This window comes from Macaca thibetana, chromosome 17 (assembly GCF_024542745.1).
Source record: "Macaca thibetana thibetana isolate TM-01 chromosome 17, ASM2454274v1, whole genome shotgun sequence".
In the NCBI taxonomy this organism is placed as follows: Eukaryota; Metazoa; Chordata; class Mammalia; order Primates; family Cercopithecidae; genus Macaca; species Macaca thibetana.
Genome location: NC_065594.1, coordinates 83786711 through 83858799, shown reverse-complemented (window position 1 = coordinate 83858799; position 72089 = coordinate 83786711).

Genomic DNA, 72089 nt, shown 5'->3' with positions numbered 1-72089 from the left:
GCTTTAAGGAACCTACTGCCTAAGTGTGTAAGATTATCTAAATAACTGTATGCCTTACATCTCATTTTCTACAGTCAAACCCTAAAAGGGAACTGCATTTTCTTTTTGCTGTTGCTTATAGGTGTTAGAGTCCTCTCTTACCTTGCCCCCCGCCCCCTCATCGCCACCACACACACACACACACACACACACACACACACACACACACACACACGGACAAGGAGCAAGGAGTCTGGCTACCAAGAAATAACAGTTCACCTTAGAAGGCGGCATCTTTCATCAGATAAGCACTGACATTCACATGGTTTCCCTAATCTAAGTTCCCTAGGGCCCTTTATTTACTAGAAGGATCAACTTCTAATTTGGGAACCAGAAACAAAAGGTTCGTAAGGATAGGCTTGAGACCATGCTAAGCAGGATTGGGACTTATATGGAAGTGGCACAGCCCAGTCTGCCCCGGACCACTTGAAGGATCCAAAAGTGCTAGCAACAACACCCTCCGAAGCCAAACCCCTCACCCAAGCGATGCATATCCTGGGATACACGGTGGCCCTCAGGCCACGTGGGAGTCACATTGACCTTCACTTCTTAGAAACATGCTGATTCCTTCACTGGAACAGCCCATGCGAGTGTTGTCTGCAAGGGTTTCTGCTGGGGCTTGAGTCCTTGATTTGTGTAGGTCTGAGGTTATTGGTTGGTCAACTTAATAATGCACAAATTCAATACCATGCTAACATTGGTCTTCATGGTGATAACAGCATGAGCCTAAATTAACCCCAGAGTATTAGAGCATACATTTACAGGTAAATGTGCCATAATGATGAAGGTATACATTGTTCAGTGTGTTTAAGTGTCAGATAGAATCTTCTTTTCCATCTTGATTGAGTTTTCCATTGGTATCACTCTGGCTAGGCAGAGATGATAAGAAAATGTAAGTTTGATCAAGAAAAGTAAGTAGTAACAGCGGGGAATCAACTGAATGCCACTGGAGATCCAGAAATCACTAGAGAATTTTGAGCGTGTCATTTTTTCATGAAGAAATAATAATTTTTATTTTATTTTTTTTACCTTAGTTCTAAGGCACATTACACAAAATGAGAGGAAAAAGTTGTCAGTTCTGTTCTGACAGGCCTCTGCTACTGAACAGTGGGATTCTTCCTCACATCAAATCCACAGATGCAGAAGACTAGCATATCCTGGGGTACCAAACCTTCAGAATGACTTAAGAAAGTCAGAATTGGAAACAGAGCTGCTAGAATGGCAATGACGAGTTGCTCAGCTCGCGAAACAAATTTTCTCGGTCCAACAGCAACGGATCTGCAAATTAATTGTATTTCTTTGCTGGAACCTGTTATGTTGCATCTGCTCATGGGCATTCATCTAGAGGCTTCTCCACCACCAGCCCAGACACATCTCCTTCATTCCTAGGTTGCTTTAGAAATGTATTTGGATACTTTCTTTTTAATAAAAAAAATAAACTTAGTCAACAAAAGATATGCACTTGCAATGAAAGTTTTATTAAATGGAAATATAAGTGAGAGAATTTCAGTGAAAAAATGTTTAATTTTGTCTTAGATTTCTGACATTTGGAGATACTTTCATTTTACTCAGTGGGAAATGTATACCCAGTCAAGACAGGTTATTATTTCTAGTTAACTTGTATTTGGAAATTGGGTAACTAATGCCAGATAGTCTTGGATAATTAGATTAAATAACTGCATAATAAACCTAATCATCAGATGGGAATAGTAAGCATTTCTAAAATTCATTCATCCACTCATTGTTTGTTTCTTTGTTCAATGAAAGTTTATCAAGCACCAACTAAGCACTATGCTCAACTTGGCATCCTTTTATTAGAGAGCACTGTCAACTGATTATCATACAGTGTTTAGAGTCACACATGTATCCCACAATATTGATTGATCACCTATCATGTGGATGCAATTCTTATAATACATCAGTTTGATGTCTTGTAGCAGTCAACAACACAGAACAAACAACATAATCCCTGCATTTGTAGAGCTCACATTCTAGTATTCTTTAGAGAAAAGTAACCAATAAACATAATAAGTAAATACCTTATGGATTTTTGAGAAGGTGATAATTGCTAAGAAAAAAAAAATAAAGCAGTGTGTGGGTGGGGGGTGGGGAGCTGCAAATATAAATAGGACAATCAGGGTAGGCCTCTTATTAGTTAGAAAAAAATTGCCATTTTCTGTGTTGTCTGACCAGAAGCACTGATACGGTCTTTCCACCCTCCACCCCAATCATTACAAAACAAAGAAAATCATGGAACTCTCAAGATAGTATTTTAACTGACTGTGCCTTTGTAAGTCAGTGACTACACTCTCAAACACACACACACATACACACACCTCACATCCCACACCCACCACATGCACACACATACACACACCACACCACACAAGTAGGAAGCAGAAGGACCTGGGATGGTTGGAGTAGCCGACTATACCAGAAAATGTGGTCCACATAGACAAATGTCTAGAAAGAGAGATTGAGACCCCTTTTCCTGACAAGTGCAGCCTTGTTAAACTCAATTTTTTTAAAGTTTAATCTCATTGGTAATTGAGACTATGTGGCCAGGTAATAACTCTTCCTGACAAGTACAGCCTTGTTAAACCCAAGTTTTTAAAGTTTAATCTCGCTGGTAATCCAAAAAAGCATTGCAATGTAAGCTTGTTAAAATTCCTCTAATTGGGATTTCCTTTTTAAATGATATTATTCAATGCTGGTGGGGCTACACTGAGAAGGCAAAGCTTCCATTTAGTGGAGAAACATGAATTATGTAATATTTCTGGGAAAGAATTTAGGAATATAGACCAGGGGCTTGAAGCATTTATTTAAATGGCATGATCCATTTTAAGAGTCCACACTAAAGTCAGACACATTATTGTGTAGAGATTCTTACAGTAGCTTAACTTGGAAGAGGTAAGCCTGGAAACAACTTTGTAAGCATAGTAACAGTAGCATACTTAAATAAATTATAATGTATTCAAACATAGACTATCAAATAACTATAAAAGTAATATTTAGGCCAGGTACAGTGGCTCATGCCTGTAATTGCAGCACTTTGGAAGGCCGGAGTAGGAGGATCCTTTGAGTCCAGGCGTTTGAGACCAGCCTCGGTAACATAGCGAGACCCTATCTCTACAAAAAATACAAAACTGAAGTGTGAGGATCACTTCCGCCTGGGAGGTTAAAGCTGCAGTGAGCCAAGATCATGCCAATGCACTCAATGTGGGGGACACAGTGAGACCTTGTCTCAAGAAAAACAAAGTAATATTTAGAAATATACAAAAACATGTGAAATAAGTATAATATATAGTTATATAATATATTAAAAATGCAATATTATTTGCACTACGAACTCAAATATATGAAGTTTAATACAAATAAAGAACCCTAAAGATAATCAATAAAATGTCATTTTTTGAATAAAGTGCTTATGGCTGAATAATTTTCGTTTTATATATTTTTTTTCTACGTTGTAAATTTTCACTAGTGAAAGGCATTACTTTTAAAGCTAAAATATTTTTAAAAGTTTGTTGTTCAACAACTGACACTCTAAGATTGAATAACAAAGGGCTGGGCACCGTGGCTAACGCCTGTAATCCCAGCACTTTGGGAGGCTGAGGTGGGTGGATCAACTGAGGTCAGGAGTTCGAGACCAGCCTGACCAACATGGCGAAACCTTGTCTCTACTAAAAATACAAAAAATTAACTAGGCATGGTGGCAGGCACCTGTAATTCCACCTACTCAGAAGACTGAAGCAGGAGAATCGCTTGAGCCCGAGAGGCAGAGGTTGCAGTAGGCAGAGATTGCGCCATTGCACTCCAGCCTGGGCAACAAGAGCGAGACACTGTCTCAAAAAAAAAAAAAAAGGTTGAATAACGAAACTTATTCCTCACTTAATGAGCAACTATTCAAATTAAATTTTATTAAATCATCATTAATTAAAATGTAGTATTCTCAGAAAAGCAGATTACATCTCAATTTCTTTACACAGGACCCCAAAGATATATTCTGGGAAGCTGACAGATACACTGGATTTTTTGGTTAATTGCCCATTTTTACTTAGTTAAAAATCAAACCAGTACTGACATTTAAAAAAGAACACAGATGATCAGATAACCCGGGTGCTCTCTCCTTGGGACAGCAGGGAGAGGATGATCAGATAACTGGGGTGCTCTCTCCTTGGGACAGCAGGGAGAGGATGATCAGATAACTGGGGTGCTCTCTCCTTGGGACAGCAGGGAGAGGATGATCAGATAACTGGGGTGCTCTCTCCTTGGGACAGCAGGGAGAGGATGATCAGATAACTGGGGTGCTCTCTCCTTGGGACAGCAGGGAGAGGATGATCAGATAACTGGGGTGCTCTCTCCTTGGGACAGCAGGGAGAGGATGATCAGATAACTGGGACAGCAGGGAGAGGGGATAACTGGGGTGCTCTCTCCTTGGGACAGCAGGGAGAGGATGATCAGATAACTGGGGTGCTCTCTCCTTGGGACAGCAGGGAGAGGATGATCAGATAACTGGGGTGCTCTCTCCTTGGGACAGCAGGGAGAGGATGATCAGATAACTGGGGTGCTCTCTCCTTGGGACAGCAGGGAGAGGATGATCAGATAACTGGGGTGCTCTCTCCTTGGGACAGCAGGGAGAGGAGACAGGAGGAGGAGCGAATGTCTTCATCTCCATGAGGAAGCTTTCCGCTGAGAGTAGTGCCCCTTCTTGCTGCGGTGGACCCACTTTTTGCTCCTCCAACCTGTGAACGCACAGCCCGGTAGCCCTCTGGAACCGTGCTGCCCATCCCCATCTCCTTCTTTACACTCTGGGCATCCTATTCCAGATCTGTGTCATCCTTCAACAGGTTTTCCTTCTCATTTTCCTTCAAGCTATTTGTTGCAATCTTTTTTGCATGGAAGGGTCCTTCCACCTTTCCCTTGGCTGTTATGTTTCTTCATCTAATATGTTTAATGGAATCCCAAGAAGGAAAGGATACAGCACACAAGTGCTGAGTTAACCACTGATATGGTTTGGCTCTGTGTCCCACCCAAATCTCATGTTGAATTGTAATCACTGATATTTCGGGAGGGACCTGGTGGGAGGTGATTGGATCGTGAGGGTTTCTGATGTTGTCCTTGTACTATGTATTTTCCAACAAGGGGATCAAGCTTGTAGCTCTATTGAAGAAACTGACTCTATTATATACCAACAAAATATTTTAAAAACACAAAAAGAATCTATCATAATTTTTGAAGAATAAGTTCCTCATTCTGATACAAGTGCTTTTCTTTTGAACGTTAATCACTAACTGAAAAGATAAAGTATAAATATTAATTATCACTCATTAGGATTTCAGGTCCGTCAGATCAGGGTTTCATCTGACATGCCCATCACTGTTTCTAACTGCCCCAAACAGTGAATGGCACAAGGCAGATACTTGATACATAATAATCGAATATGCCTGATAAAAATTTCTAAGTGGAGATTAAGGAAGCCTCCGAAGTCACAAGAAGAAATCAGGTTAGAAAGTCAATGATCTTCCCTACAGTTCTTGCTATGTTGAGACTAAGCCATATAACGTTCATTTCTTCCTAAACATCCTGAGAGAATAAGTGTGAGGTGAGGCTGGCAAAGACAGATGACCCCAAAGCGCTTCAGAGTCACACTTGCTTTGGAGAGAGAGCTTCAACTCAGAGCTCAGAGCTGCAGGCTCAGAGGTCATCAGAATCTCCCCTCCTAGCCACTCCCTAGAACGAACCCCCTGCCCATCGCAGCTTCAGTCCCTGCCCAGCACTCAAAAGTAGCACTGCCCGTAACACCGGCAGACAATGGAATTGCAGGAAGAGATAATATTTGTTCCAGGGATGTTGGCATAAACACCCTGAAAAGCAAAATGAAAAAGTAACTTTCTTAAGAGCCAGGTCATAGATGAAGCCATCTCTTCACACTAAATGCACCACCATGTTTTTCTTATAACTTGAGTGTGCCTTTCTTCCTTATAGACCCCACTTTTCTAACGCATCTGGCTTCCTGGGAATGGTTAATATTTTATATCCACTTGTATTTCTGTGTAAATGGAAATCAGAAAATGTGTAGAAATGCAGGTATAAAGCAGGGAGACAATACAATGGGAAAATGACCAGAGCCTTTGTGTTCTTGGTTGGTGCTTTGCCTCCCTTTCCACTTAAATATATAGTGCGTGGGCATAAAACGTATGCAAATCAGCAGAGGACTGACACGTTCCTATTGACGTACAGGAAGGCTCCCCTTCTCCACCCTCTGACCCTCAGAATACCACTGAGGATGTCTGTCCCAGGCTTTCTGGGAGCAAATTGAGGCTAAATGTGAGTCTCTGTGGAGATGAGATGGTCATAATTTTTCTCACGTTGTGTATGATTGCACATCATTTGTTCTACTTTAAATTACATATAATGGAAAACCTTTTATCTGTGCAGTCCTCTGTAGGGTGCTCAGAGGAAAAATGCAGACAAGACAGATGATAAATGCATAGATAATCAAATAGGGAGAATCTGCTTCTCATCCTTTCACTCATAGAAAGGTGTGACAGTTAGAGCTGTGTGAAACTACCAATTTTCACATTCTTTACATTCACTTGAAAACTTAGCTTTTATAGTAATTTGAAAACTTAATCCAAGGCATAATATTTCCATCAGCAAACAAATTAAACAAGGAATATAGCTCTGAGCTTTCATGAACTCTCACTAACATTGCTTACAGTACACACAAAATAAGCTTCCGAATATTAATCTCAATCAATTATTTAAAACAGAATTATATTTCAAATGCAATCGAATCAAGCGACTAAAGGGCTTTAAGTGTCAGTTTTAAAATGAATAATCTATCTCTGGTTTATCAATATTTTAATCAGTCTTGCATATACATCTTGTTAAATGTATTACTTTCTGAGTTCTCTCTTTCTGTATTTATATCTCTGTAAAATTCTCTCTTATTTTACTTCCTCTATGACGGTGAATAGGGAATGGGTCTTTTTCCTTGATACACACTTTCTCTAATCGAATGAAATGTAGATTTATGCACCCATTTTCTCTAATGTTTAATAATAAATCTCTACATGGGGTTATAGGGAGAAAGCCAAGGCATGATGTCCTACACAGTTCCCTGATTCCTCTTCATACTGACTTGGTCTCTCACAGACGCTTCACTGGGAATAACATGTCCCTTTTGGTGAATCACAGAATTGTATAGTGTTGGTGCAGAAAGAGAACATGGAGAAGTGCACTAGGCAATGAGTTGCTTGAGGTAGCAATCTAGAAGCAATCTTTGGCTGTTTCATTGCCCTATCTGCCAATATAACGTATCCTAATAGTTAAAAAATACAACCCCAACATTTCTCTTGAACTATCAACTTTTGGTCTCCTCTGCTTACCCTATTTGCAAAGATAATATTTCAATGACTCCATTGAAGTTTTTAATGGGTTTTCTGGTTTCTCCTTTGTCCCCTTAGAATTCAGCATTTATTTACAATAATAGTCATTATTTTAAAATCTAAGTCAAACCATGGAATCAACCCCGCATATCCCTGTTGTAAAAGTAAAATGGAATATTATGAGACCATTTGTAAAAATCTTATCATACAAGTATATTTGTACCTTATTCTCTGAAGAAACCAATTTCACTGAAGCTTCAGGCAAAACACTTCATGTGACCTTTTGAACTCTTAAGTGCTATCCAAAAAATTTTCATCATCTACATTAAAAACAAGAAAGTATTTAGCTTTCTATTCCTATGAAACTGTTAAAGAGCAGGGGTTCAATTCTACGGACAACATAATGTGGATTTTGCAGATGCTATGTGTGTTCAAATATTTGCAATAGTATTACGGTCACAATAAAAGAAAAGCAAACCAACGTTATTGACATAATCAAACCTGCTTTTTAAGAAAGAAAGATAAGTTCTTTCATAAGAACACACTGTAATCACTGGACTTCTGAAGTATGGAAATCTTGTGAGTTGAGGACTTTTGAATGGTGTGTTTCATTAAATACTTCAGGCAATACAGCTTTTATACTGGAAGTTTATGCTGGTAATTCAATCTTCTCACTTTGTGTTTGTGAAAAGTCTCGATCATACACTATTTTAATAATACATTAAATGAATACATCTAAAATTGTATACCTCTTACAGCATCAAGTACCTGTAATGCAGAGGTAATTCCTCAAATTCTGTCGATTGGATGATGGCGTTTCTTTTTGTGAATACAGCAAGCTTTCTAAAATTAATATTTTCATGTCTTTTTTATCTTAATTTTATTTATTTTATATTATCATTCTGATTCTTCTATCACCCACATTGGTAGGAATACAAAACATTCATTACATGTTGTAATTAAACCTCACAGGTATCTTTTTTTTCATTGCAAGCTGCTTTTTGCCCTAAAGAGTTCTGTGTACCATTTGTCCTATATTGTAAAAGCATCTTAATGGAATATCATTGTTTTTGTCTGGGCTCAAAAAGGATTTCTCTGTTCCTGAACCAGTTTTCATGTTTATTTCTTGGTTTAGGATTACAGAGGAATGCACAGTGGAATCATTGAACAGGGATAAAACAGGTCTCGAGTTTTGATTTTTTTGTAGTTGGCTGTTTTTGCTTTTTTTTTTTTTTTTTTTAATTCTCTCATAATCATGACCATGGGCAGAAAGTAAGCATCCTTGCAGCTTCCTTATGCTGATTATAGAGCTTTTTCAGGTACTAAAACTCCTCCAGATTGTAGGCTTTATAAAAGGATCTTTGTTTCAGATCCCTACTTTGGACAGTGTGAGACCGTATTTCCCAGATTAGGATACACACTGGTCAATGGCGGCCTCAATTCTATTTACCAATCTGACTATGAGGTCCATATTTGTTTTTGAATATAGGTCTAATTTTGCTATTGATTTTATAGTTTTTAAAATTTAATCAACTATATGTTTTAGAGAAGTTTTACATTTATAGAAAAATTAAGTGGAAAATGAAGTGATTGTAAGTTCCTAACCTCAAACGCACACAGCCTTCCCCACTGTTGACCTCCTGCACCACGATGGTGCATTTGTTACAATCAATGAATCCACATCGGTACATCACCACCCAAAATCCATAGTTTACATTAGAGTTCAATCTTGGTGCTGTACTTTCTATGGGTTTTGCCAAATATATAATGACACACATCACCACTGTAGTATCTACAGAATAGTTTCACTATCCTAAAGATCATCTTAAACATATTTTTTGTCCATTATTTCTGTAGTTTTTTAGTTAGGCGAAAGAAAAAGCAGTCAATGCTAACTTAGATGAGAATCAATAGAGATGTCTTTCTCCAGGATTTATAATATATTTCATTATTATTAATAAAAACATATTTTCCAAGTTTTTAGTAGAAATATGACATAAAAGATTAAAAAAAAAATCCAGTAAGCTTCAAGGTTTGAAAGTTTCAATGATGATATGATTAACGGAAATGTTTTTCATGATTATGAACATTCTTCAGTATCACACAACTTTTCCTGAAGAACTGGTTGTATACATTAAATCTGTTTGGCATGGCCACACTATGGTGTATATCATTGCAATCTAAACTTTTATACTCTGCACCTTAGCACTGATGCAGTAATACAGAATGAGACCCTCAGCATTATTGCATGTTTCATAGTTTTATAATTGCCATGTGAATTATATAATGTTAAATAATATTTAAGATATTTCCATAAAATTCCTTATTGCTTTCTTATTTTGAAGATTAAGCACTAGTAAAAAATGTCAACAGTAAAAATGTAAATAATATACATATATGTAATTCAACATTTAGATATTAAAACAATACATCATTTAAATGCACATCTATAAAATGTTAAAAAACAGATCTTATCTGTATATGGGCACAATAATGCTATATATTGGTAGCTTTTAATCCACTTTTTAAAATAAAAGTAGAACTATTGCAAATAATTGTTTTTAAAGTTATATTGTCTTTGGATGTAATTGATTTGGCATTAACTTGTTTAAAAAAAAAAAAAGGTGAATCTGCCTTCTAAGCTAATGAAATGATATTTCCACCATTATGTCACTAAATGCTCTAGGCCTTATCCTGAACTTTTCAACTCACATGTGCATCTTGACTAAGACTCTAGAGAGAGAGAGTCTATATAGATAGATAGACAGATAGCTGTATGTATATACACACATATATATACACACACACACATACTATCTTGATAGTATTTAGATAGCATATAGACAGAGAGCTGTGTATGTGTATATACAGCTATTTGTCTCTATATACACACATATAGATAGCTGTATATATATAGGTCTATACACACATAGGTATACTATATATATACACACACATATATAGCTTCTGAGATATCTGCTCTGCCTATATGATCTGTAGCAGAAAAAAATTCTCAGAAAGCCAATTGCTTAGCAATATTGAAAATGTCTGTACATTTAAGTAATATCTTATTAGGATTTTCATTGAAAAAACAGTTGTCATACAAAATGTTCTCTTTAAAATAAATACAAAAACAGACTTTATTTTTCTTCAATTTTTGAGAAATTAACAGGCTAATTGTAATTTGGGAAATACCCAAAGAAAGCAGGTTGATAGATTGTTAACAAAAGATCTAAAATTATTAACAAATATGCCCTAATAGATGATGTGAATAATTTGTTAGTTAAATATGTGTGTTCTCCAGTGTTTGTCATTTGACATGTTTTATATTGCTCTTGACATTAAAAATTTTACCGTTAACATGATCAACATTAAGCAAATATTTCTGAGTGGAAACAACTTTCTAAGAATAACTACTGTCTGTGGAATTTCACTGCCACAATAGTTACTATATGTTTGTGTATGTAAGACCTCTTTTATAAACCTGCAAACTATTAGGTTTCTAATGGGTACTGAAAAAATTAACTGTTGAAACATTCTGAGGTTGAACACCACAAAGTGCAAAATTTCTCTTAGTTTATTGGGTGGTTTGGTGCCAAATCCCAGGACCTGTTTCAGCCACATTAAGTTCATCTGTGAGAGTACAGAGTATGGAGTATGAAGTAGTGAAGATTTAACAAGGATTGTGAGTACCAAAGGAACTCGACAAAGTGGGCAGGGCAAAGGTTAATGCAACTGAATTGTGATCATTGATGCATCAATTAAAGCTGAGTAGACGAGAAAAGTTAGAATGAGGAGAATCGAAAATGGAAGATCCTAGTAGTGTGAGGTCCGTGAAGAGTTATAATTGCGAGAGAGCTCTCAGGGAGCAGAGTACTTACAATTAAGATTATGAAGGGTTTGCCACTATTAGTAATAGCAAGATCTAGGGTACAACATTTAAGTGTGTGTGCGTGTGTGCGTATGTGTGTGTTTAAAGATTTATGAAGTCTTGTGTTCTACTATTCTCATGTAGAAACATTGTTTGCTTTAGTAAAATTAAGATTTTTACTTTATTACCCAATGATCACACACTCCTTCCAATCATCACTTCGTTCTCCTTGTTGTTTCCAAATTGTAGAATTCTGCTAGTTTTTCATCTCAGTCATGAGAAATTTATTTGTGCCACTGGGTATAAGCTATCTCTCATTTCTCATCATTTACGTTACCTAATATTAATATAAAATTTTGTAAGTTTCAAAGAGATTTTTCATGTCTTAATATAAGCACTACCTAGAGTTATGAACTTATTACCATTATAGATATCAAATACATATCAAGTTTATATTAACAGCTGTATTCAGCATTTGATGAAAAAATATGAATAAGTGAATTTAAAAAATAATAAATACATGAGTGAATAAAAGAAGCAATGGAAGTATTTTTTTTCCTTTTAAAATTCTCTAGATAGTACTAGGACCAAGAGCATTGGGTTGACTGGACGGTTGATGTGATGTTTAGCATTTTAGTATTATTGCTTTCTACATCATCAAAGTATGTAGTAAACAGACTTAGGTCACAGAAGACATGAGTTTGATATCTCTATATTATTTAATAATGGATATATTTCAAAAATGCCCTAGAACACATATGCACATTCTGTCTGTTCTTAAAAAAGTGTGCCACTGCTCAATGTAACGGTGATATGGACACTGAATTAAAAAGGTTTGTATTCTGATACCACTAGTTACCAACTGTGAAATCATGGGCAATCCTTTTGAAACTCTCCTTTATCATGAATTCTTGTTAATTGTAATAATACTGTAATTATTGCACAGCTAAAATAATCTTTTATCTTTTATTTTATGGTACTCTAAAGAAGTATTAAATGTTCTCATTATCACAGTTTATTAATTTTGAGCGAATTACTGCTTCCATTTGCTAGTGCCTCTATTAAATATTCTCATTTCACCTTTTAAATATCCAAATATTACAAATGAACCAAAATCAGATTCAATAAATATATTGGTAATGAACATTCAAAAAGTCTAACAAACAAAAATACAGATACATTAATAACCCATTTTTTGGCTAATATTTTGGTTGTTAATGTTTGAAGGTTTTAAAATTATATTTTTTCTTATTGTGAAAAATGAAACTTCCTTTATATTTCACGACTTTGCTGGGATACATTATGTATTCCTTTCTTTTTTATCTGTTAATGGTTTATATCATTCCAATGACAAAAAATAGCAGCATTATTTATTATTCAATTATATTCTCCATTATATTACATTAAGTTGTTATTTTATAGCTGAGAAGGTTTATTTCTAAAGACTCTGTAGAAATAATCTCACCATATCTGTGTTACAAACAGAGCACACTGATTATTTTCAAGAGAAATAATTAATAGAATTCACCCTCAGTCCTGGTGGTCTAGAGCAAAACAGTTGAAAATACAGACTGTACATCATGGAAAGTACAGTGTCTACTGCCCTAAATGAAATTCAGTATTAGACAATTGGGAAGTCATAAAGAATTAATGTTACAATAGACCCATGATAGCCAGATACTTCACTTAAAAGGGCTATTCATTTCTCATTTGTTTAATAATCTAAAATAATCAATGACTATGCATCAAATATTTTGCTGATTTTTTAGCTAATGAATCAGTTTAATTCAGGGGTTCTAAGCTAATTACTTAAATACACATAAAGAATACAATATAATATGATTAAACTTGTAACACATGGATGAAGAAATCACTGGAAAATGGGGGTATAGAAATAAGCCTGGAAGAATTCAGAAATATTTCACATTCAATCGAAAACTTAACATTTTCTAATTAAGTCTTGCAGGAAAAAAAGTTTAAAAGGCCATTCTGAGCAGTAGCAAAGGCATGCACAAATTCAGGAAGGACGTGTTCTTGGATCTTGGACATTCTAAGTGATGGTCTCCAAAAATGACCACTCATATAGCTGGGATCATCTCAGTACTACTGCCATGTAGAGGGGATGATAGGGGAGTAATTTGCATATGTAAAAATAAAATGCCAATGCTTACAAGGAGGAAGCATTACCTGTATGTAGAATCAAATGCTAAAACCTTTAAACATCAAATTTAATTTAATTTATTAAGCTTTTTTTATTTTACTGCATTTAGAAATCAGTACTTTTAAAGTAGATATTTATCATTCTTGGCAAATTTATAACATTCCTGCCTCTTTTTAAAAAACTATCAGAAGACAGCTACATTCCAAGCTATGAAAAGCTGAATCTATGAAGTAGAGAGAGTTGGAAGAAAGTCCCAGCTGCACCCTGCAAAAACTGTGAATTGTTAAACTTCTCTAGGCCAAAAGGTTCCCATGAATAAATCAACTATTACAGCAGGAGGATAACACCCATCCTTCATCTGCACACAGAGGTATTATAAGGCAAAATGCAACCTTCAGGGAGTCACAGATCATAAGCCTTACAGGAACTCCCAATAACTGAGTTATTGCTTTTTTCTTTTATGAGGAAAGTCTTTGTCTTATTTTTAAAAATGCAACAAAGAAACAACTTCACTGGACATAAGGAAAACAAGCTCACTTGGAAGTCTGCTCTAATATCCAGCTATTATCATTCAAACAATGTTTACATATACGATTCAAATTAATCAACTGCTTCATTTTTAAAGTGCTTTGAGTTCCTTTTGCAAGTACATTTGCATCCTTTATATGAAAGTAAGTTATTGTTCCATAAATAATTAGATCTAATTTATTTGCATTTATTTTGATTTGTTGATGTCTTATAGTTTGTTTCTGCTATTTTTTTTCGTATGATTCTTTGGGCCGTGTTGGGTTAGGACATTTGATTTACTCTTTTGTCACTGTTCTCCTATGTCTGCTTGGCAAATATTGTTTTCTCCTTGTGTTTCAGCAATTGAGTTGAAACTTTCTCAGTGTTACCTTTCCTCTCTTTGATGGTTGTATTAGTCCATTTTCATGCTGCTGATAAAGTCATACCTGAGACTGGGAAGAAAAGAAGTTTAATGAATTTACAGTTCCACGTGGCTGGGGAAGCCTCATAATCATGGTGGAAGGCAAAGAAGAGCAAGTCACACCTTACATGGATGGCAGCAGGCAAAGAGAGAGCTTATGCAGGGCAACTCCTCTTCATAAAACAATCAGATCTCATGAGACTTATTCACTATCAGGAGAACAACACAAGAAAGACACATCCACATGATTAAATTACCTCCAATCAGGTTCCTCCTAGGACACATGGGAATTGTGGGAGTTACAATTCAAGATGAGATTTGGGTGCAGACACAGCCAAACTATATCATTCCATCCTTGGCCCCTCCCAAATATCATGTCTTCATTTTTCAAAACCAATCATGCCTTCCCAACAGTCCCCCAAAGTCTAAACTCATTTCACATTAACTCAAAAGTCCGTAGTCCAAAGTCTCATTGGAGACAAGGCAAGTCCTTTCTGCCTATGAGCCTGTACAATCAAAAGCAAGTTAATTACTTCCTAGATAAAATGGGGGTACAGGCATGGGTAAATACAGCCATTCAAAAGGAGAGAAACTGGCCAGAACAAAGGGGCAACAAGTCTCATGCAAGTCTGAAATCCAGCAAGGCAGTCACATCTTAAAGCTCCAAACTAATCTACTTTAACTCCACGTCTCACATCCAGGTCACTCTGATACAAGAGGTGGGCTCCCATGGTCTTGGGCAGCTCCAGCCCTGTGGACTTGTAGGGTACAGCCTTCCTCCTGGCTGCTTTCACAAGCTGGTGTTGAGTGTCTGCGACTTTTCCAGGTGCATGGTGGAAGCTGTCAGTAGATCTACAATTCTGGGGTCTGGAAGACAGTGGCCTTCTCACAGATCCAGTAGGCAGTGCCCCAGTAGGGACTCTGTGTGGGGGTTCTAACCCCACATTTCCTTTCTGCACTGCCCTAGCAGAGGTTCTCCATAAGGTCCCAACCCCAGAGCAGCAAACTTCTGCCTGGGTATTCAGGCATTTCCATACATCCTCTGAAATCTAGGTGCAGGTTCCCAAATCCCAGTTCTTGACTTCTGTGCACCCGTAGGCTCAACACCACTTGGAAGCTGTCAAGACTTGGGGCTTGCACCCTCTTAAGCCATGGCCTGAGCTCTATGTTGGCCCCTTTTAGCCATGGCTGGAGTGCATGAGATGCAGGGCACCGAGTCCCTAGGCTGTACACAGTACTGGGACCCTGGGCCTTGCCCATAAAACCATTCTTTCTTCCTGGGCAGGCGTGTTATGGGAGGGGCTACAATGCAGACTTCTGACATGCCCTGGAGACATTTTCCCCATTGTCTAGTGGATTAACATTTAGCTCCTGATTACTTATGCAAATTTCTATAGCCGGCTTGAATTTCTCCTCAGAAAATGGGATTTTCTTCTCTATTGCATTGTCAGGCTGCAAATTTTCTGAAATTTTATGATCTGCTTCCCTTATAAAACTGAATGCCTTTAACAGCACCCAAGTCACCTCTTGAATGCTTTGCTGCTTAGAAATTTCTTCCACCAGATACCCTAAATCATCTCTCAAGTTCAAAGTTCCCTAAAGCTGTAGGGCAGGGGCAAAACATTGCCAATCTCTTTGCAAAAACGTAACAAGAGTCACATTTATTCTAGTTCCCAACAAATTCCTCATCTCTATATGAGACCACCTCTACCTGAATTTTATTGTCTGTATCACTGTCAGTATATTGGGCAAAGCCATTCAAAGTCATTCAAAAAGGCTCTAGAAAGTTCCAAACTTTCTCATATTTTCCTGTCTTCTTCTGAGCTCCCTAAACTGTTCCAATCCCTGCCTGTTACCCACTTCCACAGTCACTTCCACATTTGGGGGTATTTTTTTAGCAGTGCCCCACTCTACTAGTACCAATTTACTGTATTAGTCTGTTTTCATGCTGATGATAAAGGCATACTCAAGACTGGGAAGAAAAAGAGGTTTAATGGACTTACGTGCTCCACATGGCTGGGGAGGCCTCACAATCATGGTTGAAGGCCAGGAGGAGCAAGTCATGTCTTACATGGATAGTGGCAGGTAAAGAAAGAGCTTGTGCAGGGGACCTCCTCCTTATAAAACCCTCAGATCTCATAAGACTTATTCACTATCATGAGAACAGCATGAGAAAAACCCACTCCCATGATTCAATTACCTCCCACTGGGTCCCTCCCATAACATGTGTGAATTGTGGGAGTTAAAATTCAAGATAAGATTGGGTGGGACACAGCCAGACAGTATCATTGGTAGTCATGCTATTGTCTAGGTGTGAAGGAAAGGATGCAGTTATGATTGCTGCTTCTGTTGACCAGCATCTGCTCAGAGCCCTCTAACTGAAATGACGCTCCCTGTACTATATGTCAACAAAGCCCAATATTGGTGTTAACTTCATTTATTACAAAAGTCCCTTTTTAGAGACTCACGCAGATATATGGACTCCAAATATCCTTTACTAAATACAAAAGCTTAAATTATCATGATTATGTTAATACATAGGTACTCAAACATTGTTTCTGTGCTTCTAGTTGCAATAAGTACTATTATAGTTGCACAAGCACTAGAAATTAACTCAGCATTCTGGTTTAGCTATATTTCCTAACTTCATCTTCTTGTCCCTTAATTCTTTATTCCTAATTTTATGTTTTACTTTAAAAATTAAATATACACATACAAAAAGAAGAAAAAACTTGTATGCAATACAATCAGATTTCTAAATTTAGAAGACTACAAAAATATGAATTTAAGAAATCTTTTCTACAGTGAATCTATACATTTTCTAATCAGTATCCATATTTCATGTTCTTGTAGAACAAGATAAGAAAGACTTCACATATTAAAAGATTTTTCCCCCATACTTTACTGTGTTCTGTGGTAAACTTTAGCCATATGGTAGAACAATTTTTCTTAGATTCTGGTTTTAAGTTATAATTAATTTTTCCCTCAAGACACTATTTTAGATGGTACACATAAATATTATTTGCGATAGCTCAAAATACAAAAATCAAGCAGTAAGAATTTGTTGAAAAGTCAGACATCATGCATGAGATTCACTTACAGTTATGATGTAACAATCACACACATACACACACACACACACACACACACACACACACAAACGGTTGTTCTACCCTAATTCCAGAAACAGGAAGGCTAAGTAAGCTTTTGAAAGTGATAGATTTGATTGTTTAGCCCACTAAAAGTGTTGTTGTAAAATAAAAAAATAAATAAATAATAAACAAATAAATAAGCCATAGTACAAAAAGTGATGAGCCCTTGTTAGGACAGAGGAGGATAGCGGACACCCATGCCTGCTTTCACTCCTGGTAGATAAGATAACTATGCCATGAACAAGAGTCAGGAGAGCCAGCAAACTCTGGAATGCGGACTTAGCAGCCTTATATGGGCTAGCAAGGGATGGAGAAGGACATAGACACTCCAACCCCACAGTCAATCCACACCAAAACCCAGATTCTTCCACTGACCTCCACCAAGTGCACATGGGCAGTGTTCCAAACATTGAGGACAGGCCAGTAGAGTGCAGAGTACCTTCTGTAAGGCCTTGCATAAGTGCATGGCAGTGCCTACTGGAGGCTGGGCACAGGGCCAGAGAGCTGAGGGAGAGCTCCTTGAAGTCCTCGTTTCCATGCTGAGTAAAAATCAACTACTGCAAAGGCGAGATCAGAGCAGAAAAAAATCAGAACTTTCTCAATGCACAGAACTCCCGGGACAGAACTAGAGGGCAAAGTGATTTCCCCACTACTTCAAAAAGCTGCAATACTGGTTTTAAAAAAGAAATAGATTCAAGTAGTTTGGAGAACTAATGCCTGGCCTACATATCTCAATGATCTCTCTAAAGTGTTACGAGTGCTTAGATTTCAAGCAACACTAAAGGGAAATGCCCTGATTCTTCTTTCAAAATAGTGTAACTATCAGTAAATCTAAACATGCGACAACAAACTTGAGAACTAGCTTATGTAGAGAATACATTCACTCAGGTCTACACATTAGATTACTGACAGGAGTAGCCGTGTGTCCTTTCCTGGGATGAATATCATGTATGTCATCGTTTATATGCTTTTGTATTTATGCACTTATACCATTGTCTTCCTAAAAAGGTCTACATATATTAGTAAAAGCAATTACCAGACATATGACAAGTGACCCATGACCAATAGGAGAAATAGTTAACAGAAGTAGACTCAGAGACAACTCAGATGTTAATATAATCAACCAAAAATCTTGAAGTAAAAATTACAAATGTAATAAAGGATCTGTATACAAGATGGGCATCATGTTTGAACACATGGAAAATTTAAGCAAAGAGACAGAAATAATTTTTAAAAGAATCAAAAGAGAAGGATAGACATTTAAAAAAGTAAACAGATATTAGAAATTTAATGAGCTTAACAGCTATATATAACACACATCACATTAATAACCACAGATATATTTATAGTAAAAATAGTAACAATGACTATAAAGAATGGGTATGAAAATACTAGTATTGAACAAAACAGACTTCAAGGTAAGGAACACCAGTAGAAATCAAAAGATAGAGCAAAGTAATAATAAGCAAGTTCATCAAGAAAACATAACAGCCCTAAACATGATAAACCTAATAAGGGAGTTCATAATACACAGAGCAAAGATGCTAGAACTGAAGGAAGAAATGGACATGCCATGATCATAATTTGGTATAAAAGAGCGATAATGAGTTAGAACTAGAAATGGGGCGTGGGGGTTTTTACTAATTACCAATATCAAAAATAAAAGTGTGAACATTATTATATATCCTGAAAATAAGAACATACTATGAGCAATTAATTACCAATATCAAAAATAAAAGTGTGAACATTGTTACATATCCTAAAAATAAGATACTATGAACAATTTGTATCAATAAATTTAGCAACTCAGATTAAATACAAACATTTCTCAAAAGTACAACTTACCAAAACAAAACAAGAGAAAAAGTTAGAAAACAACGTATCTATTAATTAAATTGAATTAGTACTAAAAAGTATCTTCTAACAAGGAAAACTACAATCACAGATGGTTTTATTGATTAATTAGATTAAACAGGAATAGATATTGTGAAACTAATATCCACTTTGAACAGATTATTTTAGAAGAAGGAACACTTCCTATTACATTTTAAAGTCCAAGGCCAACATGATAGCAAAATCTAACAAAAAAAACAAATGACAAAATATGAAAATTATAGATCAACATTCCTAATGAACAGATTCACAAAGACCTTTAACTCCATAGCTAATTTAATCCACATAGCTTATTTGTGGTACATAAAAGGAGTAATATATTATGACTAATTTGACTTTATACCAGAAATACACCCTTGGTGTAACATTTAAAAATGAATTAATAACAGAATTTAAAAATATACATGATCATCTTCATACACACTGAAAGAACATTTTAGAAAATTATATATATATGTATATATATTCATGATAAATTCTTTCAGCAAATCACAAATAGCAAGAACGTCATTGAATCTATGGATGTCTACAATACATCTATACTTAGCACCATATCTAACAATGAAATGATTGAATGCTCTGCTCTAAGAGTAATAATATGACAAGAATTTCCACTGTCACCGCTTCTATTCAACAGTGCAACACAGGTCTGACTCACTGTGCTTTGATATAATTAAGTAAATATGTAAATTTTGAAAAGAAAGAAATAAAACTCTATTCACAATTGACATGATTACTTAGGCAAAAGTTTTAAAAAGTCTAAATATAAATAATTTTAGTGACTAATAAATTTACTGGGGTTAGTCGATCCAAGTTCTACAGAGAAAAAACATTATGATTTCTAAATATTAAAAGCAATCAATAGCATAACAAAATTTAAAGAAGCATAAAAACAGAATTTTAGGAAAAAAAAAAAGACATGTAAGACCTTTACACTAAAAGCTAAAATATCTCTGAGAATAAACATCATATGAACATCTGTTTTTGAAAATGCTCCCTAATAATTTAATGAGAAAGGAATGTCTTTTCAATAAACAATGCCAGCATAACTGAACATGCAAAAAAATTTACCATTCTCCTTACTTATAAATTTATCTGAGCTGAATCACAGATATAAATGTAAAATATAAAGCTGTAAATCAACTAGATGAAAGCATAGGTGTATACTTTTGTGACCTATAGGTAGGCAAAGATTTACGGAGAGTTCACTAAAAGTAATAACTGTATAAAGATTGATTAATAAAACTTTATCAAAATTAAAATGTTCTGCTATGATAAAATATTATTAAAATTATTGGCAAATCATGAACTGGTTGAAAATACCTGCAAAGTTTGCATTCAGAATATTTAAAGGAAACATAAAAACAACAGCTAAATTGAAAATGGGGAAAAGACGTGAGTAGACAACCTGAAAAAGAAGATATGTCGATGGTCAATTAGCATCTAAAGAAATAAATGCTCAACATCTTTATCTTCTGGGGGGAAGTAAGCTTAAATTAAATAAAATATAACTTCTCAATAAACATAATTACTAAAGTTAAAAAGATTGACAATAATACACGGTAGTGGGAATAAAGAGTTTTTGGTATTTATTTACGTTGCTTATGGGTCTAGAAAAAAAAATCTTTGGCGAACTCTTTGCAGTTTCATCTAAAGTTAAACATACTTCCATTTTCTGACCCAACGATTCCACTTGTAGCTATTTACCCGAAAAAATAAAAACAGTAATCCTGAAATATGACAGCGCAGGAACAGTCATTGTAGTCTCATTCATCTTAGCCCTAGGCTAGAAACGACACTAGTGTTCACCAATATATGAATGAGTAATTGAATATCTGATATTTACATAATGAAATATCACTAAGCAACTAAAAAAACTGTGAATACATTACAAAATGTGAATGATTTTCATAAACATTATGTTGAGCAAAAAAGCTAGATATAAAAATACATGTGTATATATGTACATATACACATATGTATATTTTGCATTTATACATTTATACTTACAAGCTGTGAATCCATTTTTATGATGTTCTAGAACAAGCACAACCAATTTTGGGTGATAGAAGTCAGAACAGCGTTGGCAGTGAGAGACTGACGCAGAGGCCCAAGGCAACGTTATAGGTAATACACATGTTCTAAATCTTGCTTTGGACATTGGTTTCACAGGGATATTCAATCATAAAAATTCACTGAACACTTTGATTTTGTTAAATATAATTGATACCTTAACATATAAAAAAGATAACATTTAAAATTTTTTTTCAAGGCTATAAGGTACAACAAATTTACACATTGCAAATGAAAAGGTGTCTGACTTTTAAAAAATTATTTCAGGAAAAGGCACAAAAAAAGAAAAAGAAATATCATGCTGTGTTATTAGTGCTGTTATTTTTTGCAGGAGAATACAGTACTTTTGAGTGGTTTTGTTTTCTCATTTTAGGCACTGTCATGTAATAATTTGTATTCAAACTCTTGCTAATTTAAATGTATTACAGGAGATGAACCAAAGCTATATGGCGTATCTTTCAGAAGACAACAATTGAAAGATAAATTTACAATTTAGCTTTTTACTACTTTCAAGCTACAGAGTAGAATTTAAGAGTGGACACACTTTTCAAATTATAAAAGTTCATATAATATAAATTTTACATACAGAGTAGAATTGTTTTGTCTTAGGAGCACTTTCACTCTGCCTTGCTCCACCAAACTGTTTTGAAAGGTGACACAGTAGTGAAAAAAACTGCCACATTAACTAGTATATGTATAGTTTGTATAATTAACAGACCACACAACAAAGTTCAAAACATTTGCCGGTATGTTTGTTGTTCCTATATATTCTAAATGCTTTCTACAAGTTGTATCTCCCCCCCAACCCTGTGTTTCAATCTCTATTGAAAGCGATTACTGCAACTGTAGTGAACTTTTCAGTTGTAAAATTCCAGGATTATCTCTTTGTATACACGTATGCCTGGGCACTGTATTGCCTACTTTCCTAAAATAATTCACTCCTCAAATCCCACAAAACACCTGGTTATCACGGTTCTGACATATTTGTGTTCTTCGAAGCAGGTGCACCCAACTCAGTGCAATCTACAAAAGGAACACCCAACTGTAGCGTCATAGCAGAAGAAAAAATGGCAATATTTCTAAAGACCAAATGAGACTGGGGAGTGAAAGTATGTGTCTGCTTGAATCCAGCAGCATAACCATCATTTCCCAATTTCATATCTGTTATTGATTTTTTTATTATACTTTAAGTTCTGGGGTACATGTGCAGATTGTGCAGGTTTGTTACATAAGTATACACGTGCCATGGTGGTTTGCTGTTTTTTTAAAAGCGATTTTTTTTTTTAAAGTCATAAACCTCTTAAATTTTTTTTTGAAATTGCTTCATTCAAATTGTATAGCTTAAAACAATGTTGGTAAGAACCCAGGAGCAGCTGGGAGGAAGTTCAAACACAGGTCATCATGCAGCCTAACTGAGCTAAGATTTCTACATCTTTGCCTAAATTAGAAGAACATTAAAAATCAGTGTACTGTGATGTGAAGTGGCAGTTCTGAGTCTTGTACACAAATGATGTGCAGAAACATGGACAGGGTGTTGCCTTACAGATATGATGCATTCTGAAAGCCCCGACAAAGGCTTGCAAAAATAAAACACCGAGAGTTTAAGGCCCTCGCCCCCTCCCTCAAAGCCTCAATGAGTTAAGTGGATAGTTAAATGTCCTCGTATTGAACTCAATATAGGCTATAAAATTTATACGGTCTCTAAAGAGGTACTTTATATGATAAGTCTTATGATAAGGACTGGAGGAAAGAGAGAATAAGACAGAGCGCACAAGAAAGAGAGACAGAAAAAGGGAATGGTTAATGATTTTGGTACGTGAAGAAGAATCATTAGTTCTGATGCCTTCTTTTGTGCATCCTGCCATGTCACTTTATTTATATATGTTTTCTCATTTGTTAACATTTTTGTATTACATTGCATTACAGCTAACCATTAAGGAATAAAATCATTCAGTCCGACCTCAATTTCATATTAATTTTGCTATGTGTTTCTGAATACCAGATAGATCTCCATCATCTGACTCCATTTACAAAAAAACACCTTAGCAGGAAAAGGGTTCTAAATAGAAACCGTAGCTTCTTATACTTTATATCTGCATAACAGAAGGATCTCAAAGTTAAAATAATAATGTTAAAATGTGCGATCAAGGTGAAGGGAAAAATAATGTTCACCTGTACTATTATTATTCAACACAATATCAAATTTATCTCAGAGACTCATTTTATCTGAGGGAAAAAGACAAAAAAAGATTTTATACTATATGTTGTTATCATTACTTAATACAAAATAGGTCTTTTATGTTCAGAGAGGTCATATTTCCCTGGGACTAAATTCTTGAGGAAATTTGTCTTTATAGTTCCTTATCATAGATTTGGATTAAGTTAGTCGGATATAGTAGTTTACAATGTAGTCAAATGTAGTTTACAGAAAAGAAAAGCAATGGAATTCTTAATCTAGCCCTTTCTTTTATCAACTCTGGATAGTATTCAACGTGCTAAATTAGTGAAGGCCTTTTTGTTGCAGGATTTCGCTAACATGTTTTGGGAAGATGGGTTGTTCTGCTCAATCTATGTATACACAGAGGCAGAGGCCTCAGACTACACCACTAAAAAACAGCATGAGTGTCCCTAACAATTTCTTATTCATCACTCTTCTTTTTTTGTTAACCATCCTACATATATCCAAGCCTAGTCATATTCTTGTATTACAGACACACAAAGATCCAGGTACCGTGAATAGAAAATATGCAAATTGTCAAGTTCACACATGGCTTGTTGGTCTCTAATGTTTTTTATTATATCCTTTTCATTTTTTAAGTCCACCAGGTAATCTCTAGTTACAAAAATAATGAAGTTGGATATTATAAACTACATGTATTTAATACAGTATATATCTTAATGTCCCAGAGGAAGCAGACAGCTTTAAATCAGAAGCTTTAGAAAAGTTTGAGAGTAATATGTTTACTTTTCACATTAATAAACCTTTTTTGAATAATAATCTTAAAATGTGAGCACAATAGAAGGGGAGGGATACATATGGCCTGATTTGTTCATACCAATTGATATAATAATGTACATATCCATTATGTTGCTACTTATAGTTTTGCTATACCTAAATTTATAATAGTGAACACATATATGTAAATACTGAAATATTAATACTGAAGCTATGCATAATTTCTATACTAGGCGATTTATTTTCTCTTTCTCATAAGAGTAAAATATCATTATAAATATATATAATCATGAATATGTAACAAATAAGATATATATAACATCAAATGCATATATAAAAAAGAAGGGACTTGATAATCTGTGTTGTGGCTTATAGATTTGTTTAGAAATATCAACTTCAGGTAATTGAAGCATAAAAGGACAATAAATGGCAATATATCCATAGATGAATATGGCAGAAAAAATAAAACATTATTCTCCTTTGAAAGAACAAAAATGTGGCAATTTTAGGTCAAATGTACAAATTCATTTTATCAAACAAAGAACAAATCAGTCACCAATAAAAATGGAATCTTAGAAATGAGAATCGAAATTGATGTTATTATAAATTATAGAAAGCCAGTGTCAGGTAGGTTTAAAGTATTCTTAATCCAAAACTAACTGCCACTCTCCAATTAACTGCATCATGAAAAAACACATCAAGAGAACATGATACCATGAAGTTTCAAACTTTAAAACTACAGTGAATGTCTTTAGTCAATATATATATACAACCTCTTCTAGCAATAAGGGGCCAATTTTTAATTTTTTAAAAAATAGTATTAAGTAACACATATGATTTTTTTTGACCAATCACTAAGAGACAGAGAAGAAATCTTGTTTCTAATACTTAGAATGGAATGACATGGTGGGTGTATAAAGCATATTTTGCTGAATAAAAGTGATTTGCATTTGGGACTCAGAATATATTATCAACAGATTAGAATATATCTAATTAAACTTTCATTTGAGGCAAAATTTAACTCTTGCTCTATATAGCTAGTCACAACAATTGAACTTTTAAAAATACAACCAATGAAGAAAGCTGAATAAACAGCACAGACTTCCCACACATTATAGTACTATTTATAAATCAATATCAATAATTAAAATATCACACCTAAATATTTAATTATGGTTCAAGTTATTTGAGAAAACAGTATGGCACAATGGCCCTCTATGCCAGTTGATTTTAATTGTTTTTTAGCTTCATTATACCAAATGTTGTTTCTTTCATAACTGAAATATTCACCACAGAATCTACTAGTAATTAATTGCACAATGATTTATTTATTATACGATGGTTGAATTCCATTTAGTAAGCAGTTTTTATGAGCAGATTAAAGCTAGGTCTAAACAGAATTTGAATTAATTATCCTAACTGAAATATTTTAGAATTTTCTGGTGGTTGGCTTTTTTCCCTCTCCTACAATGTTAGATTTGTGATTGAAACATTCAGTTGTTTTAACAGCACACATTTGAGCTCATCTAAACAATTCCTTAAGAACTACTAGTCTTACATTAAAAATATTTTTAGTTGTGAAAACCTTTCTTAAACCACTCATTTTGAAAGACTTAGCTGAATACCATTTTTAGTTTGTCAAAAGTCAGAATCACTTTTCTAATGCATTAACCGTTCATTATTACTCTTTGAAGTGAGCCAAAGCTGGAAGAAACCATATGTAATAATTTAATTTTGTTTTTACAAGTAATAATTATATACGAACACCATACTACACACACACACACACATATTATATATATATTATATATATAATAAATATATATATAATTTCTGCTGAATTTTCAGATACTTTACATACTAGTCACTGAGAAATCTATGGCTCAACAATTGGGCCTATATAATTTTAGAAGAACTGAGAAGTTCCCATTTGAAAGGGTCCAGAGGAGATCAGAAGGAATGAATTTTGATGCGTTAACTTCAGGATATTTTCAAGTTGTGCTGGCTTTGGGAAAATCTTTCTATTTTTTCAAGCATTTTAGGCAGTCCTCATGCTGCAGATTTCATTTTTTCATTTGACACAGGCATGTATGTATGTGTGTGCATGCATGCACACCCATTTCTTTTTCAACCATTACACGTCAGACATGTCTTAGTCCATTTTAACACTGCTATAAGGGACTACCTGAGACGGGGTAATTTATGAAGAAAGAGGTTTAATTGACTTACAGTTCCACAGGCTTAACAGGAAGCATGACTGGGAGGCCTCAGGAAACTTACCATCATGGTGTTAGACAAAAGGGAAGCAAGGATCTTCTTCACATGGTGGCAGGAGAGAGAGAGATGAAGGGGGAAGTGCAACACAGGTTTAAATCATCAGATTTTGTGAGAACGAGAACTCTCACTATCATGAGAAAAGCCAGGGGGAAATCTGTCCCCATGATCCACTCACATCCCAAGAGGTCTCTCCCCGACACATGGCGATTACAATTTGACATAAGATTTGGGTGGGAGCCAAATAATGTCATTCTGCCCCAGCCCTTCCCAAATCTCATGTCCTTCTCACATTTCAAAACCAATCAAGCCTTCCCAACAGTTCCCCAGAGTCTTAACTCATTCTAGAATTAACTCAAAAGTCCAGGTCCAAAGTGTCATCTGAGAGAGGCAAGTCCCATTCACCTATGAGGCTATAAAATAAAAAACAAGTTAATTACTTCAAACAGGCATTGGGTAAATGCTCCCATTCCAATAGAGGGAAATTGGTCAAAACAACGGGTGTACAAGCTCCATGCAAGTCTGAAACCCAGTAGGGAGTCATTAAATTTTGAAGCTCTGAAATAATCTCCTTTGACTTCATGTCTCACATCCAGGTCACACTGATGCAAGAGGTGGGTTCCCATGATCTCAGGCAGCTCCCCATCTCCGACTCTGCAGGCTCTAGCCCCCATGGCTGCTTTCATGGGCTGGCATTGAATGCCTGTGACTTTCCTAGGTGCATGGTGCAAGCTGTCAGTGGATCTATCTTTCTGGGATCTAGAGGATGGTGGCCCCTCTTCTCACAGCTCCACTAGGCAGGGCCCCAGTGGTGATTCTGTGTGGATGCTCCAACCCCACATTTTCCCACTGTACTGCCCTAGTAGAGGTTCTCCATGAGAGCTCCACCACTACAGCAGACTTATTCCTGGACATCCAGGCATTTCCATATATCCTCTGAATTCTAGGTGGAAGTTTACAAACTTCAACTCTTGCCTTCTGTGCACCCACAGGCCCAACATTACATGGAAGCCACCAAGGATTGGGTTTTACACTCTCTAAAGCTATGACCCAAGCTGTATCTTGGCCACTTATAGCCATGGCTAGAGCTGAAGTGGCTGGAACGCAGGGCACCATGTCCCAAGGTTGCACAGAGCAGCCAGTCTCTGGGTTCAATCAACAAAACGATTTTTCCCTCTGAGACCTCCAGGCCTGTGATGGGAGGGGCTGCCATGGGGATCTTTGAAATGACCTGGAGGTGTTTTCCCTATTGTCTTGGCTATGAACATTTGGCTCCTCTTTACTTATGCAAATTTCTGCAGCAGACTTGAATTTCTCCCCAGAAAATGGGTTTTTCTTTTCCACCACATGGTCAGGCTGCAAATTTTCCAAACTTTTACACTCTGGCTTTCTTTTAAATATACATTTCAGATTCAGATAATCTCTTTGTTCATGCAAATAAGCATACAGTTTTGGAAACAGCCAGGCCATTTCTTGAATGCTTTGCAGTTTAGAAATTTCTTCTGCTGAATACCCTAAATCATCTCTGTCAAGTTCAAAATTTCACAGATCTCTTGAGCAGGGCAAAATGCCACCAGTCTCTTTATAAAATCATAGCAAGAGTGACCTTTAGTCTACTTCCCAATAAGTTCCTTTTCTCCATTTGAAACCACCTCAGCCTGGACTTCATTGTCCATATCACTATCAGCATTTGGGCCAAAACAATTCAACAAGTCTCTAGCCAGTTCCATATGTTCCTACATTTTCCTGTCTTCTTCTGAACCCTCCAAACTGTTCTAACTTCTGCCTGTTACCCAATTCCCAAGTTGCTTCCATATTTTCAGGTGTCTTTATAGCAGTGCCCCATTCTTTTGGTACCAATGTTTTGTATTAGTCTATTCTCACACTGCTGTCGAAGAGCTACCTGAGATGGGATTATTTATGAAGGAAAGAGGGTTACTTAACTCACAGTTCCACAGGCTTAACAGAAATCGTGACTGGGAGGTCTCAAGAAACTTAAAATCATGATGGAAGGCAAAGGGGAAGCAAAGACCTTCTTCCCATGGTAGCAGGAGAGAGAGAGACACACTTTTAAACCATCAGATCTTGTGAGAACTCACTCACAGTCATGAGAACAGTAAGGGGAAAATCTGCCCCCATGATCCAATCACCTCCCACCAAGTCCTTCCCCTGACATGTGGCAATTACAATTTAATGTGAGATTTGGGTGGGGACACAGAGCCAAGCCATATCAAGGCACAATTTAAAAATGTGAGCCAGTAATACACACACTGAAAGAGGACTTGTAATGGGGACACACTGACTGTGGACTGCTTTGGGGAACTAAGGAGCCAAATACCCCTTGTGCACTTCTCCAGAATTTGAAATGCTAAAGGCAGTCTTGCCAATGCCCTCTGGGTAGATCTAAATGTAACATCTCAGACCAGTGGGGACTCAGGAAATGGGAGAATTTTGGGTTTCCAAAAACAGTGAATTGAGCATCCTACGATTGGCTGTAAAAGAAAAACCAGAGAACTAGGAAGCAGAGGACATGGACGTGAGGTCAGGAACTGGGGATTTCCAGGAACGTATTCCATTTGAGGGGTGTTTCTCCATAGACACTTTCTCCTGCATCACTGTGAAAAGTAGTACATAGCATGTGAATAAGCTGGTTCTTTTTTTTAATAAATCCTTTTACTTTCTAAAGTAAAATCTGATCATCCTACATAGTTTCTTGGGATGGCTCTGCAGGAATAAATAAAGGGGAGGAAAACAAGGGCAGTCTCCCTCTTCATCTCACCCCGCCCTCAAGGCCAGGAAACAGCAGCCCAGTAAAGGCCCATGTCCTGGGCTCCTGGGTGGGCCTACAGATTAGAAAGAGATATTGAGGCTGGAGGAGTCTCAGACACAACAGAAAATCTACTCCTGGGATGACTCACGAGCTGATATGAAACAACTCTGCATTTTCTTTTTTTTTCCACATGTAGTGACAGGTGTTCCTTAAAAAGAAGAGAAACATCAACTTTTGGCACATAGGTGAGAAATAAGGAACCCATGAGACACTGCTATTTTCAAAATGTAAATATTTCTTGCTTGATTTTATACACTTTTCCTTTTTGCCTTGTGGTAGTATTTTGCGCTGATACTTTCACCCCATCTCCAAACAGATATTTGAAATTTAAATTTTGTGAAATGAGAAATGCTTTCATTAGACCCTTCATTAAATACTAATTCAACAACTTCCTCAGAGTTGAATAAACAGGCTCTACTGTATGCTGGCACGCATGGGCCGGCTGGGGGCCGTGGGAGTTGGGCCACAACTGCCACAGGGTCAAAGCTATTCCACCTGCCGGAGTCTGCATCTTCAGAAGGTGGGTTGGAAAGATGGCTTTTAACTTACTGGCTTCCCAGTAGAAACAAAAAATAATAATTTGTTCTATTAGATCATGGCTTGTCTTGGAAATTATTCAGCTTGGGAAATGCTTTAATTTTTGCTAGCATTCTGAAGAGACCAGCAATGAAAGAGGGTACTGTGTGCATGAGCAATCCAGGAATTAAAAGAGCAATGACAAATAACATGCTAGTTTTGAACAGCAAAGCATGTGAAATATTCCAGAAGGAAATGGCTCAGATGTCTAACCACACTGTTCAAACTAAAAGTTTGTTAAATGATTGTATCAACCAAGAATTAGGAAGCTGCACCTAGAAGGAACAGCATTGTTTCAGAAGGAGATTGAATCACATATTTATCTAAGGAAGGAAAACTTTATACCTCATTTTCACTGTGCTCTTTTTCATATTGATTTTTATAATAATTTAGAAACAGAGCAAAACATTCCCAATCACAAAAGTGGAATAAACCTCGCGTTTCATTACACTAGAGAGCTTCTAAGTAGCAGAGGATTTTGATTTTGATTCAGGCATTAAAATTAAATCACACATCCTAAGGAAAAATGATCTGTAATAATGAGAGCCACACACATGGGGTCTGAGAGTGCTATTGAATAATGAAACAAACTACAGTTGCAGGGAGTGGGGCCAGTACGATTTAATGAAGAGTGCTTTTGAAAACAAATTTCTTCCTTGCCGTCATCTATCGATTGCTGGCATATTAGCAAACAAATTACTGGAAGAGATGAGTATCATAGAATAGAAAGAAATTATTTCTTGTCAATTAAAGTAGCTTCATTTTATGGAGGCCTTGTGGAAGCTGAGTTCAGTAACCGTAGGTGCAACTGAAGGCACAGTCACCAGTTCCTGCAGCAGGAGCAGGTTAGAGAGACCTTTATTCAGTAACTGTTATTCGGTGCCACTAGCCCTCAGGTAGTAAACAAGCATACGGTTCTGACAGCATTTTTCTCATTACCTAGGTTCCTTGGTTGACTTCCTTGAACACCATCCAACGCAGTGACCGAGGTCAACATTTTTCTGCATTAATTCTGAGTGACTTTGAAAGCTATGGGCTTTGGTCTTTTTCTGCTTTCTTCTTTTAAGTCAACATCTTTATCTTGTTTGGTTCATTTTAAGATTTTTCTAACATGTTTATTAGTGATAGTTTAACCAGGTTACAGAGTTTTATAACATTTTTTAAAAGATACATTTCTTATTCCTATTGAGTGATAAAGATCATTGTAGTAAATTGTTTTTATTACCAGATTAAACAGATGAGGATTGGAATTCAATGAATTTATGAAAAAGGCTTTATCCCCCCATCTCAATTTTTTGTCAGTGATTTTTTATGTCACTAATGTTTCGGGAAAACACAGAGCTAGTTTCAATTGCTATGATTTTAATCACAAAAGAATGCATTTTTTTTCAGTTAGCTCTCACAAACTGGAGGCGTTCTTATTTGATGGTGGGAAGAAAAAGTGCCCGTCCAGCTATGATCAAATCTCTTTTTGACCTATGTGATATAATTCTGCATTGATTTTAGTTTAATATTTGACTTCTAAGGAATTTAAAGTATCTAACACATAAATACAATGTTTAACAAGTAATCATTGTCAGATATGTTCAAAGGGAATTAACTATTTTTATTCATATTTGTAGAAAAAAAGAAAAAGAGAAAGAGAGAAAAAGGAAAGAAGGAAAGAAAGAAAGAAAGAAGAAAGAAAGAAAGAAAGAAAGAAAGAAAGAAAGAAAGAAAGAAAGAAAGAAAGAAAGAAAGAAAGAAAGAAAGAAGGAAGGAAGGAAGGAAGGAAGGAAGGAAGGAAGGAAGGAAGGAAGGAAGGAAGGAAGGAAGGAAGGAGGGAGGGAGGGAGGGAGGGAGGGAGGGGAAGGGGGAGGGGAGGGGAGGAAAGAAAGCAAGAAGAAAGCAAGCAAACAAGAAAGTCACTCCAAATAAGATGACTTCAGGTTATAAAAACATTTAAATTTCCCTAAAATAGTTGATTTCAGCTCTCAAAGTACACAAGTTTGGGAAAAATAGGTGCGGAATCCTGGCCCTCCTGCCCCATGCTTACATCGGGGGAAACAGTCTAGCTACTGTTGGGTATCTTCTAATCAACAGTTCCTTTGTCTTTGTGAGAAGAAATACAAATGTTACATTTTTTTGCCCTAAAATCAGCATAAATAGAGGTTTTGCCAGACCCAAAATATCAGACTGTGTATTCTATGCGAGGGATTCTCCTTCCTGAAATCTGCTAATCCCTCCAAAAAATCCTACAAATAGGAAGGGGCAGAAGCATCCTCCCAGCTTTCAGGCTACAGAACAGTTGTTCTAGAAAGTATTTGAAAGAAATAAAAGATGGGCAACATTTCAATGACCAATTACTCCTAAGGAGAGTGGGCACCCTTCTCTCCCCACCCCAGGCCTGACAAAAAGCTTGGAACCAGGCTCCAAAGCCAGGGAAGGCTTTCTGCATAAACGAAGAGGGCATTTTGGAGCTGGCTGTGTTGGCAGCAATGTGGTGGTGGTAACTGTAATCACAGTGTAGGTGTTGCTGCCAATCTTAACCAGGGAAATCAGAGGGAAAGGGTAGAAAGTGTGGAGCCACAAAGGTGGGGAAAGCCTGGATTGGATGCGCCATCTCTCCAGGTCAGGAGCCATTAAGCATTTCCACTATGATCAAGGATAAGTATCTCACGTACCCCATAAATATATACACCTAATATGTACTCACAAAAACTAAAAATAGAAATAATAGGAAATAATATTTTTTGCCTAAGGATACAAATCCAGATGTAACACTAAAACGGACATTTTAGAAAATAATAATTTTGACTCTGTGTCTGAGGTTTCATATTTTTTATACTTTTGTTATAGCTGGTTGTGACCTGAGAAATTTATTTTATGATCTATCAATAGTTATAACTCACAGGCCAGGCACAGTGGCTCATGCCTGTAATCCCAACACTTTGGGAGGCCAAGGTGGGTGGATCACTTGAGGTCATGAGTTTGAGACCAGCCTGGCCAATGTGGTAAAACCTCATCTCTACTAAAAAAATATATAAAAATTAGCCAGGCATGATGGCGCATGCCTGTAATCTCAGCTACTTGGGAGGCTGAGGCAGGAAAACTGCTTGAACCCAGGAGGCAGAGGTTGTGGTGAGCCCGAGATCGCACTACTGCTCTACAGCCTGAGTGACAGAAGGAGACTCCATCACCAAAAAAAAAAAAAAAAAAAAAAAAAAAAAAAAAAAAAAAAAAAAAAATGTTTATGACTCACAGTTTGAAAAAAAAAAATCTTCACTGTATCATCATCTTCTATAGCTTAAGTGAATTTATGGAGTCATGAATGGTGTGTATGAATTTATTTCTTGTAGAAACTGATATTTGCACCTGGAGTAATTTGAAATGAGAGAGAGAGGGAAAGAGAGAAGCATTTTAGCTGGGAAAGTTGGCTCTTATGGGCTTAAGCCCTGGGGAAGTTCAGACTTCATAGACCAGGGAACAAAGTGGGGTTTTGATCAATTTTCCTTTGCTGTCTTGGCTATGAAAGTCTTCACTTTCATTAGATTACAGCAACACATCTTTACTTAAACATCTGATTATCTGTTTCAAAGCAAGATACTTTAGCTCTCTGATCATTTAATCATTCATCCATTTGCATATTACTCATGTTTAGTAAGGACTTCTATCTGCCAAACACTGCCCAGACCCTGTGGATGCAATAACAAACAGAATTAAACAAACCTTCCCTTCCCCTTCCCCTTCCCCTTCCTCTTCCCCTTCCCCTTCCCCTTCCCCTTAAATAAGGTCTTGTTCTGTCGTACAGGCTGGAGTGCAGTCGTGCAACCTCAGCTCACTGCAACTTCCACTTCCCAGCTCAAGTGACCTTCCAGTCTCAGCCTCATGAGTAGCTGGGACACAGGTGTGAGTCATTTTTGTATTTTTTGTAGAGATGTGGTTTCCTCATGTTTCCTGGGCTGGTATTGAACTCCTGAGCTCAAAGTGCTCAGGCGGGTCTCAACTCCTGACTTCGTGATCCATCCACCTCGGCTTCCCAAAGGGCTGGGATTACAGGAGTGAGCCACCGCGCCCTGCCCAAAAGTTTTATATTTGTGTGTGTGTGTGTGTGTATATATATATATATGTGTGTGTGTGTGTGTATAAATCTCCTCTCATGTCACTACTACTCCATTGTTCATGACCATTGCTCATGATCTTCCAATGGCTTCCCTCACTTGCCTCAGCCTCCCAAAATGCTGGGATTACAGGTGTGAGTCCCTGCGCCCAGCATCAAACCACATATTTCTGTTCCTATTTCACTGATGTCTCTTTCTGGGAGATAGACAATACATATTAATTAAATAATTTCAGAGAGTGGCAAATACGATAGAGACACTAAAAAGAAAGCAACGTGAGACATGCACTTGAGAGAAAGTGGGTAATTTAGCGAGGATATGTAGAAAAGGCTTCTCTGAGATGGAGACATCAGAGTTGAGACCTGAATGATGCAAAGGACTCAGGTCAGCCTCACGAAAGCACCTGGGTGGAGGTTGTTCCCAGAAGGAATAAGCAAACGGCCCAGCACAGAGAAACTTGGCACATTTTGAAAAAATGAGGCCCGAGATCAGAGTAGATAAGACTTGGTGAGCTCTGGGATCATCACACAACATGGTGCTCAAGATACAGACAAAGAGCCAGAACCAGCGGGTCCCATGAACAATGCTAAGGAGTCTGGAATTCAGAAGAGTCAAGGGAAGCCATTGAAAGGTCGTGAGCAATGGTCATGAGCAATGGAGTAGGAGTGACATGAGATATATAAATATATACTTTTGGGCCACGCGGGGGCTCACTCCTGTAATCCCAGCACTTTGGGAAGCTGAGGTGGGTGGATCATGAAGTCAGGAGTTGAGACCAGCCTGGCCAGCATGGTGAAACCCCATCTGTACTAAAAATACAAAAATGAGCCAGGCGTGGTGGCGTGCACCTGTAGTCCCAGCTATGCGGGAGGCTGAGGCAAGAGAATTGTTTGACCAGGGAAGGCAGAGGTTGCAGTGAGCCGAGATCATGCCACTGCACTCCAGCCTAAGAGACAGAATGAGAGTCTGTCTCAAAAAAAAAAAAAAATACTTTTATTCCTGTATATAGAATAAATTATATGGAGGTAAGACCAGAAGCAGGGAGATAATTAGAACAATATTGCAATAACGTAAGAGGAAGACGGTAAAAACTTATACCAAGATTAACAATTGAGATATTTGATGCAAACAGTGCATTCTGAGTGATTAGATTTATGGGTAAGGAAAGAAAAGTGTCCTACTAAGACATGGCAGAAAAATTTGATTGTATGATTCATAATTCTGCTTAAAGAAAACAAATAGCTTGTTGGTCCCAAGTTGCTTGATGGATAATAACAAAAACTATCATTTTAGTTGTATAATTACTTCGTATCCATTAATAGGAAGAAAACCAAATAATTTTCCTCTCCAATTTATCCATTTAGTGCTTTTTCTATCTTCCTGAATCTATTTACAACAGAAATACTAACCTGTACAAGGCATAGTAAGACTACTGCTTCAATCTGGAGATGGATTTTTTAAAATTAAAAAATTCTATTGCTCATTATTTTTATTTCAAGTTTGACATTTTTGATTTTGCTCCCTCTTTGTCTGAAAGTTAGCTATCTGATACCCACATCTTATGCAAATGAAGATAGACTCCTTTGAAATGCCTCTGTAATTGAAATTACAAACACAATTGGTAAGGAGGGCTAGAAACACACACAATCAGAAATTGCAAATCTTTGCTTGATCACATGTTTATTGGTAACATTTTCAACCCCTCCTGAGCCCCATCAGGCCCCTGCTGCAGGACCTCCTTCTACCTGGCATCCATGCCCCGTCCCATTCTCTCCATCCCTGTTCACTCTTCAGTCACCCTGGCCTTTATCAGCCTCTCAAATATGCCAAGCATCTTTCCTCATTTGTAGAAAGAAAATAACAATACTGGTTGCCTTCTAAGGCTTTTGTAAAGATTAATGAAAATAATCTCTATGAAGTGCTCAGTACAGAAATGCTCAAGACAGCAGTTACATACGTATGCATGTTTTCTATAGACTTACTACAGCAACGCTTCACTTGAGAGAGCGACAATACAATCCTCACTTCTTCCGTTGCCTTGGAGTGGTAAACTGTATGTTGTGCTGCACTTATTCCCCACTTAAAATGTTTTTTTCTACAAACTGCTGGCCGTGGAGCTGGCTGGCAAGCCGTCAGTCCTCGGCCCTCTCTGAGAATTCCCTTCATTTGAAGAGCAGCCTCACCTAAGCTTCCCTTTCAGGAAGGCTGGACAGTGACTCCGAGGACTCCTGAAATGGGGGTATATACCCATGCCCTTTGTCCAAGTTGGGAGAACTTAGAGGGCCATCCAGCTCCAGAGCTCCCTGGACGATTGGCTGAGGGCTCGCGGTCCAGCGTCTCCCTCTGCCCTGTCCTGCCTTCTTGACCCTTCATCCCAGAGATGTTCCTGCTGAGTGAGAGCTGATTTCCCGAATGCAAATCTCCACTTTAAAATCTGCTTTCAAAAAACCTGACCTTTAACAGACCCTAAAATGGAGGACTACCTCTGCCAACTATTCTCATGCCTGAGTGTTTTTGTCTCTCACATTTGAAATCTTTCTCTTTGCGTCTTGCTTTAAAAATGTACCCTAGAACTTAAAGTATATATAATAAAAAAAAAAAAAGTAGCCAATGAACGGTTTATGTTGGTGAATTGAACTTTAGTTTAAATTCAAATTATGTTCCATGATGCTTCAGATTGTACCAGGTGCTACAGCAGCTACTAGAAAGGTTTGAGTCTGCACCCTAAAATATCTACTTTTTTTGAAATTCCAATCATATATGTCCAAGAAGTGCACACAAACAAGAATAACGCATAGTAGAGTGCCACTGTGTGTGATGTAGGCTGTTCATGAAGCCAGAGGATGAGTGCTAGTAGTCCTTTGTCTTACCCAACTGTATCACTTACTGACCCACGGTTATGAGTGAAGTCCCTGTTGCCACAGGTGCAAAATGAAGAGAAAAAACATCCCACTCTATAGTTTGGGATGAAAGTAACGTGTGCACGTGTGTGAAAGGGCTTTATAACTAAGACGCACTCTATTAATATGAAGGAGAAGTGCTCTGGGGATTGGAGAGCAGTGATGCTCGACAGTGACTGAACTTGTCAGCAATGCTTTCACAGATCAACTGGGCCTTGAGGTTTTGAGTAAGTGGAGGGAAGGGTCCTCCCAGGCAACATTTACATAATGGCTTCTTCTTCCAAGTCTAGAATGAAAGGCGTATGTTAAAATATCATAAAATATTATTTGGTGGATCCCACCTGCTGTTCTTAGGTGGGATTAAAGGACAAGTTTAAAACCTTGTCTACTGGTTTTGCACAAAGCAAATTAAAAAAGATCAAAGACAACTGCACAAAGTCAGTATTTTTTTCCAATTTGCTGCTGTAAACATCCATTTTCTGTTTTCATGTTATTTATATTTTTATATAGAAACACAGAAGTAAAAAGAACCCAGCATTTGTAAGATTAGAAAAAAAAAAAGCTGTTTTGTGTAATTTTTAAAATTTTCTAGGAAAAAATAATTATAAAGGAGAAAAAAAAATACATGAAATCTTATATTTTTGAAAAGCCACGAGATCATAGATAGACTAATCCACAGGTAGCCAGTGCACCAATAAAATGCCATAGTTTTCAAACTCAAAGGTTTCTCTTCTGGTATTAGCATTTAATATAGTAGTTTTAAATTTAAATGTTAAACTCATTCTTCAATTGATAGCTATTAGAGAAATCTTGTGAAGAAAGAAAAATAGCTGAGCATGCTAGCATGCACCTGTGGTCCCAGCTACTTGGGAGGCTGAGTCTGGAGGATGGCTTAAGCCCGGGAGTTTGAGGCTGCAGTGAGCCATGATCATACCACTGCATTCCAGCTGGGATGACAGTGAGGTCCCATGTCGAAAGAGAAGGGAGGGAAGGGAAGGGAAGGGGAAGGGAGGGGAGGGGAGGGGAGGGGAGGGAAGGGGAGGGGAAGGGGAGGGGAGGGGAGGGGAGGGGAGGGGAGGGGAGGGGAGGGGAGGGGAGGGGAGGGGAGGGGAGGGGAGGGGAGGGGAGGGGAGGGGGAGGGAAGGGAAGGGAAGGGAAGGGAAGGGAAGGGAAGGGAAGGGAAGGGAAGGGAAGGGAAGGGAAGGGAAGGGAAGGGAAGGGAAGGGAAGGGAAGGGAAAGGAAAGGAGAAGAAAGGGAGAGAGGGAGGGAGGGAGAGAGGGAGAGAGGGAGGGAGGGAGGGAGGAAGGAAGGAAGGTAGGAAAGAAGGGAGGAAAGAAGGAAGGAAGGAAGGAAAGAAGGAAGGAAGGAAGGAAGGGAGAGAAATGTACACACATGCAAATATGTGTGATAGTATGTTTGCTTGCGTGTATGCATGTTCATGTGCATGTGTGTACTTGCTAACTGAGCTCTCTGTTTAAGGTACAAGGTGGTGAAGAGGGCTTCTGGTAAGCCTATTTGTGGGTCTCCTCTCTCCACCCTAAGTTAATCTATAATTATGCACAATTTAAAGATTACTACAATTAGTAATCTGTAAAATTAATGTGAGACTTCGGATCTTTGGCTTTAAGTCAGGAAATAAAGCTCACACTGCTGAAGTATGGAGTCTGATGATGCCCTGAGAAATGTTTATGCTTAAAGTTAATTGTCCAAAGTAACCATTCTTTCTACACTCATTACAAGTAATAGTATCTACCTGCTAGAAGCGATAGGCTTTAATACTATTCTGTATAAGTTATTCTGGATGAAGTTCAGGTGATACAAATTTGAAAAAAACAAGCCTGATTGAATTAGCCAGCCTGAATCATCCTTCACTGTATGAAAAAATTGTATTTCCATTAACAAATCTTAAAGTTAATTTATCCAGTAGGTGACATCTGCGCTATCCATGCCTTTTCTATGTTTCTTTACTCTTTTATTATCAAGGAAACAGGTCTGTGAGTTTACAAAGAATTTTCATTAAATATCGAGCTTTACAAAATACATAAACTGTAAAACTATTGTTAACAGTGCCGCAATTCTCTGGAACATAAAGTTCAGTAAAAGTACTCTTGGCATAGATAAAGTCTGTGAATATGTTACGATGCGAAGATAAGATACAGAATTGACATTTATTTATCACAGTAAAATACCCATTAAAATTAAATTGCAAGTGTGTTAAGGAGCAGCATTCAGAATATCATAAAAATGAAACACTACTGTGCTTAGTCCCATCTTGAATTGTAACTTGAGATCCAACTTCATGTGTGGTTCTTTTCTGTTAACCTTGCTGCTTCCTGTTCCTGGTCTGTGTGTGAGAGATCTTCGTGCTAGCCTGACTGTAGCCCCTTTCCACACCTGAAAGCAGTTTCTCATTATCAATGTTAATAATGAAGAAATGATACTCAGGGGTTTCCTTGAGTATCAATTATTTTGTCAAATAAAATATGGTAACTATGAAAAGTACCATATTTTATTAGATCCTGTTCAGTTTCAGGAACATGACATAGCCAGCAATAGAAAACATATAAACTAATACTGCAGCTCATTGAGATCTAGGCAAAAGGGGGAGAGATAACTGTTTTCAAAAATGATGGGGATGGTCTCTAGAGCAAGTCGGTGCCCTTTATACCAAAGGACTTACAGGACTCAAAGCGGCCAGGCAGGACTGTTGTCAAAGTTGAAATCAGTTGTGGACAGCAGAGCCCACACTGCTGTCACAGAAGGCCTTGGAAAGGAGCAAAGGAGTGACAATACTTTGTTCTGGCTTTTGTTTTCTCCTTCCAGTTTCTCAAGAGTGTATGACAGCAATGTCCAGTGATCTCCATGGTGCTCTACCAAAGCACGGCACGCTTACCTCTCAGAGCGTGCTTTATTTCATCTATGCTCATGACCGTATTATCAAAAATAGAAAGTGTCTAGAAATTGTACTTGGTTTTCACTGCATAGATAGAGCCTCTGGGTTAAAATAATATATGGATAATAATACACACGATATTTTCTTTATCCGTCATCCTGAGGTTTCCTGCTGGGTGTTTTCTGGGTAGTGCGTATATATAAATATATATATATTTTCCATTGTTGATGGTGGCCAACCCTTCTGGTTTGCCCAAGAGTGGGAGATTTTCCAAGATGTGGGATTTTTCATGCTTAATCTGGGAAAGTCCCAGGCAAACCAGGATGAGTTGGCCACCCTACATGCTTTCTCCACATATTTTCTGTTAAGCAATGGTTGGCATTGCCAGGACCTTCAGAAGTGGCAATGCTCCCCTCAAAGCTGTGTCTTTAAAGACAATAAGTGTATGAATATTTTTGAAAGAAAAAAACAAAGTGAATTTACCTGTGAAGCATGAGACATGATATTTAGTGAATTTACAATGAATTTGAGACTCACTCTGTGAAGAACACCCAAGGGGAAAATTGGCATTTATATATAATGATTAACTTACGTATTAATTATCATTTTCAAAGTGGTAAAAATTCTTGCCACATTAAAATGTAAATTCAATGTACTTCAAGATGTCCCCACTATACCTTAGAGAGCTCTCACTAATATAGTTCAGATCTTCAAAATGAAGCTGGAACTTTATCAGGGATAAATTAATGCTTACCAAAATTTATTACTCAAACTAAATATTTTCACCTTCATTAACCAAATATCTATGATTTATGTGTACAATGACTCTTGGCTGAAGAAGCCCACTTAATACAGTGCCCAGACATTAGTCATGCGGCTGTCATGATTGTCACTCATGCCCTCCTTATTTCTGTCTTGGAGCTATGTTGCAGAAAGGACACAAGTTGGATCATCAGTGAAATAAGTGTTGACCTCATTGGCTGGAAAACCAAAATTTGAATTGGTTTTAATGTTAAAAATTAATTTCAAACATATTGATAAAGTTTGCTTAAATTTGTTTATTTCTTTGGTGAAACAATTGTTTGCTTTGATATAGACTGGGGTGATATCACACACACACACACACACACACACACACACACACACGACATTCTGTAAAATCATACTTTTATTTTTGTTTGCCCTGCTCCTCACCTCCATCAGTGGTGTTTTTAAGTCAGTGTCCAAAGTAGTTCTTGCAATTGGCATGTCCTGTCCATTTCACTGCCTACATGCACTTCCGGTGACTGTCATCCTCACTGATTGTAACAGTCTCCTAACTGTTCTGCCCGCATCTGCTCTTATCCTCCAGGTTCCATTCTTTGTACAGATACTAGCAGCATGTTTATAGAAAAAAAAAATAAGATTCCTCTTCTTTTCTTTAAAACCCTTGACTGCCTTAACAGTGACTTAGAAGTGACCTGATCAGCTCATGCTTCCTCCCCAATCTGATGCTGCTCCCGATGGGCGCCTCCGCTGTGCTCTTAGTCCCAGGCATGCAAGCCCCTCTGTCCTTCCCTTTAGGCACAGAGCTGGTTTCTCTCTGTGGCCCTTGTTTCGCTCTTCCTCTGACTTTCTGCAAGATGTCTCCACCTTACCCACCTAACCCAAGCTCCAGTGTCACCTATACAGGAACGTCCCCTGACAACACCATCACTGAAGCCCTCCTCCATCTAAACCCTCTTACTTGATTCTCTCTCTTAATCACTCTGAAATTATATATATATATTTTCAAATAGAACATGTAGTGTGGGGTGAAGGTGGGAGTGTCAAGAATGAATGGGTTGAGGAACCCAAAGTACCATCATAAGCACCCATCAAATGTCTGTTCTCTCTACACCTCATTCTTTACTCAGCAGGACTATAATTGAACTGAAATTTTAAAGTAATGGTGACGTGATAGTCATTTCTCTTTAATAGCAGGGTTTTTTTCTTTATTTGGGAAATGATTCACTATGAACCTTTATCCCACCAAATGTAATTCTTAGTTCCCTATCTTTAACATATTTTTCCTCTTCTGATCCTTCAACTCAAGAGTTCTGTTTCAAGTTGTGATCATGTTTTATTTTTCTGACATCAGGCATGTAAATAATGAAAAAATCCTTTCCTTTTAAATTATTAAAATAAGTAAGCAGAGACATTTAAAAATAAGAGATGAGAAATTTTCCACAGTTTTCTCACAAAATACAAAGAAATCTAGGCATATTATTTTATCCCTATGAATTTCTAGTAACTATTTGATTTCAAACGACATTTTTATTTTACATAAGAGAGTCTGCTACTACTATTTTAATCATTCAAAGTAATTTAGATCTTCTCAATAGGGGAGTTGCTATATTTATGTAATGTCAATGAATTACAATACAATAAAAGTTAACTTCCTGAATCATTTAATATTTTTCAGGCATTTTGAACCTAGACATCTAATTAAAATGTCAAATACATTAGTTCGATTTTTACCTATGCAGCTAAAGTAGTTCTTTTTCTCATCCATTTCCCCCTTATTCTTTCTCCTAACTTCATTTTCTCTCTTTATTAGTTTTTTTCCTAAAATTTTTGATAGCTGCTGTAGAAAATATAATCCAATTCAAAAAGAGTAAAGAAAGTGAAAATTTGTCCAAGATGCCAAGTGCCAGAACAAAATTCTTAATTTCCTTTCAACCTCTGTCTCTCCACAGAAGCATAGCTGTACACACACTCCCTCACACACACGTACTCACACACCTGTATCATAACATGCATAGCATTACATGCATGCTAAGTGGAAGCATGCTCTACTTCAGTCAATAACACATAGTGTAATTCCATGTGATTGTATGTAAATAGGCAGTCATCCCTCTGTGCCTGTGGAGGAAGGTTCCAGGATTCCCTCATATACTGAAATCCACACATACTCAAATCTCCAAGTTGGTCCTATGGGTTCCAGACACAAAAAGTCAATCCTCCCTATACATGGGCTTTTGATGCCGGGAATATTGAATTTTAGATCTCTGGTTGTGGATGTGAAACCTACCAATAGGAAAGGCCTGCTGGATTCACTGGAAAAATATATGCGTGGAAGTGGACTTGGGACATTCAAACCTGTGTTGTTCCCGGGTCAGCTGGATATATATATTTTTTAAGTAGCAGTGGCAGGCTCCCTTCATGGGCATATTATGTAGTCAACTACAAATTAATTATGAAAAGTGAGGTGTTTCTAAATGTTTTGCTATTTTAAAAACAGTATAATTAATGACCTTGCGTGAACATCTTTATGTACCTTGTCCAATTATACATTCACAATAATAAGTAAGAGTTTAGGGTTAAAAAGTATACCTATTACATTTGATGCTTATTGCTAATCTGCTCTGTCAGAAGTTTATATAAAAATTTCACATTCCCACACCATGGACAATATGGTGTTACTGTGTTTTATACATACATGCATACAGTATATATATGCACACATATATAAAACAATAGATAATAAATCTCATATTATTATTGTTTAATGTTCCATCATTATTATTCTGGTTTTCTAAAAATAATGGAAGTTTCTATTGCTTCTCTATATTTTGTAATATTTTACTTGTAGAAAATGAATGACTACTGCAAGCCTGAAATAATTCACCATTAATTCTATCTAAACTCTTTTGTGAAGTAACGCTCAGAGAACTTTTTCCATTTATTACAAAGCTACTAGTGCTTTCATATTTTAGTGCTTCTTGAGTGATATATTTTGTCATAGTCCCTTTTACATTTCATGTATTTTCCATTTATCCATTAAACAAATATTTTTTGAGTCTTGACAGTGTGCCAGGCACAGTTCTGTTCCTGCAATGAACAAAAGAGTCAAACATTCCTGTTCTTACAGAGTTTCATTCCAGTAAAAAGAAAGTAAAAATAAAATATAAATGAAATGCACACATAAATTTTAGAGTATGTTAGAAGTTGATACAGGCTGAAAAATAAATAGAAGGTAGAGCAGGTTAAAGAACATCTGGAGTGTTGGTGATAGAGGGAGGAGAAGCAGGCTGAGGGTAAACAGACCCCCTCGGGGTCTCATTGAAAAGCTAAGTATGGAGGTTTGATGGAAATGAGGATGAGAAGAGAGTAGGTGGAGAAAGATGTTTCCCAGCAGAGGGAATGGGTGGAGAAAAATTGTGGCAGGGCTGTGTCTTACGCACTGTAGGTTTAGCAAAGCTCCTGCACCACTGAGGATATAATTGTACAAATCATTATCATATGATTATTTGACTTCATTAGAATAGATTATCTGCAACCCTCTGTGTTCTAACCCTGCCTCTACCACTTACTGGTCTTCCTGGCCTTCCACGAGAGACTTCATCCCTCTGTGCCTCAGTTATCTCAACTAGAAAAGGAAGATATTAAAAATACTGACTTTAGTGTGTTTGTGTGAGAAATGAATAAATGCCTGTAAAACATTTAAACCATGAATAATCTATTTGTAAGAACTAAAAATGGGGTGTCTATCATCATCATTACCACCACCATGCCATCATCATTACTATCATTTCTTACCCATTATATATATACATATATATATATGGTTCCATAAATACCAAGTGGTCAGGATGTTTTAAATTTTGTTTTTATCAATTGTTTGCCTTAACATGTTGTCCAGGTTGGTTGCTGTCAAATAATATTTTTCTTTTAGCCCTTTGGATGATGCAGGTGACAAAAAAGGTACCCAGTGTCTAGGGGGCCTATGAGGTGTCTTTTGTGGTTGATGTTATTAAAACTCTTGTCCTGGGGCCATTCTCTCAGGTTGGGAGTCTATCCAGATAGATAAGGAATGCACTTGCAGTTGCATTTGAGGTGAAATCTTAGTGTTTCTAAGCCATACAGTTTGCTTTAATAGGAGGGTTTCTTTGTTTCTCCTATGACTTAATTGTTTTTATTCGCAACTTCTTTCTCTCCACAAGCACATATTTGTTCTTTCTTTCCTCTAATGCTCTTGGCCAGATGAATACTTTTGTAGTTCATTTTACCATTCTGCTTCTAATTTGCTTCCTTAATACCTCCTTGAATGATAAGTGGAATCCTTACTGGAGCCATTTCTAACTTGGGATTCTCAGTAAATTTTATCTGTTGAGGAAACAGGCTGAATGTAGTGAGGTGAATACCCTGTTTCTGTGACCCACCATCGTTATTGGTTTTGTTTATCAAATTTGCATCTATCATTGTAGTGTTTTCATTTACAGCTTTTCCTTGTTTGTTAATTCTTTCGTTTTCTTTGTGCTATATAACACTGTGCTTCTCTAAAAGGAAGTTCACATATGGATTTCTGGAACCTTCTTTCCGTGTTTTCATTATTGGTTTTGCTTATCAAATTTGCATCTATCATTGTAGTGTTTTCATTTACAGCTTTTCCTCGTTTGTTAATTCCTTCGTTTTCTTTGTGCTATATAACACTGTGCTTCTCTAAAAGGAAGTTCACATATGGATTTCTGGAACCTTCTTTCCATGCTTTCAAAATGATTTTTGTTGCTTACCTGGAAGTTTGCGGTATGAACTTGGGGCGAGTGTCTCCCATATTCAATACATGTTCTCAATAGTCACTATTTTATTTGTTTCAGTCAAAATTAAAATACTAAAAGAAAAAGGGCAAAGTTCAGCATTAGGAACCTGTAAAGAATTAATTCATGTTAAAAAACAGTTCCACTGAATTAGGTCTAAGTTCATTAAAACTAATGTCACATAGATTATTCTCTCTATTATGTCTAGATTTATAGTTTTTAAGTTTACTCTTCTCATGTTACTTTTAGTAATTCATTTAAATTCTCTTTTTAAAAATATTGAGTGACGGCCGGGCGCGGTGGCTCAAGCCTGTAATCCCAGCACTTTGGGAGGCCGAGACGGGCGATCACGAGGTCAGGAGATCGAGACCATCCTGGCTAACACGGTGAAACCCCGTCTCTACTAAAAAATACAAAAAACTAGCCGGGCGAGGTGGCGGCGCCTGTAGTCCCAGCTACTCGGAGGCTGAGGCAGGAGAATGGCGGGAACCCGGGAGGCGGAGCTTGCAGTGAGCCGGGATCCGGCCACTGCGCTCCAGCCTGGGCGACAGAGCGAGACTCCATCTCAAAAAAAAAAAAAAAAAAAAAAAAAAGAAAAATATTGAGTGATAAGTCACAAGAATACAAGAATACTAGTGTTTTCACATGGTTGATTTACTTCCTGAAATTCTTTTGGGATAAAATACAATCTCTTAGTTACTATTTGTGTGGCTTTTTCATTTCCAAATTGTAAAAGCCTTACAGGCACATAGCTATAGTTTTGATTCCAGTTTTGCTTTGCTTTTAACACATCAGTACACAATGATAGAATAGATATTTTAGAGGAAAATGTACAGGCATATTATTGCTTTAGTGAGGAAATGAATATTCTCTTATGAAACACTCTCTTAAATAGTTTTTTTTTTTTTTTTTTTTTTTTGTATAGATGTATTAGCCTTTATCAGAAGGGGGCATGCAAGAGACAGAGATTCCATCAATATGAGTATATTGCTAGCTTTCCTGGCCTATCAAATGATCTGTATTAACCATGTGTCATCTACCAGGAGAAAGCTGGCCAGAGCATTTAGGAGACTTGGGTCTAATTCTGGTTTGTTTTACTGATTAACCGAGTATGAAGTCACTTAACTTATTTGGTTCTTAATGTTCTCAACTCTAAAATTTAAACATTAAAAGTTTTCCCCAAGCCTTTCCTACTGAGCATTCTGAACTTCTTTCTTTACAACATGGTAAAATTCATCAGGAATATTATTTGAATCAACCAAAATGTCAGTTTAAGTGCAATTAACTGCTTGTCTAGCTTGGTGTGCAAGTAGACCAAAATAGTAGCCAAGTTGGTAAAAAGGTCTATTTTATTAAAAACATCACTAGAGTTTTTAAACTTCCCAGAGTGCAATTATAGACTTCTCATGAGATGCTCTTTTTAGGGTTTTAGTGACTTGTAGACTTCACTCATAAGCTGTCAGACATGATTTTTTTTTGTTCCATACGGTAATAGAGGTCATTGTCTGATCAGCATTAGGAAACTAAACTTAAAACAAAAACTATTTTTATATTTTACTAAATGTTGTAGAAAATCTGCTGTCTGTGCACAAAAGGAGATATTTGGATTTCCCACCTTATCATATAATTAGCAATAAGGTGAATTCTACAATAATCACTACATGCTTTTTTTAGACACCATCTATCATGTCTCTATTTCCTTCAAACCTTTTTGTGTGTTGCTTTTGATGCTTAAAATACTTTTTCTAAAATGGGAAACGAGATGAGTTTTTCAGCTGTCGTAATTTAAAGAAAATTTTTACAGCTCCTTTTACAATTTTACTTTTCTGAATATCTGTATCTACCATTCAAGTTTCTTTCTGTAACTAAAGTGCTTTCTCACAAGTTGGGAAAGGAATGTCTAATATTATACTGAACATTTGTGATAATGTAACTTATTAAGCATTGTTTGAAATATTTTGCATGACTTTTTAAAAAGTTAACACATTTGACTATCAAAAGAGAGCCAACACCATATCAGTCCATAAATAAGTATGGGGTGGCCCTTTGAAGAAATCTCTTTTTCTGATTTGATTATGGTTGGGATAATATTTTTGGCTCCAGATCCGTTTATCAGTTAGCAGTTACTTGTGGTTTCTAGGAGCAAAGATTTGAATCTAGTGCTTTAAACATATTTGTGTTTATTCTCACAAGTGAAAGAATTATATAGGTGGCAATTCAGATTGCTTCACCAGGTCGTTAGGGAAACTTGCTTCTAGCTCTGCCATTTTATTTCTATCTTCCATGCTCAAGAAATCTCTAAATCCAATATGTTAGCATTAGCCCTGAAATAATCATGTCTAGGTTCTAGACGTGAAGTATTACGCAAGTGGATAGAAAGCCTTTCAGAGATTATGTGCAAAATTTGTATAATTGTTATTTGAAATAACAGTCTTTTAATCATAATTCTCAGGTTTATGAAAGTTGATCAGTTTCATACTCTCACCAACAGCAGGTCACAGCTCAGGTCTCATCGTCCTATAAAAATTGAAACTCCAGATCCAAAATCTGAAAACTTCCATCTCATTCCTATTTTATATATTTCCCATGAACCCCTTTGTCCTGCCTCCCACTGAGTATTCTCAATGCTGATTTACCTTTGTTTCTGCCAAATGGGGATTTCCCTTTTATAGATTCACGCTATGCATTGACATTTCATTAAATTTGTTACATTTTTCCAATATTTCTTTGTTTGCACATTAGCTCAGTCCATCTTATATGTGAAGTTCCTACTATCAATCACTTTGATATCTAGGTCAGCTTCATCACAATAATTTGAATCATGCTCCAGAATGTGTTCTAGCTAATACTCAGTTTGGTCCTAGGGCCTTTTTTCACTGGAGAGCTTGTTTACAAAACAACATTGTGTAGAAGAAAAGAAAATTTTCCCTTTTTCTCCACTGCAACTATCTATGTCAATGCAATTATTTTCCCAATTGGTTATTGTGAAGATTCAAAAGTGCCCAACAAGGCAGCTCACGGTGAGGGTGAATGAATGCTAGGGTCTCTTCATTCATTCTACAACATGATACAACTTTCACTATGCTTAGACACAGAGCCTTACTTTCCCACAGAAATGGCACTAGAAGAGGCAGTGTTATTTGATTACTTGACTAGCTTTTATAGTATAATTTTTACAAATATTCCTATGTATTTGCATCAATAGCAACCTCTTTTCTAATTGTTCTAAGCATAATTCATACCAAATGCTGTGATACAGATATTTTCAGTGTGAGATGTTTTCTACCAACTCTTATTTAAATTGAAAATCTAGGTATATTTAACCATTCCATGACAACATGATTGTTATCACAATAAATGTATCATCCAAGTTAAGGTGACAAATCTTAAATTATTTTTAGTTAAAATTAAAGGGTTGCTTTGTGTTGCACAATAGAGTTGGCACTGACCTCATCTTCATCTGTTACTTTCTACCTGCACTAACCAAGTCCCTATCAGCATTCTTCAGCAGTCTTGTTGTGGCACTGCATTCTTTGACCTGTGTGATTCACGTAGATCATTATGTATACCTTTACACTTTTCAGGATTTAAATACAGGATAGGACCCCTCCTGTCGTTCTGACTTGATATTAGACAATTCTTTTTCTATGGAATGTGCCTCTTACCTTCAAGTCTTGTCTTTCATGCAAATTCAAGGTTTTATTTAGCATTGATAGTCTGGATAGTCTATACAGTTTACATTTATTTTTGCTTAGATGTCATATCTTCACATATAACTTAAATAATGACACTCTTATTCTTACATCTGTTATTTTTTTTCCTTTGGGAAGACTAAAAATGCTAAAAATTCAATTTTCTTATTATTTTTAAACTCGATTGATTTTTAAATAAAATTATTTAAAAGAATAAATCATCCCATAGTTTATATTATTTACATAACCAATTTAGTGTCAATAAGAAAATGATATATATATATATCTCCCATATATATAGTCATACAGAATAAAATGATACTAGATAATCATATTTAATATGTTTAGTCACAGGACACATAATTTTACCTATAAACATATTAAACAATTTACAAAATGCAGGTTTAGTTATTTTCAAGAAACTAAGACTTTTCTACAAACAATACCCAAGTAAGAAAAATGAGAAAGCTTAAATTCTGGTATTGTTAAAACGAAGTGTTTATTGTATGTTATTGGATAAGTCACTTAACTTTAGATACTGAATTTGACCATGTGCATAGCATATATTTATTTGGATCTCACTAACTTTGAAGGATTATTTACGAGCAGATTTAATAATAATAATACAGTGCTTTTAAAACTTTAAAGTATTATGTGAGTATGAAGCAATTGACAGGAAGGTAGAGGGCTAGGTCCCCACTCCCCCATTTAGATTTAACTAGAAGATAGTTATGACTACTGATTTATTTATTAAGGACACTTTTATTGATTAGATACTTGCTTTCATGTAACTGACACTTTAGAAGGTGCAAGCAGACAATATACAAGCCCACACAAAGGGCGACACATTTTGATGGTGTGAAGTACAGTGAAATGCACTGAATCACACCGGAGGGAGTCGCTCACTGTGTGGACTTTGGGTTTGCTGGGGTGGAGTTACTTTGAATAGAGTACTCAAGAAAGAAAATTCTGAGAAGACGACACTCAAGATGAGATCTGTAAAATAAGAAGAAGCTAGTGATACGTTTTGGCCACGTCCTCACCCAAATCTCATCTCGAATTGTAGCTCTCATAATCCCCACGTGTTGTGGGAGGGACCTGGTAAGAGGTAATGGAATCATGGGGCAGCTTCCCCGTGCCCTGCACTGTTCTTGTGATACTGAAAACGTCTCATGAGATGTCACAGTTTTTTTTTTTTTTTTTTTTTTTTGAGACAGAGTCTCGCTCTGTCGCCCAGGCTGGAGTGCAGTGGCTCGATCTCGGCTCACTGCAAGCTCCGCCTCCCGGGTTCCCGCCATTCTCCTGCCTCAGCCTCCCGAGTAGCTGGGACTACAGGCGCCCGCCACCTCGCCCGGCTAGTTTTTTTGTAATTTTTAGTAGAGATGGGGTTTCACCGTGTTAGCCAGGATGGTCTCGATCTCCTGACCTCGTGATCCGCCCGTCTCGGCCTCCTAAAGTGCTGGGATTACAGGCTTGAGCCACCGCGCCCGGCCGAGAGGTCATAGTTTTATAAAGGAGAAGTTCCCTGCACATGTTATCTGGCCTGCTGCCACGTAAGACGTGCCTTTGCTCCCCCTTTGCCTTCTGCCATCATAATTGTGAGGCCTCCTCAGCCATGTGGAACTGTGAGTCCGTTAAACCTGTTTTTCTTTACAAATTACCCAGTCTTGGATATTTCTTCAAAGCAGTATGAAAATGGACTAATACAGCTAGACAGTAGACCAGTAAAGGGTTAAATGCAATAGGACATATGGCGTTGAAGAAAGAGATGAATGGATGGATTTTCAAAATATAGATGAGGAAGACTTGGCCATACTTGCTGATATATTGGCTAGGGAGGAGGAGGAGAAGATTGTTTGATTCAAAGATTTTGCTTTGGGACTTTGGGTAAATAATAGTATCATGTACTGAGATTTAAAAGGAAGTAAGAAGGGCGTATACAGAGGAGGACAAGAGGTCTGTTTTGGGTATGTTACATTTGACCTATCTGTGAAACTCCCCAGTGGAGATGTCAAATGGGATATGTGTTCAAGGTTGAGAGGATGGATAAATGTCAGAGAGAGAAATCTGGTAATCATCAGTGTGCTGTTGTCATTTTAAACTGCAGAAAAAGATGAGATCACGGAGAGTTTTTCAATAGAGAAGGTGTTGTGCTCTAAACTTTGTGGCACTTAAAACTTTAAGGTTTTTTGGAAGTTGTAGGAGACAGAAAAGGAAGCTTGGAAGAATCCAGCGAAGAAGACAACACAAATAGAGCATGTAGTAACAGAACACTGAGCAAGAGAGGAGAAACTGCTATGAAGAGGTAAGTGGGATCGATGACAGAAGAGTATCCACTGAAAGGGGCAAGGGTGAGGTCACTGATGATTTGATAAGAGCAGTAAGAGGGCATGTGAAATGGAGCCTGTGTGACCCAACAATTCCTTTCAGAAGAAAATCTCCTCAAATGAATATTGGTATCCTATTATCTCCACTTCTTCACTTGCCATTTGCTCTTTATCCCATCCCATATTGGCAATTGTGTTTTTTATTGCCCTGAAACTGGATGGCAGGCAAAGAAGCGTTTTCTTAAGGTGGCAGGTTGTCAAGCACCGTGTTAGGCAGATGGATGTGATGAGAGGGAGTGAGGGAACGGAAGGGGTGATTCAAAAGAGCAGGACTGGCTTTCAGTGTTGGCTTCGTCTTCTGTGATCTATGCTTGTGTCGTAACCATTTGGTAAATATTTTAAATAACAGCCAGTAGAAGAACGAGGCAAAAACTTGAGTAACCCTGATAAGAAGCAGTCCGTCTGGAGTGTCAGTGGGATGACGGTATTTTCCCAAAGGCGATGTGGCCTCCATTGTAACTCAAGAAAAAACTTGGAATACAGGCACTGAAGAAGAAAGGCTCAGAGTTTTAAGGATGAGATATTGATGGAATTCCTATCAGATTCCTTCACATTTCCAGGGGAATTAAAAAACAAAGTTATCTGTTGTGAGTGAGAGATGAGAGAATTTTTTTTTTTTTTTTGAGGTTTGGGAAAAAGACGCAGAATGAAATATTTGGGAGAGTGGGAGAGTAATCTTTCTAACATCCCATAAAAAGATTGCTAATGACGGAATTTTGCTCATTTCAAGTGACCTAGAGGAGAAACAAAGTCTGAACAACACTGAAACAAGATGCAAATAGTACTCATCTTGTTCCAGTAACAGCAGTGAGGATGCACGCAGTAGTAATCAACTACTTGGCAAAGTCCTTTCAGCCCTATATTTTCCATATGTGTTTTTGTTACCATCAGCCTGGGATGTAATCAGAGTATATCAGATCTGGCAATGACCTTAAGGGTCATTTTTCCCATCTCCACCATTTTATACATGAGAAAATGAGGCTCCTGGGAATTTAATGATTTATACAATTGTACAGTTGAATTAAGGCAGTCAGGAGGGCCTCAGCCTGCTGACTTTTAGTTTTTTATATAAGAATTTAGAATTATTTCATTAAGTGCTTTTTAATCACCAAATTACTATAACAGTAAATTGTACATACCAGGATACTTTCTCCTTACTATGGTGCATGTGGTACAAGAAATGAGCTGAGAAAAAAGACACATGGAAAAAAAATGATCTTGTTGATTTGTGTTCCTTGTAGATTCTGCATATTAGCCCTTTGTCAGATACATAGTTTGCAAATATTTTCTCGCACTCTGTGGGTTGTCTGCTTACTTCGCTCAAAAAAATGGGCAAAGGACATGAAGAGACAACTCTCAAAAGAAGATACACAGATGGCCAAGAACCATGAAAAAGTGCTCAATATCACAAATTATCAGAAAAATGAAAATTAAAACCACAATAAGATACCACTTTACTCCTTTGAGAATGGCCACAATCAAAAAAAAAAAAAAAAAAGATGTTGGGTGGTTGGTGTGGAAAGGGAACACTTCTACACTGCTGGCGGAAATGTAAACAAGTAAAACCACAGTCGGGTGCAGTGGTTCACGCCTGCAATCCCAGCACTTTGAGAGGCTGAGATGGGCAGATCACTTGAGGTCAGGAGTTTGAGACTAGCCTGGCCAACATGGTGAAACCTCGTCTCTATTAAAAATAAAAAAATTAGCCAGGCATGGTGATGGGTTCCTATAATCCCAGCTACTTGGGAAGCTGAAGCAGGAAAATCACTTGAACCCTGCAGGCAGAGGTTGCAGGCAGCCAAGATCATGCTACTGCACTCTAGCCTGGGCAACAGAGTGAGGCTCAAAACAAAAGCAAACAGGCCGGGCGCGGTGGCTCAAGCCTGTAATCCCAGCACTTTGGGAGGCCGAGACGGGCGGATCACGAGGTCAGGAGATCGAGACCATCCTGGCTAACACGGTGAAACCCCGTCTCTACTAAAAAATTCAAAAAAAAAATAGCCGGGCGAGGTGGCGGGCGCCTGTAGTCCCAGCTACTCGGGAGGCTGAGGCAGGAGAATGGCGGGAACCCGGGAGGCGGAGCTTGCAGTGAGCTGAGATCCGGCCACAGCACCTCCAGCCTGGGCGACAGAGCGAGACTCCGTCTCAAAAAAAAAAAACAAACAAACAAACAAAAAAAAAAAAACAAAAGCAAACAAAGAAAAAACCTAGTATAACCACTATGAAAAACAGTATGGAGATTCCTTAAATAACCAAAAGTAGAACTACCATTTGATCCAGTAATCTCGCTTCTGGGTAACTACCCAGAGGAAAATAAGTTATTATATGAAAAGGACACTTGCACATGCATGTTTATAGCAGTGCAATTGGCAATTGCAAAAATATGGATCCAGCCTAAATGCTCATTGACCAAAAAGTGGATAAGGAAAATGTAGCATATATACACCATGGAATGCTAGCCATGAAAAAGAATGAAATAATGACATTCACAGCAACCTGGATGGAGTTGGAGACCATTATTTTTTATTTTTTATTTTTTTTGAGATGGAGTCTTACTCTGTTGCCCAGGCTGGAGTGCAGTGGCACAATCTTGGCTCACTGCAAGCAAGCTCCGCCTCCTGGGTTCACACCATTCTCCTGCCTCAGTCTCCCGAGTAGCTGGGACTACAGGCGCCCGCCATCATGCCTGGCAAATTTTATTTTTTGTAATTTTAGTAGAGTCAGAGTTTCACCGTGTTAGCCAGGATGGTCTTGATTTCCTGACATCGTGATCCGCCCGCCTCAGCCTCCGCAAGTGCTGGGATTACAGGCCTGAGTCACCGCGCCCGGCCATTGGAGATCTTTATTCTAGGAGAAGTAACTCAGGAAGGGAAAATCAATTATTGTATGTTCTCTCTGATAAGTGGGAGCTAAGCCATGACGACACAAAAACATAATAAGCATATAGTAAACTTTGGAGACTAGGGGAAAGGGGGGAAAGGGGGGAAAGGGGGTGAGGGATAACAGACAGATCACTGGCTAGAGTAAACACTGCTCGGATTACGGGTGCACCAAAATCTCAGAAATCACCACTAAAGAACTTAGCCATGTAACCAAAAACTACCTGCTCCCCCAAAAATTATTGATATAAAATAAATTTTTTAAAAAAGAAGGAAAAATGATCATTTTGATGTTTCCTTTGTGGAGATAAAAAGGAAACATGAAAATATATATTACAATTCTGAAAAAATGGTTGTCTGAATATTATTATAACTTTTCAAGTTAAATGTCTTATAAAGAGAAATTATATTTTCCATATTATCCTTATATATAGATTGGTTTCACCTTCACCACAGAAAATTCTAAGCATTTCAGTTTTGAAAAAAACTAAAATAATGTACCTACCCAACTGGGAAATCTGATTATTGTTATTTTCTTTTGACTTCCATTTTTATATACTCCACTGTCTATAAATACAATTTTAAAGTTCCCAAGTGCGGTAAGTAGGCACAGATATGAATTTAAAGAGTCTCATTAGTGAAAATTGCATTTGAAGTTGCAAATAAAAAAATCTATTTTCATAGAAAATCTTTCCAACGGAGGATCTCTAAACATGTTTAATTGTGACGTGATTTATATAAAGCAAGAAGAGTGCCAAGAAACGTCTTTAATTCATAGAAGAGTATGCTACAAGCGCAAATGGCTCCTGAAAATCTGCTTCACTAAGTAGTAGTGTGGGAAAACTATTTCAAAGTCCAACAACTCTGTCCTGTAACACTAAATGCTTCCTTCCATTCCCACTGCTGATTTTTGTTTGTTTTAGATGAAGTTTCGCTCCTGTTGCCTAGGATGCAGTGCAGTTGCAAGATCTCGGCTTATGGCAACCTCCACCTCCTGGGTTCAAACGATTCTCCTGCCTCACCCTCTCGAGTAGCTGGGATTACAAGCGCATGCCACCACGCCTGGCTAATTTTGTATTTTTAGTACAGACAAGGTTTCACCATCTTGGCCAGGCTGGTCTCGAACTCCTGACCTCGTGATCCCCCCGCCAAAGCCCCGCAAAGTGCTGGGATTACAGGCCTGAACCACAGCGCCCAGCCCTGATTTTTCTACAGTTCATTAGTCGTCTCATGCACCTATGCAGGGATAGTAGCGTGGCTTCGCATTCTCCATCACATTAAATAATAATCAGGATCATTTGCCTAGTTTTTTTCTTGTTTGTTTGTTTTTTGCTTCCAATCAATTATTTTGCAAGATGAAAAGACAATGAAGAAGCTCAGATGTTGGATAGAATTTTCACAGCAAAACATATACAAATTTTTGACGATGTAACTTCTAGTGAATATTTTCTTTCCCTCTTTACACTATATAGAGCATTTTAAAAAGCACCAAGTAATGTTTTAAAAATAAAATGTATAATTAAATCAGGAAAATTTAAAATTAATGATTTAATAAATAGATTATAAATATTAAAAGTTACTAATCCAAGAAGAATATTTCCACCTGAGAGGTAAGCTTTCACGTTATGAACCACACACAAGTAATGCAAATTTCTAAATGGTTGTGTTGATTGTATTTAATTGATTTTATTTACCAAAAAAATATGGAAATAAAAGCTACTTAATATATAATATTTATGTATAAATACCCCTACAGCAAATATGAATATAAAGTGAATAGTAAAATGGTAGGTATGGAATGTGTTACATAAGTGTAAAATAGAATTAAAAAAAAACACACACACTTTCTTTAAAAAAATCCTCAAAATAGTCCAAAACCAGTAAGTTTAAATCAAGTCAACAAAACTTTAGTGTTGTGAATTGAGTTGTGATTTAAAAAAAAAAAAGAAAAGAAAGAAAATGTTTGGTTTTCTTAGTGTCTCAAATTTGTCTGTGAAGAAAGTGGTAAATTGTCTTGATGAGGAGATTTGTGTTAGTTTAAAATAATAGAAAATGTATTTATGAGGATTTAATTAAAATGTATTTGATTTAGTTATATATACTTAAGTATGTGTAATGATTATACTTTCTTGCAGGAAAGACAGAGGGCAAAATTAAGTCAAAAGTTTCAATACCAATGTGATAAAATATAGGACATCATGTCTCCCTCATAAACAGCCAAGAAACAGGTGGTACAGAGCTAGACACACGGGAAACTAATACCCAATTCTGTGCTGTGGTGTTTGTTTTAACTTTTTATACTGAAAACTTTAAACACATACAATGTAAAAAGCAGGATAGTATAACTTATGTCCCTTCCATCCATCCCCAATCTTGGAAAATTTTCAACATTTGGCCACAGTGGTTCATTATACCCCTACTTGCCGTCCACACCCCAACACTCACATTTTACACTTTTATAAATGTGTATGTGTAAAGACCTACAAAATTCCCATTGCTCCAAAGCATTCTTTTCATGTGCTAATATGTCATCCAAATAAATTTGGTGAAGTGCCTAAATCTTTCACTCATTTATTTTTATTGAACTTTTATCAGATTATTTGCATTGAATTTTGACAATTCTTTATATATTCTGGAAAGAAAGCGTTTATCAGACTTTTTTCTTTGCAAACATTACTCCCAGTTTATGCATTGTCTTTTCATACTTTTGGCAGTGTCTTATGATGAGAAGTTTTTAATTTTAGTGAAGGAAATTTTATCAATATATTTTCTTATGACTCATGCTTTTGGTATAGCATCTAAGAAATCTTTGTGTAACCATGGGTCCTCAAGATTTCCTTTTTCTCAAAATTTTAGAATATTTAGCTCATTTTAAAATCTAGCTTTTATTTTAGATTCAGGGGTACGTGTGCAAGTTTGTTATGTGGGTGTATTGTGTGATGCTGAGGTTTCAGGTATGTTTGAGCCCTTCACCCAAGTACTGAGCATAGTACCCAACAGGTAGTTTTTTATTTTTATTTTTTAATTTTTTTTATTTTGAGACAGAGTCTCGCTCTGTCGCCCAGGCTGGAGTGAGTGGCGCGATCTCGGCTCACTGCAAGCTCCGCCTCCCGGGTTCCCGCCATTCTCCTGCCTCAGCCTCCCGAGTAGCTGGGACCACAGGCGTCCGCTACCTCGCCCAGCTAGTTTTTTGTATTTTTTAGTAGAGATGGGATTTCACTGTGTTAGCCAGGATGGTCTCGATCTCCTGACCTTGTGATCCGCCCATCTCGGCCTCCCAAAGTGCTTGGACCACAGGCTTGAGCCACTGCGCCCGGCCCCAACAGGTAGTTTTTCAACTTCTACCCCACTCTGTTCCTTCCCCCCAGTAATCCCCAGTGTCTATTGTTGCCATATTTATGTTCATGTGTATCCAATGTTTAGCCCCCACTTATAAGTGAGAACATGTAGAATTTGGTCTTCTGTTTCTGCATTAATTTGCTTAGGATAATGGCCTCCAGCTGCATCCCTCTTGCTGCAAAGGACGTGATTGCATTCTTTTTCATGGCTGTACAGTATTCCATTATGTGTAGGTACCACATTTTCTTTATTCAAACCACGTTTGGTGGACACCTAGGTTGATTTCATGTCTTTGCTATTGTGAATAGGCTGTGATGACTATATGAGTGCATATATCTTTTTGGCAGAATAATTTCCTTTGGGTAGATACCCAATAATAGTATTGTTGGGTCTAACAGTAGTCCTAAGTTTGAGAAATCTCCAAACTGCTTTTCACACTGACTGAACTAAATTACATCCCACAAGCATTAAATAAACATTCCCTTTCCTCCACAGGTTAGCTAGCAGCTTTATTCTTTGACTTACTAAACATAGCCATTCTGACTGGTGTAAGATGGTATCACATTCTGATTTTGATTTGCATTTCTCTGAGTGATGTTGAGAATTTTTTCATATGTTTGTTGACCATGTGTATGTCTTCTTTTGAGAAGCGTCTGTTTACGTCTTCTGCTTTTTAAAACTTACCGAGCTCGTGTGTGTATATGGTACATGATATGGGTGGAATTTTATTTTCTTACATATAGGTATATAATTGTTCCAATATCATTTGTTGAAAAGTTTAGTCACTGGATTACTCTTGCATATTTGCCAAAAATTAAATGACTATATGTATTTGAATCAGGACTCTCAATTATTGTCTATTTGCTTCTCTTGATGCCAATACCCCATTGTAGTGATTACTGTAGCTTTATAGTAAGTCTAGAAGTCAAGTTCTGCAAATATTAAAACTGAAATTTTTATGTTTAAATTTATTTTTACTATTCCAGGTTATTTGCATTTGCACATGTATTTTAGAATGAGCTTGTCTACTCTGACAAAAGGAATTCTGCTAGGGTTTTGATTGAGATTATGTAAAACCTATAGATAATTTAGGGAGAATTGGCATCTTAATATTATTAATCTCTCAACCATAAACAAGATGTATTTATCCATTTATGTATGCATAGAATCCATTTATGCATCTATTTATTTATGTATATGAATCCATGTATTTGATTTCTATTAGAAATACTGTTTCAGAATAAGCATGTTGGCTATTTTCCATCATATTTGTCTCAAATATTATATATTGTTGCTACTATTGTAAGTTATGTTTTTAATTTACATATCTAGTTGTTACTAGTATATGGAAATATACTTTTTTCTTACATATTGATTTTATATTTTCCAAAGTTACTGTACTAACTTAATGGTTGCCACCAACGCTAAATAAGCTTATTTAGCTAGAACTCCCACACAATGTTGAAAGATGTAGAGAAGTGGACATTTTTAGATTGTTCCTGGCCTTGGAGGAAAAATGTTTAGTCTTGTATTGTTACATATGATTTCAGATGCTGAGTTTTTGAAGATACCATGTATCAGGTTAAGGTGAATTTGTTTCATTTACCAAGAGTTTTCACAAGTAATGGATATCAGACATTTCTCTGTTCTATTAAGATGAGCACACACTTTTTGAAATTTTTGAATTTGTGTCCCTTGAGGAGTGATCCAACTGTATCCATACTGTAGAAATTGTGGGCGAGTGTTGCTTGTAATTTTCCTGATCAGTATAGCTAGAGGATTATAAAATTCATGAGTCTTCTGAAAGAATCAGATTTGCTGATTTTGTTTTCTATTTTATGTATTTCAGTACTAATCTAATCCTTATTATTTCTTCACTTACTTTAGGTTTACTTTGCTTTATTTTTCTAGCTTCTTAAGGTAGTATCTGAAGTCATTGATTTGAGGCCGTCTTTAATTGTAGTATTGGTAACAGTGCAACAGATTTCTCCCTGGATACTGCTTTTAGCTGCATCTCACAATTTTCATATGTTGTGATTTTATTTTCTTTCACTTCAAAGTAGTATATAATTCTTTTTTTTTTTTTTTTGACTCATGAGTTATTTAGATGCATGCAATTTAGTTTCTAAATATTGGGATTGTCAGCATTTACCTTTGCTATTGATTTCTAATTACATTAAATTTGATCAAAGGATGGATTTGAATTCATTTATGTTAATGAACCCTTTCTTATGGCCCAAAACAGTTTATTTTTGTATATATTTTATGTGCCCTTAAAAAGAAAGTATAGATGCTCCTTGATTTATGATGGGCTTATGTCTTGATAAAACCATTGTAAAGTCAAAAATATATAAGTTGAACCATTGTTAAGTCTGGGATCATTATATATGTTGCCTAAATTGAGAGTTGGATTCTATAAATTTCAAGTAGGTCAAATTTTTCTGTATCTTTCTTGACTCTCTCTTCACTTACTCTATATGCTATTGAAGAGTAGTGTTGGAATCTATAAATATGATTCTATTTCATATTTTAGTTCCATTAATTTGGGCTCCAAAGTATTTTGACTTTCTGTTATTGGGTCATAAGCTTTTAGGAGTGTTATGCTCTTTTCATAAATTGACTCTCTTATCACTGTGAAATGACCCTCGTTATCCTTTTTTTTATCACTCTGAACTCCACTTTGTCCAACATAAATACAGTCTCACTAATGTTCTTTTGCTTAGAGTTAGCAAAATATACTGTTTTCAATATTGCTATTTTTAATGTATTTATATTTTTCTAAGAAGTGTACAGTTAGATCTGTTAAAAGTTTTCCTAATTTTTCTTGTGGTTTCTTCTTTGACTAATGGGATATGTCCTAATGTATTGTTTAATTTATGACAATTGGAATTTTCTAGGAACATTACTATCAGTGATGTCAGTTTAAAACCATTGTGATTGGAGAGAATTATTATGTAAAATTTTAATGATTTTAAGTTTGTTGAGATTTCTTTCATAGCTCAACTGTATTGTCTATCTCAGTGAATGTTCCAAGGGCAATTTTTTAAAAATGTGTATTCTGCATCTAGTGAGGGTAGTGTTCCACAAATAGTAATTAGACCAAGTTGATGATAGCATTATTCAAATATTGCATTTTTCTAATATTGTTTTTCCAAATTGTTCTATTATTTACTGGAGAAACTGTGCCAGATTCTCACTAGGATCATAGATTTCTCTAGTTTCCTTTAGTTGTGTGGAGTTTTTGACATTCATTTGAGAGCTTTGCTACTGAGTATTTAAACATTTATTATTTTGTCTTCTTAAACTGATACTTTTATCATCAATAAATGACCTTCCTTATCTACCAATAATCTCTCCCATAAATCTACTTTGTCTGATATTAATCTAGATACATCAACATAGTTCTTAGTTTCTCCACAGCGTATACATTTTTGTTATTTTGTTTTCAACTATTTGTGTCTTTTCATTTAAAACATGCTTGTAAGTATCGTATGGTTGGGTCGTGCTTTTTAATCCATTCTTACACTTTCTACCTTTTAATTAGGGTACATAATCCACTAATATTTAATGCCATTATTTATATATGTTTGAATTTAAGTTTACCATCTTTGTACATAATTTCTAGATGATTTATATACTCATTGTTTATCTGTTCTTCCCTTGTTCGTTCCCTGACATTTGGATGTTGGTGGTCCATCGATGTCATTGTGTTTCATTTCATGTCATCTTTTAATGTTTTAATTTTGGCTGTGTGTGTGTGTGTGTGTGTGTGTGCGCGTGCACACACATGTCCTCATTTGCTGCTGAAGGGAATGATTTAATCACTTCTTAAAAGTGTTATTGAATTGCAACTTAAAGGGGTGATTTCTCTTGACCAGGAGAACTACCACAGACTATGATATCAAACCATACATATGACACTTTGTCTTAGGCAACAGCTAGCATCATCCTAACTAATGCTGAAACAGTATTGGAAGTATGGTGTTATAATAAGAACCCACTTATGACATCAATTTTGTGGTTGGGTAGTAGGTGGTGAAGTAGCTCATTCTGGAGTCTTGAAATATAATATGTCATCATAAGGTCATCATAAGGATTGCCAGTATATTTAGTGATAATTTTGCTTTGCCATAAACTGGATTTAGACCAAACACTTTTCCATTCAGTGACTTTAGTGGAAAACATTGAAAAGCAATGTTTTAGTGGAAAACATTGAAAATGTTCACAGTATGTTTGTGGATATTGGGTCCTTCAGCAAATAATTAGGACATAACTGAAAGGCTTGTTTGCGGAGGTGAAATGGTAACTATAAAGTATAACAATCTGAAGACTCAGAATTGGAAAACTGAACTCTTCCTGAAACCCAAACAGTAGGCAATATGATTTTAAATGCTTTCTAGAGTAAATGCTAATAATGTTTCATCCCTGGCAATGATCACATTAAGTCTGGATTTCTACCTTTACATTGTGGCTGTTAACTTGAGAGAGAGCAGCATAGAGGCAGAGGTGCGCAGAAACAAATCAGACTTCAGTGTTACAACTATGAAGGAATTTTTTGGTGTGGTCTCTGGAACTGTGAACATTTGAGAAACAATCAGATCAGAACTTTTAAGTCATTTGTGTTACCAAAGCAATGATGAGCCCAAATAAAAATTCCTTTTAAATGTGCAAGATTTAAAATAATATTTGGGTTCATAAAGTAAGTCATCAAAATGTGGCCTGCAAAAATTTATCAATCCAAGAAGAGAAAATTCCAAAAACCCTTTTTAGAAATGGCCAGGCAGGACAGTGCAAAAAAAAAAAAAAGAAAAAAAAATCAAAGCCCCCAAATCAAAGCCCCCAAACCTAAACAAGGACAACGACAATGACAACAACAACAACAAAAGACAAACCAGATCTCCAAGGAAAGGGCAAAAGGGACTGGGAAGAAGATAAATTTTTCCTAGGGAATAGGGTTTAGATAAAATCAAGAAAATGTTCTCGTTGCCAAACCAGAAGATCCACTTTCAAGCTCCCAGGGCCTGTACAGCATGATTTCCTCATCACTATGGAACTGACACACCACCAAATATTATCCAGCCATGGCGCTGGCTTTCTCTTCAGGGCAGGCATTCCTAAGAGTGAGTGTCCTACTTTTAGCCTCTTTTGCAATTTGAACAGTCTGAGAATTTCCCAAATTATCAAATCCTGATTCCTTTTTGCTTGACAGTCCTTACCTCAATCTGTCTTTTCTTCTTTTCTCTTGGATTTTACTAGACTATCAGATAGAAACCAGGTGGCACCTTCAGAACTTTGCTTGGAAATATCCTAGGCTAAATACACAGATGAGCTGCTTATAAATTACTCTTCTCGAATAACAGTAGAATACAATTCAGCTAAGATTTCTGTCACCATATGATGAGGTTTCCCTTTTCCCCAATTTCTGATAACATATTCATTATTTTTGAGTTCTTACTAGCGGTGCTATTAATGTTCATGTTTTTACCAGTATTCTATGCATTATGTCTTAGTCATCTTCTTAGATGATGCAGATTTTCTCTGCCATGCTGCCCACTTCCTTCGGAGACCACATGTTTCTACTAAGAGTCTGTTCAAGGAAATAAGGCCATTTTTCATTACACTCCTCAAAATCGTTTCTTTCTCTACCCATCACCCAATTACAAAGTAACTTCACCATTTTCGAGTACAGTAGCACCCCACCTCCAAGTACTAAAGTATGGATTAGTTTCCCATTGCTGCTTTAAATAAATGCTGTGCTATGTGGTTGAAGTCAAGACAAATGTATTCTATTACAGTTCTGGAGATAAGTCTGAAATGTGTCTTATAGGGCTGAAATCAAGGTGTTGGTTGGAATGGCTCATTTTAGAGGCCTCAGCAGAGATTATTTTCCTTATTGTCTAGCTTCCAGAGGTTGATGACTTTCATTGGCCCCAGCCACATCACTCCAATGTCACTTCCGTCTGGCCTTCTTACAACTCCATTATATGGACCCTTGTAATTCTACTGGGCCCACAGATAATCCATGATATTCCCCCTATTGTAATATCCTTAACTTAATAGTTTATAAAAAGTTTTTTAACCATATAAAGAGATATAATCACAGTCATAATTAGGACGTGAGCATCTTTGGAGATCTGCCATTCCGCCCAGCACAGTCCCATAACTAAATGCACAGTATATAAATATATATTTTAAAATGTTATGTTTTTATTGTGGTGGTTTTGATTGTACCAAATAAAGAAGGAAATAAAGAAGGTGAAATGGAGACTAGAACCAAGGAGGATGCAGAGCAAATTAAAAGATGCTGACTAACAGGAGTGCTTAAACGCCACTTATATTGGATTACGTTTATATTTGATTGCATGAAGATTTTTCTCCTCATTAAACTATGAGTTATCTTTGTCATATTCATCATCGTCTTATTTTCTGTGCAGTGCATCACAGTGCCTGATGCGTATATGGTGTATAAATATTGGTTTTATTAAAATTTTAAATGTAAATGATGCATTCACATGCCCTTCCTCTTAATAAAGAAGAATATCTATTAACTAAATATGGACCCAAATGACTTTTTTATGTTTCTGAAGCTGAGGGAAATTGTCTATTTAAAATTTAATTTAAAAATGAAAAAAGTAAAGGTTAAAGAAACTGAAAATAGTTACTAATAGAAAATATTTTATTAAATAAGTAATTGTAAAGTTACACTTATAAAGAAAATTAAGAATTACATTTAGTTTTAAACATTTAAAAATACTTCTACTATCATTAAATAGTTGATGTGGTCATTAAGATTAAAATAATTTAAAAATATATTATTCTTAAAATTCTGTTATTGTAGGTTTATTGTGTCAATACATGAGTTTATTGTTAAGGTAAAAATTCTAAACTACCAAACAAATCCCCTTTATTTAATTCTTAAAAAGAATTATTACTAAAAGACAAATAGCTACTCCTTCTGTTTTGTATTGTCAACACATTTTTATGATTTTGCATGGATGACTGTTTTGAAATAACCTTCACTTTCTCAAAAAACTCTTATGGTAATAAAAAAGAAAGACACTCTATGCTTCCTGTGCTAAATCACAAAGCATGTGAAAAACTAATTTTGTAAAATTTGGTTTATGACATGAAATCACAATAGCTTGAGCCAAAAGACATTGCTTGTGTTTATTCATATTGACCTTCAAAAATGGCAATTTCTTATGGTTTAACCTAACACTTACTATACCTTGAGGAATTAAAACATGGTCATTGGATTTTCCTGGGTATCTCTAGAGGCTTCCTGAATCCACTCAACACCTTTAGTCATTTCTCAAGGAAACAAAATATGTTTTATTAAACATGCCCTTGTTTAAAGAACATGTATTACAGCACTCCAGGAAAAGCACAGGAGATAACGTAAGATTTTTCTCAGATCTTCGCCACATTGAGAAAGTGCTAATTAGTGACAGTGCATAATTTGAACAATTGCTACTGACAAAGTTCTTCGTAAGCCTATATTTTAAGGTTCTGACAAGTTCCCTTGATTTGAAATTAAATCAATTGCTTCCTGAGGCACTCAAAGTAATGAAAATTCCCATCAATTAATATAGAAATAGGTAGTTTAGTCAGGCACAGATTACATCTCATTACCACCTAGTCCTTCCTTAGGGTCAAGTATGTCATTTATAATTCATTAAAATAGCATACTTCAGCACAAACTAGGTTTTCAGGATTTTTATAACAGGGGTATTATTTTGGAAGCATACATTAAACCAATAATGACACAAAGAACAATGTTGAAAATAGCGCCTTTCTCATGATTTGCCTCCACCATCCTGTTACTTGTACAGACACCAGGTCACAATTCATATTATATTAAGCTTAGTGTTCTCAAGTGTAGGGTGTAATGCAGAAGGCTGCACTTCGATTTATGTTTTAGTAAGAGAAGGTAAACAATCAGTGATTAAAGAAAGGACAGAAGAACATATAAATGAAAAGATGCTTGAAGTTACTTATTTACTTTGCATATAACGAAACAATACTCACAGAGAATTTACAGAGTGATCAAGTCCTGACTTCACGTTAATTATTTCCCAAATTTCTACATTATGATGTTTGATCTTCAGTATGATATATTTGAAGCAACTAAAGAGATCTAGCAATTAATTGAGAACTCTTTCTCATACTGATCTTTAAATAACATTGTCTTAACATAAAGGTAACGAGATACGTGCATTAAAAATGAAATTAGTTAACTTTGTCATCAAAAACAGTTTATAAAAATCTGTATGTCACACTGCTTTTTGCACTGCTGAGAATTTAGAAAAATCATGTGTTTCTCCTAAGAACAGATGGTGTAAGGTAAACAACAGTGATATAGAATAAAAATAATTGGGCTCTGATATGGTTTGGCTGTGTCCCCACCCAAATCTCAAGTTGAATTGTATCTCCCAGAATTCCCACATGTTGTGGGAGAGACCCAGGTGGAGATAATTGAATCATGGTCTTTCCTGTGCTATTCTCGTTATAGTGAATAAATTTCAAAAGATCTTATGGGTTTATCAGGGGTTTCTGCTTTTGCTTCTTCCTCATGTTCTCTTGCTGCCACCATGTGAGAAGTGCCTTTTGCCTCCTGCCATGATTCTGAGGCCTCCTCAGCCACGTGGAACCACAAGTTCAATTAAACCTCTTCCCGCCACCCCCACCCCAGTTTTGGGTATGTCTTTATCAGCAGCATAGAACAAACGAATACAGGTTATTATTTTTATTTCTTGGAAAAGATGAAAAAGACAAACATACAGAGTTGTGCTTTGATTTAACTTTATTTTTTCCTTGATAAAACTGTAAATATTTTATTTCTGTTGACATAGCCAGAGTTTACTCCAATGTGAATGCAGTTACAATTCACAAGTTCAATTCATGATGACAAATTGAGTGAAGGAAGAAATTTAGTCTACCCATGTACTACCTGGTATGAGCTCCAGCTTGAAAAATTGAGTTAACATTTATAGTTATAAAAACAAAACAACAACAACTTTTTATGTGGAAAAAAATTCTTGCTCCTACGTAAGGTGTATGCTACAGAGACATTTCTCTCAATTCCCTCTGATTGCCAATAGATACATTCTTATGCAATTATAAATTTTATAGTCAAGCAAAAACATTTTAGATGAGTTGTTTTTCTACTTCTCTGTTTTCATGTTTACATTACGGCCTTGCTTTCTTGATATTTTAAAACAGATACCAAAGTGTCAAATGCTTTATTACACTTTTAAATATTCAAACTAAAATATTTTACCAGTGAGGAAAAAAGGGCGGAGTACTAATTTTAACCTAAACTTTGAGAGAAACCCTATGACAGCCTGTCAAAAATAATCAGTATTTGGACAATAGATTACTAACAAGGACTTCAATTCCTCTGTGACCATGAGAGTAAACTAAAGAGTGAAATGTAGGGAGCCAAAAGAATACAAATATAGATATAGACATATATAATATAGATATATATTATATAAATTATATATAGTAACAACATAAAATCTCATTATATTTTAAAGATTATTTTGAGCCAGTTATCCCACTTGAAAAAAGACAAAAGTGAAAGTCCAAAATATCATTTTTGGGGAGGCATGGTCATCCACGCCTCTAGTTCCAGCACTTTGGGAGGCTTAGGTGGGAAGACCACTTGAGACCAGGAGTTCAAGATGGCAGTGAGCTATGATGACACCACTGCACTCCAGTCTGGGCCACAGAACAAGACCCTATCTCTAAAACAAACAACAAAAATTAAATTGTTAAAAATTGTAAGTAATCATTCATAATATTATAATTAATATAGGTTGGTGCAAAAGTAATTACTATAGGTTGGTGCAAAAGTAATTGCACCAACTTGAGTATTTCCAAACTTGATATTATCAGGATAAAATTAAACAGAAACTTCAATTCTTCAGACACAGAGTCGGGGAGTAGACTAACAAATACGAACAAGCCAGTTAAGTCTCTTTCAATTCCGTCTACACTATTTCTGTATCTGGTAATTTTTCCTCGAAGAGAAACATTCTATTTTAAGCACCTCTCATTAGAATTCTGCTCAGAATAGACAGCAGCTATAATAAGACTTTTTTTTTTTTAAGTGCTCTGGCTATCAGTAACCTCCAACAAATATCTAGGGGGTTGGTGTCCTCTCCCACACTCAGGATCTCCACTATTAAAATTATTTAGTCCCAGTTTTCTTTCTTTGTAGCATAGTATAATGTTCATAAGTTTTTACAATATTAATGTTTTAATGAGTTGTTATTATCTCCCTATGGAAAAATACATTTGAAAAGATAGAAGAAAAGCGCAAACATTTCCCACAACCTAAAAATATGGGTAACCTATTGTCATAGTTACTTTCTGCCTTTTCCTTTCATTGATTAAACATGGAAGCTCTGTTTATGAAAGCTGTATGTCAAAACCATTTTCCATGCTTCCAAAGACTGTTGTTAAACTTTACTTTTAATAGTGGTGAAACATTTATATCAATGTTCCCTAATTTATAACATTTCTTAATTCATGCTTACTTTTTATCTAACTTATTAGCATAAATTACAAGTAGTACATATATTTATTCATAATTTCCTATCCAATTATAAAATATACTTATTCATATTTTAGAAATCACATGGAGATTCTTATTTTGATTTAGAAGTGCTATAACAAATACATTGAATATTATAACAAAACAGGAACACTGAATGACATTGAACTGACATTGGCTTAATAATTCTTTGGTAACTGTGCCCTCGATGACTATTCTTTATATTTGTCTTTAGAGAATATCATGCAAGGCCGGGCGCGGTGGCTCAAGCCTGTAATCCCAGCACTTTGGGAGGCCGAGGCGGGCGGATCACAAGGTCAGGAGATCGAGACCACAGTGAAACCCCGTCTCTACTAAAAATACAAAAAAAAAAATTAGCCGGGCGCGGTGGCGGGCGCCTGTAGTCCCAGCTACTCAGGAGGCTGAGGCAGGAGAATGGCGGGAACCCGGGAGGCGGAGCTTGCAGTGAGCCGAGATCGCGCCACTGCACTCCAGCCTGGGCAACAGCGTGAGACTCCGTCTCAAAAAAAAAAAAAAAAAAAAAAAAAAAAAAAAGAGAATATCATGCAAAAGGATTCAATGCAGCAGAGAGATGAACTGCACTGACTCAACACACTTTGCCTGTGTTCAAATTTCATTTCTGTCACAGTGGATATATAACCTTGGGCAACTTATTTAGCCTTTCTGTTTCCCCCTTTCCACATCTGTGAAATGGAGGTGAAGATTGTTCTTATGCCTCGTTCACAAGGTATCTGTGAGGATTAATGAGTTATTATCTATCGGCTATTAGAACCAGTATCTGGTGCATAGTAACTATTGTGGTAGGAAAACACACGAGGCTACTGATGCTTTTCTAATCCTTTCAAGATTCTTTTTTTTTTTTTTTTTTGAGACAGAGTCTTGTTCTGACACCCGGATTGGAGTGCAATGGCACGGTCTCATCTCACTGCAACCTCTGCCTCCTGGGTTCAAGAGATTCTCCTGCCTCAGCCTCCCAAATAGCTGGGATACAGGCGCCTGTCACCACACCAGGCTAATTTTTGTATTTTTAGTAGAGATGGGGTTTCACCATGTTGGCCAGGCTGGTTTTAAACTGCTGACCTCATGATCTGCCCACCTCGACCTCCCAAAATGCTGGGATTACAGGCATGAGCCACCGCACCTGGCCAATCCATTCAAGTTTTAATTTTCTTCGGGCATATAAATATCTGGTAGTTGGCCCTTACTTCTTTCATGCTTATACAATAATTATTAAAACAGAAACAGAGAGACATGCTTAGAGACTAGAGGAGGTCAGAAAAATATCTGATCAGGCGGAGCAGTAGCTGTTAGTCACTAAGTTGAGCAGATTGCAGCTGGCAAGATAAATATGGCTGTGTCTTATTGGTGATCCCAAAACAAAAGTAGGAGCTCACGGCACAGAATTCCACTTAGTCAACTGGCTGGATGGCTGGATTAACCATCTTTTCCCTTTCTGCTATAAACTATGCCATAGGAAATCCAGGGAGCCTTGGTCCTTGCCGGAGGCCACCCACCTCCCACCTTTTCGATGCCCACTCCCATTATCTGAATTTTTCACCTGTACTTTCTCCATTTTTTTGAGATAGAGTCTTGATCTGTTGCCCAGACTGGAGCACAGTGGCTCCATCTTGGCTCACTTCAACCTCCACCTCCCAGGTTCAAGTGATTCTCCTGCCTCAACCTCCTGATAGGAGTAGCTGGGACAACACCACCACATCCAGCTAATTTTTCTATTTTTAGTAGAGACAGGATTTTGCCATGTTGGCCAGGCTGGTCTCAAACTCCTTACCTCAAGTGATCTGCCTGCCTTGGCCTCCCAAAGTGCTGGAACTACAGGTGTGAGCCACCATGCCCAGCCTCACCTGTACTTTTGAATGTTCATGGCTATACTATGCCAGTTGTCACTGAAATAAAATAATTTAATGTAAATATTGAAAGAGTTGATAAAATGTACATGTAAAATGAAAATAAGTGTTTTAAAAATAAATTGATACATTTGGTGAGAACTGAAGAAGTTGCATCTCTAAAAATAACAGCAAGAGCTACCATTGAATTAGGTATATGTGAGGCACTATAAAAGATGGAGAAAATATATAAAACCCAGTAAACTTTGAAACACCCATGAAAATTAAAATATCTTCAACTTTTTACTCTAATGAATAAAATCTTTAAGTTGCAGAATATGCATTCAGGGTATGATTTATCTAGGTAAAATCACAAGGAAGATAATCAGACAAAATTGAGAAGATAAGAAAAGATATGACTTTATCATGTTCCCTCCTAAAACATAAACAAATGCTGTTTAGTTGTTTCAGTAGACTTTATATTTCAGAGCAGTTTTAGGTTCACAGCAAAATTGAGTGGAAATTACAGAGTTTCTATATAGCCCCTGTCCCTACACACACTGCCTTACCACTGTCAATAGCCCATGTATTTAGTTTTAACCTGTTGTTTTGACATTATTGTAAATTCATGTGCAGTTGTAAGAAACAATACAGAAAGAACCCATATGCCCCCGATGGTATGACCTTGCTCAACTGTAGTACAAGATCATAATGAGGATGATGTTGACATAGTCTGCTGATCTCATTCAGATTTTACCAGTTTCCCAGCCACTTGTGTGTGTGTGTGTGTTTGTGTGTGTGTGCGCGCGCGTGCATGGGTGTGCATGCGCTTAGCTTTATGAAATTTCATCATATGTGTGGATCTGCGGGGCCACCAATAGAGTCAAGACACAGGACATTTCCATTACAAAAATCCCTTGGGATTCAATTTTATAGCCACACAGTGACTGGGACCATATATACATTTTGCAAATGTTTATAGCATGAGTCACGCAGTGTTCTAGGAGTTTTTGGAAATTAACTCATTTAATATTCTTCTCTGAAATTTTACAAATGAGAAAATTGAAAGGCAAGAAAATGAATAATTTTCCTAAGTTATAGAGCTGCTCAGTATCTTTCATGGGATTTGAACTCAGGATATCTGGTTCCAAAGAACAAGCTTTAATTCCACATACCAACTCACATATCAACTGATGAGCAAACTCACGTATGTTTACATGTTTTGAGTTAAAATGAAATATTTAAAGTACATTTATGTCTTTTTTGTGATTCACCACTTTTCATCCATTTCAGTCATCCAATCAACTAAGCCTGATAAGATTTACTTTCATAGTTAAAACATACATAGTTCTTGTATTCTAAGCTTACTAAAAATGCAAAATTATATGTAGATTACCTTTCAGAAAACAAGATCAAAAAAGAAATTTAAGATGAACTCATTATTTCTCTTAGAAATATAAAATTGACTATCAGTATAAGACCATTCAAAATCTAAGAAATTGAATACTGTGACTCATTACATGGGATTCACTTTTGCTTTCACATATTCCTTAGCAGAGGGGAGACTGATTACTCTTCTTCATCAATAAGAAATTAATTCATGGATGTATAGATATATTGCCTTCTTGTCCACCAAGGGGTATTTCTTTGAACATCTACTGTGTGCCCGGATTTTTGCAGGGATTATAGCCTGGGTTCTCATCTGTACCCTGATTGAGTTTGTAGTCCAGGAGGTTTATACTGGCAAATAATCATTCGCTGGTGTAA